Source organism: Lampris incognitus, chromosome 13 (assembly GCF_029633865.1).
Source record: "Lampris incognitus isolate fLamInc1 chromosome 13, fLamInc1.hap2, whole genome shotgun sequence".
NCBI classification, from domain to species: domain Eukaryota; kingdom Metazoa; phylum Chordata; class Actinopteri; order Lampriformes; family Lampridae; genus Lampris; species Lampris incognitus.
The window spans coordinates 34,116,752-34,187,177 of NC_079223.1; the positions used below are offsets into that span (position 1 = coordinate 34,116,752).

The window sequence follows — 70,426 nt, forward strand, 5'->3', positions numbered from 1 at the left end:
AGACATCTGGAGGGAGCTCAGAGTAGAGCTGCTGCTCCTTCGCATCGAAAGGAGCCAGTTGAGGTGGTTCGGGCATCTGATTAGGATGCCTCCTGGGCGCCTTCCTTTGGCGGTTTTTCCAGGCACGTCCAACTGGGAGGAGACCCCGGAGTACACCCAGAACTCGCTGGAGGGACTACATGTCCAATCTGGCCTGGGAATGTCTTGGGATCCCCCAGGAGGAACTGGAGGGCATTACTGGGGAGAGGGACATCTGGAGTGCCCTACTTAGCTTGCTGCCACCGCGACCCGACCCTGAAGAAGCGGCTGATGATGAGATGATATGAGGCACAATAGATGTGCTGACAACTGGTAAACACAACCAGCAACTGTGTGCAGGGTGGGGGGGGGTAGTCATATTGAAGTGTTAGCTACTCTTTTTGGCAAGGTTGCAGCGCTAGGTGCTAGGACAGTAAGCATAAGGCTTGGATATAATATAGGACATGTATGTATGGAATTGACAGTAATTGGTAGTTCACACAACAACTGGAATAAATAATTCAATAAACTATATTTACCACTGTTAGGTGATCAGCAAACGTTCTGGTTCTATAGTGATGGAGTCAGAAGTAGGACAGTTGGCCTGATCAGTGCAAAATGATCATTATCCTAGCGACAGTAATTTAAAGGTTAAATGCTTTGTAAGCCATGATGTCACTGGTGTGTTTCTGCTACATGATTATGGGAATGACATGACCTGGATTTTCTCAGTGATATTACTGACCCTTTCATCCCTTTCTTTAACCCCATCTTCTCAACAGCACTTTGACCTCATCTCTCCTGTCCAGCTCCTGTCCCAGCTGTCCCAGCTCCTGTTCACCTGGCGATGAACCTTGGAGCGCTGACACGCCACGCAGGTGCCTGCCCAGTCCTTGACATCCTTTCTGAGGCCATGCCACATGAACTTAGCCACCAACAACTTCGTTAACGCCTTCATGCCTGGGTGTGAAAGGCCATGGATGGTGTCGAAAACCCGTCGCCGCCAGCCAGTGGGCACCATGGGCCGGGGCTGACCCGTGGAGATGTCACAGAGAAGCGTGGCCCAGACGTCGTCGAACACAACATCCTTCAATTGCAGCCCAGTGTCAGCGGTCCGGTAGGCCTGCACCTCTGTGTCAGCAGCCTGGTCTGCAGCCATGGCCGCATAGTCGAGTCCCAAGTGGACGGCCCCCACCACCGCCCGGGAGATGCAGTTGGCGACAAAGTTGTCCTTGCCAGCGACATGCCGGATGTCAGTGGTGAACTCTGAGATGTAAGAGAGCTTGCACTGCTGGCGCCCAGACCACGGCTCGGTGGCTTTGGCCATGGTGAACGTCATCAGCTTGTAGTCAACAAACACAAAGAACCGGCAGCCTTCCAGCAGGAATCCTAAGTGCCGGATGGCGAGAAACAGGCCAAGAAGCTCCTGGTCATAGGTGCTGTACTTTCTCTCACTGCTGCACAGCTGGCAGCTAAAAAAAGTGAGCAGCTGCCAGGCTCCACCCACCCACTGCTCATACACTGCCCCCACGGCATAATCTGAGGCATCCATGGTGAGTGCTACTGGAGCAGTTGGTGATGGGTGCGCCAACAAGGCGGCATCAGCCAGCGCAGCCTTAGCGCCCTCAAACGACTGGTTTCTCTCTTCCGACCAGTCCACTGGGCCCTTGGGATCCTTACACTTCAGAGCCTCATACAGGGGGCGCATGAGATGAGCCTCCCAGGGAATAAACCTGTTGTAAAAGTTCACCATGCCCAGGAACACCAGCAGGGACTTCACTGTGTTCAGGCGTGAGAATCTGGCGACGGCGTCCACCTTGTCGGGGAGGGGGGCTTCCTCCGTCCTTTGTAACCCGGTGCCCAAGGAAGTCAATGGCTGGCAGGCCCAACTGGCACGTTGCCAGGTTGACAATGAGCCCATGCTGGCTGAGCCGCTCAAACAGCTGCCGGAGATGGACCAGGTGCTCTGCCTCGGACGTACTGGCCATGAGAATGTCGTCCAGGTAAACAAACAGGAATGGCATATCCTGCAGCACAGAGTCCATGAGCCGCTGCGCAGCCCCCTTGAGCCCAAATGGCATCCTCAGGAACTCAAACAGGTTGAACGGTGTGATTACTGCCGTCTTCAGCACATCCTGTGGGCAAACCGGCACCTGGTGGTATCCACGCATGAGGTCCACCTTGGAGAAGATGACTGCCCCTGCCAAGTGCGCAGAGAAGTCCTGGATGAGCGGGTCTGGCATTGTGGCATTGTTGAGGTGGCAGTAATCACCACATGGGCGCCAGCTGCCGTTAGCCTTCATGACCATATGCAGGGGGGGAGGCCCATGGGCTGTCGGAGCGGCGCATGATGCAGAGGCGCTCCATGTTGGCAAACTCCTCCCTGGCGATGGCGAGTTTGGCTGGGTCGAGGCGCCGTGCACAGGCATAGACTGGGGGGCCAGTGGTGGTGATGTAGTGTTCCGCTCCGTGCTTGGTGACTGCTGACGAGAAGATGGGCATTGTGAGATCTGGAAACTCAGCGAGCAAACGCTGAAATTCATCCCTGGTGGTAAGTATGTTGGACAAGCCGATGGGACCCCCCCCCCTCCCCCAGCGTACATGGGTAGGAGCAGAAGGAGACAGCGTCAATCAAGCGGCAGTTTTTGGCATCCACCAAGAGTCCATAAGCACGCAGGAAATCCGCACCCAGGAGGGGAATGGACACCTTTGCCATCATAAAGTCCCAGCCGAACCGCTGACCTCCAAAAACTACCTCCACATACCTCGTGCCATAGGTGCAGACGGGGGTGCCGTTGGCAGCATCCATGGGGGGGGGGGGATCCGCCAGCCATCGCGTCCACTGGTGTCACAGGCAGGATGCTCCACTGCACGCCTGAATCAACTAGCAACTGCCGGCCGGAGATGGCGTCCTGAATAACCAGCAGCCTGCCTTCCTAGCCAACGCTCAGGGCTAGTACTGAGCACTGGCCCTGGCTTTTCCCGCCCCGCTGAAAGCGCATGGTGCACGGCAATTCTTGGCGTTGGCTCCAAACCTAGCATGGTACAAGCACAGTCCCTCTGAGTCCTGCTGCCGACGAGAAACTGCTGCCACGGCGACGCCCACAGCCTCAACAGGCAGTGGTGGAAGAGCATAAGCAGGCAGCATAGCGGTCGCACACCACTGTCGGCTGGCCAGAAAAATTCTGTCAGCCTCCCCGGCCAGCTCCCAAAGGTTGTTGGTGGTGGACAACTTGGAGCTAGCCAAGGCAGCATGAACGTGCGAGGGGAGCTGACGGAAGAACAGCTGGCCCAATAGGAAGGCGGGATCGCACAAACCCAATATAGTCAGTCTTGTCCATTAGCTTCAATAGCTTGCCGTCTCCCAAGCCTTGCAACGAAAACAACCAGTCTGCCCGCTCCACCTCTGCTAGCTCAAAAGCCTGCAGCAAGTGTCTCTTAATTGCACTGGACTTATTCACACGAGTGGCGGGGCTTGCAGCAGGCCCAATATCCGTGATGCCATAGATGTTCTGAGTGCCGCCACGGTGTAGTAGTACTTGGTCTCATCCACGGTGCTGTTCCTAATAGCGAACTGGGCTTCGATGTGAGCGAACCATGCTGCTGCAGCCATTTCCCAGAAGTCAGGCAGTTTGAGTGAGACGGCGTTAGCCAATGCCGCTGCACTGGTAGCTTCATTCTCTATGGCTCATGTCGGGGTCACCAATGTGGAGGATGTAAGAAAGGAGATGAGACCAGTTCTCCTTTTAACCACACAGCCGTGGGGTCGTTTATTTCCTCCAACTCATTTTAAGGGAACAGTTTTCATTAACAAAACCTCAGCCTCGTGTCTACCCGCAATCCCCCGTGCTAACCCCCGCCCACTCTCTTAAAGGGACTGTCTCTGGTCCACATGGTGAATTAAGTAACCTGCAAATAGGTCACTACAATATTATTCTTAGTAAAATAGATATTTGTATTGCACAAAATGGTGTTGTCTGTCAAGAGTAAAGAAAGCTTTGTAAAAGTGCATTACAGTCCCCTAACGTCTGTGGTCATGAAATTCTTCGAGAGACTGGTGTTGGCCCACATGAGAGAAATCACAGGTCCCGTGCTTGACCCCCTGCAGTTTGCCTACCGAGCAAACAGGTCAGTGGGTGATGCCGTCAACATGGGATTGCACTACATCTTCCAGCAGCACGGGTCCCCCGGGACATACGCAAGGGTCCCATTTATGGACTTCAGCTCCGTGTTCAACACCATCGTCCCAAGCATCCTCCTCTCCAAACTCACCCAGCCCACTGTACCAACCCCCATCTGCCAGTGGATTAAAAACTTCCTAACAGACAGAAGGCAACTGGTGATGCTGGGGAAAATCACATCCAGCACCTGGACAATCCGCACTGGCACCCCCCAGGGATGTGTGCTCTCCCCTCTACTTAAATGACTGCACCTCAGGTGACCCATCTGTTAAACTCCTGAAGTCTGCGGACGACACAACCATCATTGTCCAGATGGGGATGAGTCTGCATATAGATGGAAGGTTGATCAGCTGGCCCTCTGGTGTGGCCATAACAACCTGGAGCTGAACATGCTCAAAACAGTGGAGATGACAGCAGACCTCAGGAGAAGCCCGCCAACACTGCCTTCCCTCACCATACTCAACAGCATAGTGTCTACAGTGAAAACCTACAGATTTCTGGGTTCCACAATCTCCCAGGACCTAAGGTGGGCATCCAACATAGACAGTCATCAAAAAGGCCAAGCAGAGGATGTAATTTCTCCGCCAGCTCAGGAAGTTCAACCTGCCTCAGGAACTGCTGATTCAGTCCTATACTGCAATAATCCAGTCTGTCCTCTGCACATCCGTCAATATCTGGTTTAGATTGGCCACCAAACAGGACAGGGACAGACTACAACAGACAGTCAGGACTGCAGAGAAAATCATTGGTGCCAATCTGCCCTCCATTCAAGACTTATACACCTCCAGACCCAGGAAATGGGCAGGCAACATCGCTGCAGATCCATCACATGCTGGTCACAACCTGTTCCAACTCCGCCCCTCTGGTAGGCGCTACAGAGCACTGTACACCAAAACAACCAGATATAAAAAGTTTCTTTCTGTGGGTTGTCATTGAAATGAACGCTTAACACTGTCAAATAAATCTAACCATTTTGTATATACTGTACTGTACACTGTACACATACTGGTTTGCTCTGTCATGTCCATCTACCTCAGGCATGTATGTAAGTAACCGGCTAACATAATTTCAGCATCTCTGATATATTCTCTGCACCATTGCATGTTATCACCTCTTATTTCGCCTATATATAGTCAATCGTCCAACCAACCAGAGGAGTCGCTAGTGCAGCGACCAGGACACATACCCACATCCAGCTTCCTACTTGCAGACACGACCAATTCTGTCTGTAAGGACGCCCGACGAAGCCGGAGGTAACATGGGGATTCGAAGCGGCGATCCCCATGTTGGTAAACAACGGAATAGACCGCCATGCCACCTGGACGTCCTACTCATTCTGATGAGATTCTAATTCTTGGTGATTTCAATATTCACCTGAATATGGCTGGTGATCCTCTAAATAAAGCCTTTCTGGCACTTGTTGATACTTTTGGGCTCACTCAGTTTGTTCAAGAGTCGACTCGTTGCAGTGGTAAAACCCTTGATTTGTTTTTTTCTAAATGTCAGCACATATGCAAGTGGCACTCACCACATTGGTCCATCCACATACTGAGGTCTTGGCTCCTTTCACTGTAGAGACTGATTCCGTTGAAAATCTCACTAGTGGCATAAATGTGGCCCTCTCTAGTCTCCTTGATTCAGTTGCATCTCTCACTACCAGAGCAAGGCAACTAAAGAGGCCTACACCCTGGTGTAACGACGAGACTTGTGCTCTTAAGCGGGACTGTAGGAGACTGGATCGTATATGGCGACAATCAAAATTGGAAGTTTTTTACCATCTTGGCATGAGTGTTTATTGAAATACAAGCGTGCTTTATCTGCTACAAAAGTAGCATATCTCTTGCTTAATCAATATTAATAGATTTCTCTTTGGCACTGTAGTAAAATTTACCAAAAAGCAGCCATCTATTAACTGCTCACCATTCACAGCCCATTTGTTTCTAGACTTTTTCTACAATAAAGTTGATGAGATCATAAACAAAATTAGTTATTCAACTCCAGCTACTCCTGCAGATCCTGCCTTACCAAATTCACATATATACAACGAGTTACTGATAGTCCCTGTTATTGCAGCTTCTTGATACTCTGACTAAGCTCATGCCAGCTTCTAAACTAACTACTTGCTTACTTGACCCTTTACCCACAAAACTTTTTAAAGAACTCTGGCCTTTCCTGGGACCGACAATGCTGGACATCGTTAATGTATCACTTACTACTAGCACTGTTCCCAGCAGTTTTAAGACAGCAGTGGTCAAACCTCTGCTTAAGAAACCACACCTTGATCCATGTTCTCTTAATAATTATAGACCAGTCTCTAATCTTCAGTTCTTTTCTAAAATACTAGAGAGAGGTGTGTATCAACAACTTTCGACCCATGTAGAAGAAAATTATCTATATGAACCTTTTCAATCAGCTTTCAGGGCCTGTCACTCCACTGAAACTGCTCTGACCAGTATGGTGAACGATCCTCTACTTGCTATGGACTCTGATTCCACCTCTGTAATTCTACTACTGGACCTCAGTGCATCCCTTGATACCACTGATCACTGTATACTATTAGACAGAATAAATTGTAATTTTCGTGTCTCTGGCTTAGCTCTCTCTTGGCTGAAGTCCTACTTATCTGGGAGAACACATTGTGTCTGCTATAATAATATTACAACAAAATTCTCTGACATTATGTATGGCATACCTCAGGGCTCGGTTCTTGGCCCTCTACTTATCTCAAATAATATTTCATCTCTTGGCCAAAGTATACACAGTTATGGAATACATTTCTATTTCTATGTGGAAGATACTCAGCTATATGTGCCTATAAAGGCTGATGATTGTACTCAAATAACTAATTTAGAGGCCTGCTTGGCTGCTGTGAAAAATTGGATGTCACTAAATGTCCTGCTTTTAAATTCAGATAAAACTGAGATGCTAGTCATTGGCCCAAATTGTGGCAGTCAAAAATCTTGGTGTCAAGTTTGATTCCAGCCTTTCCTTTGACACATTAAAGACTGCCTTTTTCACTTACATAACATAGCTAAAATTTGGTCTCTCCTGTCAATAGCTGACGCAGAGACTCATACATGCATTTGTTTCATCCAGACTTGATTACTGTAATGTTCTGTTTTCAGGTCTGCCATATGCTAGCACTAAAAGTCTTCAGATGGTTGAAAATGCTGCAGCTAGAATCCTAACTAAAACAAGAAAATGTGACCATATTACATTAATTCTTGCCTCCCTTCATTGGCTTCCTATTCATGTTAGATAAGACTTCAAGGTGCTTCTGCTGACTTATAAAATCCTAAATGAGCTTGCCTCATCTTACCTTCTGATCTCCTTAAACCATATATTCCATCTTGAGCACGTCGCTCCCAAAATGCATGGCTCCTGTGTGTGCCCTAAATTAAGAAGAAATCAGCTGGTGGCAGGACCTTTTCCAACCAGGCCCCATTCTTGTGGAATAACCTGCCTGCTGCCCTCAGACAACCAAAGTCTGTTGAGTCCTTTAAATCCAAACTTCAAACTTGTCTTTTTGTCTTAACCTATAATTAATTGCCTTTAACTTGAGTACTTGTACTGCATGGAGGGTCGGTTTCTGTCTCAATGAATTTACCAAGCACTGCTCTGCCGATGAGATTATATAGATTATTGATGATTGCAAACTGTTCTCATCTCTCACTTGTCTTTTCTCTCTCTCTGAATGATGTCTTCTCCTTTATCTTCTCCTGTGTATGTGAATGGTTTGATGTGAGTTTCCCCCATGTGCACGTGTAGTCTGTCTCCATGGTGACGGTGGTCACCACCTGGACACTGCTACGCATCTTCATCAGAATTATATGTATATACGTATATATATGATTTTGTTATCCTGTTTCAATGTATATCCTTCTCTCACTCCAATGTGTGACTCATTTTTTTTCTTCTTGTCACTTCTCCCGTGTATGTGAATGGTATGATGTGAGTCTCCCCTGTCTGCATATGTAGTCTGTCCCCCTGTCAGGTCTACATGGTGATGGTGGCGATGTCAGGTCCTAGGCTGTTCCAGTGGCATCTGAACACTGCTTGGCGTCCTCCTCATCATATTCTTCATATATCTTATAATTATTATAATTCTGTTATCCTCTTTCAATGTTGTATTCTGTAAATTCTGTACACATAACATCCATTGCTTGTCTGTCTGTCTTAGGAATGAGATCCCTCTATTTCTCTCCTTGAGGTTTCTTCCTATTTTTTCTGTTTTTTTTTTTTTTTTTTTAGGGAGTTGTTCCTTATCCGATGCAAGGGTCTAAGGACAGGATGTTGTTTTGCTGTAAAGCCCACTGAGGCAAATTTGTAATTTATGATATTGAGCTATACAAATAAAATTGACTTGACTTCCTTGCTGTTGGCACAACTGTACAGTTCATAAGAACTTTTAGTAAAACTTCTGAGTTGTGTACCTCACCGGTGAATTCATGCTTTTTTTAAATGACACTGATTTGCCAGAGGGGGTCGCTGCATCAATTGCTTGGTTTTTTTGGGGGGTTTTTTTCCTCACACATGTCACATATAATATTTTAGTCACCTTTTTAGTCATTTGAAATGATACTCCTGATTGTGAGCTGTAAGAGTAATTAATCATAGTTTCATTTGTGTTGCAACTAGTCTGTTTTAGTAAAGGCCGCACAGTCACTAAATGCATTTGCTATGACATGCACTTTTGGTTGCGATATTATCATTTTGCGAGCTATGAGGCCAGTACATATAACTCGAATTCATCTGTGGATTGCTGACTCTTTTTTGTAAGTTGCATTAGATAAAACCGCCTGCCAAATGGCTAGATATAAATGCATGGTCAGAGGATGACAGTGACCAGAAAGTGAGGGTACTAGGTTTAGTTCAGTATCTTGCCATATGGCCTAAATTGTCATTGAGAATGTTTTGCTTTGTTTGTTTGTTTCCCCCCCAGAAGCATTGCACAGTACATAGGGAGTCAATAGTAGTGTGTCTTCCTCTCTAATGTATTTTACACCCGAGTTCCCCTCTCTCGCTCTCTCTAATATGACTTGCCATGTGCATAATGAGGAAGAGATACTGATAGTTATTGCAAGTAGCATTTCAGGAAGAACAACACAGGTTGGTCAGTTGCTCTTTTACTGGCTTGAGGAGCACCTGCTTACGCTCGTTCCTTCCCTTGTTTATGATCATAAATGGCTACTCATCTCTTCAGCATTCTTCTGATTCTCTTATCTCTCACAGGTCAGTTGATTGTTTTTTTTTCTTCAGTTGATTGTAGGTATAGTGTGACAGTATACGTACAATGTGGAGTATATACTATACTGTACATTGTACGTATACTGATCTTCTCTATCATGTCCATCTACCTCAGGCATGTACGTAAGTAACCTGCTAACATCTATTTCAGCATCTCTGATATATTCTTTGCACCATTGCACTTTATCACCTCTCATTTCACCTGTATGTCAACCCTTGTGTATAAAAAACACGACTTGATTGATTGATTGATTGATTGTTGTGTTGTAGTGTTGTTATTCTATGTTAAGTACACTGAGAGAGCCACAAAACTGTAGTCAAATTCCATGTATGCGCAAACCTACGTGGCCAATAAACATGATTCTGATTCTGATTCAATTCGACATTGGAATTATATTGGGCTGTTTTTTGTTTGCCTCACACAATTCAAGAAAAAAGAAATTTTTGAAGAAAAAAAAGTATCCTCAAGTAGCTGACTGTATTTGGCTCCGTCCACCAACTCCCTACAACATGATGTTACCGCCATGCTTGAAGTTAGAAATAGTGGTATCTGGGCGTTCGGCCATGTTTAGGCCAAAGACCTCAAATTCATCCTATTCAACCAGCAAAGTTTCCTTTGAAAACGTTTGAGGTTTTGTCACATGACTTCTAGCAAGCTCAAGGCTTGGGGAAATGTGTACCAATCTCAGTAGTGGGCTCCTTCCGTCTTTCCTTCCCTGTCTGAATTTTTTTTTTCCTTTTTGTTGATGCCGTCTGACAAAATAATTTCAAACTTACCCAAGCATCTGATTGGTCTTCATGACTGCAGGACTAGGACTACGTATGTTTATCATTCTATTATTAAAAAATAAACAAAGGTGGACTTCACTAACAGTTTTAGTATGATTTAGAGTGAATAATAGATACACTTGGCCCTGCATAAGTTGTTATCACAAAGGGGTTAATACTCGTTGCTCCCTGCTGGCTAAAGAGGCAATTGCCTTGGGTATTCCATGTTGTTATATTTATTTATTAATTGTTGCTCCTGAGGAAACACAGCAATTATTGTTAAAGTTTTTATTGGACAAATTTTAACAATTTTATCCTGTTCTGTGAAGCACTTTGTAACCTTGTTTAAACGGTGCTATATAATTATTATTATTGTTTTCTTTTTAGAAATAATTCTGTCTAGTCCCTCCATCGGTCTAGACGTGGCCCTGTGAATACTTATCAACTGAGTAATTTTCAGGTTTGGTTTTTTTTTTCCTAATTCTGAAGGCATCTAAATCCAGAGTGCTTGAATTACCTCATATTCAAATATCTTCTAGTTGTATCCGACCAATTACCCTACGCTTCCGAGCCGTCCCGGTCGCTGCTCCACCCCCTTTGCTGATCCGGGGAGGGCTGCAGACTACCACATGCCTCCTCCGATACATGTGGAGTCACCAGCCGCTTCTTTTCACCTGACAGTGAGGAATTTCGCCAGGGGGGCGTAGCGCGTGGGAGGAGGATCACGCTATTCCCCCCCAGTCCCCCTTCCCCCCGAACAGGCTCCCCGACCGACCAGAGGAGGCACTAGTGCAGCGACCAGGACACATCCGGCTACGGCTTCCCATACGCATACACGGCCTATTGTGTCTGTAGGGACGCCCGACCAAGCCGGAGGTAACACGGGGATTCGAACTGGCGAAATATCTTCCACTTTGACTTCGCGGTACAGCAAAACCAAGCCGGAGGTAACACGGGGATTCGAACCGGCGAAATATCTTCCAGTTTGACTTTGCGGTACAGCAAAACAAGAAACAATCAATGGGGATAAATGTTAAATCCTTTCTGAAGCCATTATGTATGTTTGCGTGTATGTGGGAGGCAGTGGCGGCTGCTGACCAAAATGTTTGGTGAAGCAACCACCCAACCCCCCCATTATACTTTTAAAATATCCCTCACTGATTTCAAATGAGCAGCCAGAACACTATCATAGCGGGAAAACACTTCTACCCTCTATCTATAATTTCCTTTATTATCAGACTTTTCACTCTCATCATGCCCCCTAAATGCCTGCTCCTGGGGACCCAATGATACCAAATCAATCAACCTTTTCACAATGTCATGGTTTTTCCCAGACCGTATCATTATGCTTTGGCAACTGGAGACACGTACCTTCATCAATCAGAAGCAGGGGTGGGCAATCTTATCCAGAAAGGGCCAGTGTGGGTGAAGGTTTTTGTTCCAACCGAGCAGTTACACACCTGATCCCACTAATCACCAGCACACTCCCCGCTAGCCACTCCACCTTGTCATACCCAGAACAATTAAAACTCTGACTTGCCGAGCCCACTCTCTACACCAGCTTGGTGGGGGGTTGGTCTTCCCTGTGCCTTCACTCCTAGTTTTTCCTTCATAGGAGAAAGTGTGAAAAGATTCCCGTAGAATCTGGTCCACGATGTTTGCATCCATCATAATTCTTCTTTGCAAAAATTGCGAAAGACAGGGCAGGAGTTAGCTAAGCTAGCAGCCAGCTAGCTAAGCTAGTTAGAACAACCAACGTTAGCCTACAGTACAGGGCTACTACACGAGGTCAAGATCAAAAATGCACATATAAAGATGAACAATAAAGTTGAACAATAAAGGTCTGAACAGATTAATTAATTATTATAATATTTAAAATATACAAGAAACACCAAAAACTGCTATAGTAATCATTAATTTATCTTAGGCTTTTTTCCTTATCTTTCTTATCTTATCTTTCACCGCGCTTCGAATACCAAATGGTATGATGAAGATTGGAGAACAAGTCAGTATAGGATCGGAAAAGCTGAACTGGTCTACTCTGGTTGGTTAGACGGGTGTCAATCATTTTCAGGTCGAGGAAAGACTATGTGAAGCACTGGTTCACTGGGTTGTCATTAAAACGCGTCATAAACCATAACTGTCCAATCAACAACGTGTAATGTACTACGACATCTTAAATTCACTTACATTGGGTTAGTGAAGCGGAACACTCCCCTGTGTCACCTGAAGAGGACGCTGTGTTGCACAATACCCACGACATTTTTTTTTATTCACAGAGGAAATAGTCATTCTAATGAAATGTTGGCATCTAAAAAGATGTCTTACGTGCTAAGTGTGTTATGTTTTTTTGTTTTTTGTTTTTTGGTGAAGCACTGCTTCACCTGTTGTCTTATAGAAACCTCCTCTGGTTGGAGGGCGTGTGTGTGTGTGTGTGTGTGTGTGTGTGTGCATATTACGTGCATATTACTAAAATGCTTGTTTTTTTGTGGTTACAGGTATAGACAACATAATAACAGTGACAGAGGTATCTGTAAAGGCAGGAAGCTCCATCTCTATTCCATGTCTCTATGATCAGCGCTACAGAAACCACAAGAAATACTTGTGTAAAGGATATTATTGGAACACTTGCTCTTATGAAATAAAAACAAATCAACGAAATTCGAAAATGTATTCTATCTCTGACAACATGACTCAATTGTTGTTCAGTGTAACCATTCAAGTTATAGCACAGGACACTGGTGACTACTGGTGTGCTGTTGAGATCGATGGAGCGAAAGATGTTGGAGCGTACTTCCACCTGTCAGTCTCAAAAGGTAAGCTCCGTTCTCTGTTTTCAGTACATGCAAAACCTCGTTTGGAAGATTTAACACACAATTTAGATGGAGAAGAGCTGTTGCGTCTGCTTTTGCTGCAAGGGCTCATCATCATGATCTTCAAGCCGATCATCACCATCAAATTGATTTAATCCCAAATGTGCAAAGTAGTAGCAGTTGTAAGCCGGCTGAATACATTCAGTGCAACAACAAAAAAATACATTTTTGGATGATCATCATCCGGTACTGGACAAACTCTGGTGAAAATGTGAGGTTGAGATTTCACATGAGATTTGTGGCGAGGTTTGTGGTGAGGATTGTACAAATGTAAATGTTAACACATTATTTTCTGTGTGCTTTTCCGCAAGATTTGCCCAAACTCTATGTCAACAACCAGACAGTAAAGGGCTCTGGAGATGTTAAAGTTACATGTAACCACAGCGACAGAATCGGGGCAGGAATGAGATGGTGCAGACTAGGTGGCCCCTGTGTGACAAAGTCTGGATCAATCGGTGGAGCTGCAGTGACCGTCAATCCGGTGAAAAATGCTTTTGTTGTGATTATGAAGAATTTGACGAAGAAAAACAGTGGCTGGTATTGGTGTGAGAGAGGAGGCTTACAGATGCCAGTGAATTTATTTGTTCATGAAAAGAGCACAACTATTCCCACCAATGGTAAACACCCAAACTAACTTAACCTCCAGAGCACATAGTCTAACAACAAAATACTTGGGCGAGTGCTAATAGTGGCACCATCCAATGTGAAACCTAAATCACTATTTCTGTTTCTACAGACATATTGACATCTGATGAAAGGCAACAGAGGTCAGTAGTCTTGTCCCAAGTGTATTTAGAGACCTGTAGCCACATTATCCGTCAATAGAAAGACGCAAAGATGTTGAATCTGTTCATCAAATTCACGGGCCCTATAATAATATAGAAAATCTCTATGACATTGGCTTGATAGTATATAGCTATTTTATAATAGTGGGGACTCTTCTTTAAATAACTGTAATTATTAAGATGACAAATGTATCAGTATGAATTGTTGAGTTATAACTGGTTTGCCGGCTTGTGTCGCTATTCCTCAGTCGTCTCACCCACTGGGAGGTTCTCATTATTATTCTGAGCGTGTTGGTGTTTGCTGTGCTAATGTCCTTGTTGCTTTGGAGGACATTTTTAAAAAGACAAAGTAAGTATATGGTGAGCTTTAATTTAAAAAATTCATGACAGCATTATAATTCGTCAGATGTTTAAAATATATATATATCACAACTTTTTTAGAACCCGGAAAAGAAAAATCAGACAAGACAGTGGTAAGATAAATTCACGCATTTCCCATTAACATTTTCTGACAGGCGCCTATTCTTGACATCAGCCCATATGGGTGTTATTGTGATATCTTACTTATGATAATGAAATAAGAATATTAATTGGGATAATACGGATTTAACCTTTTAAAAAGAAATCCTTCCATTGCATTTGGATATCAGATGAAGCTGCACTTTTATATCATGATATTTCATGACATTGCATGCTATCTGTGCTTACACAGAATTAAATAACACGAGTTCACTCAGACAATGAAAGATGCTTAAATGAGATATTCAGCTAAATGTGCCCTACTGCTGAGTCATGTGTCTCTCTCCTCCCTTACCTAGAGGTCAAACTCTCAGAATGAAGGTGACTTGGTGTACAGTACTGTAGTTCCAAAGCAGAAGGGCAGTGTGCAAAAGGTACTGTATACACCGAGACATGTGAAACGCTCATTAAATGACATTGTCCTTTTGACAAAAAAAAAAGAAAAAAGAAAAAAAGACACATATGTTCACAGCATCACACTACGTTTTGTGTCTGTTTCGTTGGTGTGTTTTCTGCAATCAATAGAATCAGGAATCTGATGATAGTGCTACTTGCACTACAGCTGTCATCAAGCAAAAGGCCCAGCAGAAGGTATGGTATAGCCTCCTCTGTTTTCTAAAAATTGGACAGCAGTTTTACAGGATGTTCGGCTTGTGGTTTGGCCTACAGTTTTCTCAGCCTACTGTCACAAATGGTTTTTGCATTGTTATCGCTTACTGACTGCCAGTGTTGCCTCTCCATAGGTCTGCAAAGAAAGTGAGAGTGTGATCTACAGCTCAGTGGGGCACCTACAAATAGATTCATAAAATATTCACAATAATCCTCATAACCGTTTCAATGTATGTAATTTGTATTTATGTTCACGTTGCATCCTTCTTCAAAGTAATGGTCAAGTGCCATCATACGATAACATGCTATGTATATATTTCTTCTTCTTTTCTTTTTTTTTTGGAAGTTGTTCGCAGTTTAGCATGATCTAGCTACAGTGCCTAAAATGATCTACTCTGGAATTATCTGCCCTATGTTTGCAAATTATTTTCGCATGAATTTTGAGAAGGATTTTCTGTATTCTTAAAGTACTGCTGAACCTCACCTCTGGGCAACAAATTTGTTGTGTTCCAGAGTCTATTACATATGCTGTAAATTATTACAATGCAAAATAAATATCATAGCCTATAGGATTCTTTTTTGTGATTTTTTTTTACATAAGGTAATGTCTGTTTAGAATGTAAATCATATTAATTATTAGAAAAAAAAGTATTGGTTTTAGATTGACATGCCCAACAATAAACCATTATGGATAAATAGTACTAATCTTCCTTTTTGGCTTTTTTCTTCTGGGGGGGGCAATTTTTTGGGGGGGGGCAACCCCCCCCCCTTCTTCTCCCCAATTGCATCCAACCAATTACCCCACTCTTCCGAGCCGTCCCGGTCACTGCTCCACCCCCTCTGCCAATCCGGGGAGGGCTGCAGACTACCACATGCCTCCTCCGATACACGGGGAGTCGCCAGCCGCTTCTTTTCACCTGACAGTGAGGAGTTGTGTTGAGCTGGGGTGCACAATCTTCTTGTTGCATATGGAGCATAAGCAAAGCTTGACTCGGTTTTCTCTTTAGCCTTTAATGTTAGGCATATTTATTAAGGCAAATACAGCAGGCCTTAGCTCTCTACTACCGACTCTTACAACACACACTGTCGCACACTGAGAACGTGGCGACGTCACATCGGAATGTACCATAATACAATGAGCAAGGGCGGCATAAAATAACAACACGTAACACCCCCACTCGCTCTTAGCTCATTGGATTACCTGGAAAACAAAACGACAACAAAAAATAAGGCTTCTTCTTTACCTTGACAATGAGAACACACTCTTTGAACTTCTAAATGCCAAACATGTCTTCAGCAAACCTCTTTAGCTTTAGCTTGGTGGCTGGCTTTGTCATTACATCAGCGGTCATTTGCTCAGTAGGACAGTATTCCAAGATTACCTTTCCATTATGTTTTTCTCTTGTATACACACAGTGATCAGCGGGATTCTGTACAAAACCATTTTCACTCAAACATATATGCAACATAGCATTCCAGTTTCTGCCTGACTGCTTTAGACCATAGAGAGACTTCTGCAACTTGCATACTAGCTTTTCACACGTTTCTGACTTTTTCCCATAACCTTCTGGTTGCTCGATATAGATTTCACAGTCAATTGATGCATGCAAATAGGCTGTCTTAACGTCCATCTGGTGGAAGACTAGGTTCTCCTGCGCTGCCTTCTGCATGACCACTGTTATACTTATCATATCAGCTGTGGGTGAGAACGTCTCCTCGTAGTCAGTTCCTGGTTTCTGACTGTAGCCGTTTGCTACGAATCTCACCTTGTACTTATCAGATCCATCAATGTCACACTTGAGTGTGTAGACCCATCTACCCCCCACTGCCTGTTTACGTGGCGGCAACTGGGTGAGGCTGAAGGTCTCGTTCTCCTCCAGTGATCGCATCTCCTCGTTCATGGCATTTTTCCACTACCTTGATTTGGTTGACACTATGGCGCCCTGGTAGAGTTGAGGAATGTCGCATACTGCTCTATAACAAGAGTCCACGCATGTTTGCAGTTTGTCCTCTGTATCCTCAGTCTTGAATTCCTGTAGGTAAGCTGGTCTCCTCTTCGTTCGCGGTGGGTTCCTTCTGATTACAGTCTCGGTGACTGCCCGGCTGTGTGTGTTGTCTGTTCAGGTAAAGTCCCAGAAACTCCACTCTGAACACCCTGACCTGGTACATTTTCCACATTTTCATCAACAACATTTTCTTCACTGTCATTGACCCTGGGATGTACATTCCTATCACCATATTCTATGTATGACTCAGGTGTTTGTGTTTCCATTTCTTTGGCTGTCTTGGTTGTGAACTTCACCAACCTGTGCTTTTGAACCCTCTCTGTGTCTGGATAGTACACTAGATAAGCTGGGCTACTTTTATCGTAACCAATAAAAACATATTGCTCGCATCTACAGTCTAGCTTCCCTTTCTCTTGCTTGTAAGAAAAACACATTGATCCAAATTTCTGCAGTTTGGATATGTTTGGTTTCTTGCCTGTGAACAGCTCATATGGCGTTTTCTTTGTGCGCCTGCTGTAGCACCTGTTCCTCACATAAGCTACTGTCTGCATAGCGTAGTTCCATAGCTTATCTGGTAACTCGCTTTCTATCATTAAGCATCTGTTCATATCATAGCGAGTTCGCCAACCTCTCTCTGCTGTGCCATTTTGGTGGGGTGAATAGGGTGCAGACATCTCGTGTCTAATCCTATTCTTGGTTAACAGTGCCTGGAAGTCTCGGCTTGCAAACTCGGTGCCGTTATCTGAACGGATACACTTGACTTCTCCGTAAGGTGCTATGTCTGCTAAGAACCTTTCTGTGGCTTGCACTGTATCACTCTTGGACCTTAGAAAATACACCAACACGGGACCTGAGTAGTTGTCTGTAAAATACTGTGCATACCTGTACCCGTCTATGCTCGGTGATGGCATGGGACCGGCTAAGTCAGTGTGGACTAGTTCTAAGGGTTTCTTAGCCTTTCTGTCTGGCTCCCTATTTCTCGTCTGGGTGAATTTGCTCTGTGTACACACTTCATATATCTTGATGGGTGGGCCCTTGGGGGTTTATAATGCTTTTCCTTACTTCAGTCATTTCTTCTCTTAGCAGCCTGACCGTTTCATAGAGTTCTGAGTCTCTTGAACTAGCAACAGCCGGTGCCTTATGACTCTTTGGCTTCACAACTTCAGCTGACTGTTCTTGAACCCCCACTCTGGTCTCATCTGCACCCTGGTCCTGCCGACTGGTCCGCATCTCTGTCTGTATTTCTTTTACTTTTGTGACTTTGCTGCTTGTGTTTTTCCTTTGCTTGGATTGTCGCTCTGATTCAACACTAGCTGCTTCATTCATTCTGTCTATGAGTATGTCATCTGTCACTTTATGATCATCGAGATAGGGCTTCATCTGAAACTTGATATGGTCATTTAACAGCCCAGTGCCCACTGACCTCAAGAATTTCTCCTGGATGAGCTCGGGACTACTGTTCATCTGACCCAACATCTCTTGAAGCAAGCAGCAGTCTCTCTTTTAACTCGATGGCTCTAAAGAGGAAGTTTTGAGGTTACTCGCGGCTGTCTTGTGTTATATTTATTAGCCTGTGATACAGATCTTTTGAAATGTCCTTTAATATGGCGTTCAACTGGGGGAGGGTCAGATCACTTTTTATTTCAAGCATGTCACGAAGACTCAAACCTGGAATGATTGACTTGATCACAGCTTCCATGACTTCAGCCTCACTGTGTCCTCTAATCAGGCCTCTGTCTATCTGATGCATCAGGTTTGTATATGAGAGTTTGTCCTTTTGTCCCTACACCCCAATCTGACCACAGATCTTGAAATCTCTCCTTATTGTCACTTCTGGAAGCCGGTTCACAGCTGTCGGCATTACATTTTTTGGAGCTGAAGCTTGACTTGAAGGTGCATTGTTCAGTCTTTCACTCAGCCGCCGCACTTCATCCTGTAAGACTTGACTGCTTAGCTGGAGCTGTGAGAATTTTTCAGCTAAACTCATCTCTTCAGCTGTTTTCTGGCTGTTTTGTGCTGTGCCCTCTGTATTATCTTCATCAATATCTCCAGTATTTCCTATCATCTAGTTCACCAGCTTCAACATTGTCCTTAGATGATGTGTTGCAACATCCTGTTCTTCATCATCCATCACACTGTCCATAGATTTTGTAATTAGTCTGATTAACGCTCGCCTTGTCATGATATCTTCACTTGGGATTTTTGCCTCATCACACACCTCTTTGAGCTGGTCCCGTTGTAAAAGCCAAAGTCTCTCGGACAAAGTCTCTGCCAACTCCTCCAGATCCATGATGTAGCCGCGCTTCCGACGCTGCGCGTGCCCGCCGTCACTCAAAGGCGATCCGGTACGCGTCCTTCTCATATTACACGACGTAAATCATCCCAGCGGTGCCTCCAATATTTGTTGCACACTTGGACAAAGAGGGACTTCCAGGCGTGCATGGGTTTTCACTCTTTTTAGTCTGATAATTCAGAGACACAGACACATTGGTCACTCGGTCATTTCACTGCAGGCGATCTGTTTACTGACGCACCCCGCCTTTACCTGAGGACCCCTAGCTGCCCTCAAGTGTCTGTATTAACTCCTCACATGTAACCCACATTCATATAGCCAAATATTAAAGTTGTGATAAATAGTCCAAAAATAAACAAACTAATTAATGTGACCAACAATGCAAACTAATGAAAATGGGGTGCCCTGTGTCCATAATAGTTCCAATATTACCCTGGGCCCCACACTTATCAGCGATAGGCTTTTACCATCATTAGTCTTATTAGCTCTGCATAGCAATCAGCATTCTTCCTCCTATCTTCAGCTAACTGTTCTTCGCTAGCGCCGGTGGGCTCACGTAAAATAGTCTCCTTTAGCTTCAGAGTATGTAAGCAGCCTAGGAATCTTGTTTCCCAAAAGTCATACTTACCTACGGATCCGTCTAACAAAAGCTGCGGTGCCAAGACTCCTGATGTTCTATTGCCATTTTGCTAACGCACTAATTTTACCGTGGCCTACTAGCTTGCCATACTTTTTCTTTGCTAAGCTAGCTTGTTAGCTTCATTGGCTAACGCACAATATGTCGTGTAAAACTTCTTTCGAGAGTATAAACACAGATTAAGAAACTCTGATATAAACGCTCACTTATCTCCAAGGTGGTCCACATAGCCTGTAGAAGTTCCGTGTAATACTTCGCGTTGTGGGAGTGCAGGAATGAGGAGACGGAGAGATCGAGTCGAGTCAATCCCGTTTACTCGCCACACAAGAGGACACCGATACAGCTCAATCTCTCGTGGCAACCAGCTAACCGCTTGGCTGCTGCAAACATGGCTCACCCCCAGAAACTCTAAGCGGTGCCCACGTCAGCTCTCTGAGTGTCTGCCTTAAAGGAGCGGCAGCCCCTGGTGAATCGACCCTCAATTGTGTATCACCACAGCGTTAAACTTCTTCCGAAATGCTAGCTTGTGACCAACTCTACCTGGGCCCATAACCTGTTGAGCTGGGGTGCGCAATCTTCTTGATGCGTATGGAGGATAAGCAAAGCTCGACTCGGTTTTCTCTTTAGCCTTTAACGTTAGGCATATTTATTAAGGCAAATACAGCAGGTCTTAACTCTTTACGACCGACTCTTACAACTGTCGCACACCGAGAACGTGGCGACGTCACATCGGAATGTACCGTAATACAACGAGTAAGGGCGCCATCAAATAACAACACTTTACAAGTGCGCCATCAAATAACAACACTTTACAAGTTGCGCCAGGGGAACGTAGCGCATGGGAGGATCACGCTATCCCATCCCTCCCCCGAACAGGGGCCTCGACCGACCAGAGGAGGCGCTAGTGCAGCGACCAAGACACATACGACTTCCCACTCGCAGACACGGCCAATTGTGTCTTCAGGGGCTTCCGACCAAGCCGGAAGCAACGCGGGGACTCGAAGCGGCGATCCCCGTGTTGGTAGACAACGGGATAGACCGCCACGCCACCCAGACGTCCATTATATTCCTTTTTGGCTTTTGCAGCCCTATACCACGTTTACACTTTTATCATTTCTTCTGCAATAATAATAAAAAATAAATAAATAAAACATGTATTTATATCCTTCCTGTCTTTCTGGATTTTAGAAAGTTAGATTTCACTTTGTTTGTGTCTTTTCTTCTTGTTTATATTATTATTATTATTATTATCATTATGCAGCTTTTGTTCATCATTTTTCATGTTAACCTTGTGTAAACTAATAATAAGACATGTTAGTCCCTGGCTAACGGGTCTGATCCCTTAGCCGAGCAGTTAGTGATGTCGCCTTGTGGTGCAGTACACGCCGTATCGAATCCCGCACCGGGCAAGAAAATAACTGGTTACACTTGTATCCAACCTCTGTAATCAAAAGAATAAGGAAGGAAGTATTGCAATCAGCAACTGACAGTTAGCTGTCTTTGCACCGGAAATTCTTGTTCCTCATCCACTGATCGACGACCAAAAAAAATTACTAGTGACGGGGGGTGGCGCTCTGACTATTGGCGGTTCTCCGCTGGGGAGCGCTTTGGCTGATGGGACTGTTGGTGTTGTAATGATCTGTGCCCTCTGGCTATGTTAACTTATAACATTAATAAAGCAAGGACGACTTCTCTCGTGCTGGGTGTTTATTCACCGACCGGATTCCGACTGACGTTGTTACGTACATCACGTGACTTTGTTGTGGCGCTACGGAAAGCCGTAAGGGACCTTAGCAAATCAAATATTACTAGCAAATATTACATCTCCCTTTTTCTGAAAAGTGCTGCTTTCTCTGCAGAGATACAGACCACGTTGAGCACGTTTATAAGCGAATACAATCTTAATAAGAAAGAATATGAAAGTGGAACTCTTATATAACTGGACTGCAACAAAGTAGTGTAAAACATTTCCTTCACTGTCTAAATGTGACGCCGTAATAACTTTTCATCTTCTTTTTTTTTTTCATTTCATTACTGGTAACTGCAAACAGCAGGTAGGTACACAAGGTAAGTGAACGCTGTAAATATTTCTTTTCAAAACATAGCAGGTATAGTACAGGTTGGTGTAAAGTTCTCTCTTTTTTTAACATTCATAAGTCAAGGATTTGTCTTGGTTTGATCGTGCGACCTGACCTCGTGGTGTAACCAGGCTGTGTGTCTGGTTGTCGCTGATTGTTCGTGTCTGGAGGTTCAGCATGCTCTTGCTGATGGGCTTGTGTGTTGTTGTTAGCGCTGGTAACAGTCTGCTGTGAAGTGTGTGTGTGTGTAGTGTGAGTGTTCACTCTGCTTTGTCGCAGGTGTTGACGGTTGCGTTGGTAGATCTGACCTTCTTTGGTTTGGATGTGGTAGCTCCTCTCTGTGTTCGCTGGTCTTTCCACAGTTGCAGGTCTCCAGGATCCATCCTCCTGCCGGAAGCGGATTGGTGTGCCTGCGGGCAGGTGGGGCAGAGGTTTGGCTGTTCGGTTGTAGTATGCCTGCTGGCGCTGTTGACATACCTCTCTCCTTTTGTGAACATCCTCCTGACTGGCGATCTGTGGCTGCAGGTGTTTTGCTGTTGATGGGAGAATGGACCGCAGCCTCCGACTCATCAGTAGCTGTGCCGGTGATTTCAGGTTGTCCACCGGTGTGTTGCGATACTCCAGTAAGCTCATGTAGGGGTCTTTGTTCTCAGCTTTGGCTTTGTCCAGGATGCGTTTGGCCGTCTGGACAGTCTTCTCGGAGAGGCCGTTGCTCTGTGGGTAGTGGGGGCTTGTGGTGGTGTGTGAGAAACCCCATGTCTGTGAGAAGTTGCGGAACTCACCAGAGCTGTAGCACGGACCGTTGTCGCTGATGATAGTCTCGGGGATTCCGTGTCGAGCCATTGCTGCTTTCAGCTTCATGATGACGGCAGATGAGGTGCAGCTGTAAAGTCTTTCTAGCTCGAAGAATCTGGAGTAGTAGTCCACAGTGACTATGAAGTCCTGTGAGTTCCATGTGAATAGGTCTGTGCCTATCACTTGCCACGGCCGCTCGGGTATGGCGTGTGACATCATTGGTTCCTTTGCATTTGCGCTGCGCCGTTCTTGGCATATGCTGCAGTCTGCTACCGCATCCTCGATCTGTTTCCCCATGCCAGGCCAGAACAGTAAGTCTCTTGCTCGGCATTTGCTTTTTTCCACGCCAAGGTGGCTGGCATGGATGCGCTGTATCATGTCCTTGCGAAGCTTTTGGGGGACAATGATTCTCTCACCTTTGAACAGGATACCGTCCATTTCTGAGATTTCTGCTCTGTGGTTCCAGTATTCCTGGATGCTGGGCGGGCACTTTTTCTTTGTGTCTGGCCAGCCAGTGAGTGTGGCTCGTCTGAGTGCGGTGAGCTGTGGATCTTGCGCTGTTTCCTGCTTGATTTCTGTGAGTCTTGTGTCGCTCACAGGGATGTTGCTGAGGACTGTGTGCACTTGGGCCTCCATCCCTTCCTGTAGGTCACTGTCGTGGTGTTCTATTGACTTGCGTGACAGTGTGTCGGCCACCGGTATGTCCTTACCGGGGCGGTGGATGATTTGGATGTCGTATTTTTTGAGCGCCAGGATCATCCGTTGCAGCCGGGGTGGTGCTGCTGCCAGTGGCTTTTTTAGTATTGCCTCCAGAGGCTTGTGGTCTGACTCCACAATCACTTTTCGTCCATACATGTACTCGTGGAACCTCTTGCAGCCGAAGACCACAGCGTAGAGCTCCTTCTCTATCTGTGCGTAGTTTTCTTCAGTGCTGTTGAGTGACTTGGACGCATAGGCAATTGGTTTGCCATCTTGGAGCATGACAGCCCCAAGGCCACTTTTGGATGCATCCACTTGGAGTCGCAGCTCTTTCTGCGGGTCGAAATATGAGAGTACTGGACCTGGGTGCTGTGTAATGAGATTCTTCATCTCTTGGAACGCCTTGTCGTGGACTGCATCCCACACAAACTCACTGTCCTGTTTCAGAAGCTGTCTGAGGGGTGAGTTTATCTGTGAGAGGTGTGGAGCAAATCTGGCGAGGTAGTTGATCATGCCGAGGACTGTCTCCAGCTCTGCTTTGTTCTGTGGGGGTTGCATGTCCTTGACCGCCTTCACCTTGTGTGGGTCTGGTTTGATGCCTTCGTGTGAGAGCGTGTGGCCGAAGTAGCTTACCTCGGACACGCATATGTGACACTTGTCGGGGTTGAGCCTCACCCCTCGCTCCCTTGTGCGCTTCAGCATCGCTCTGAGACGCTGGTCATGTTCCTCTTTAGTCTTGCCGAACACTAGTATATCGTCCACTATGGCCGTCACACCGTCCAATCCTTCATATGTTTCATCCACGCGTCTCTGGAACTCGTCTTGAGCGGACACGATTCCGAATGGCAGTCTGAGGAAACGATACCTGCCAAACACTGTGTTAAATGTCGTCAACATTGAGGATTCAGTGCTCAGTTTGATGGCCCAATAGCCTGACCGCGCGTCTAACACGCTAAAGTACTCAGCTCCAGCAAGCTTTGTGGTGGCGTCCTCCAGCGTGGGGAGGGGGTAGTGAGGTCGTTGTATCACTTTGTTAAGAGCTCTGGGGTCTAAACACACTCTAAGTTTGCCTGTCTTTGGCTTCTCAACAATGACGAGTGCGTTCACCCATTCTGTGGGTTCTGTTACCTTACAGATTATGCCGCCTTTCTCCATGCTGTCAAGCTCGTCCCTCAGTTTGCTGCGTAGGGCGATGGGGATTCTGCGTGACGGGCAGACGACCGGCGTTGCATCTGGTGTGACGCGGAAGGTGCACTCGCCTGGGAACTCTCCTATTCCCTGGAAAACATCTGCATACTCATCCATTATGCTCTGTGATGTGACATTGTTTTCCTCGCTCACAGCCATCACTATTTTTACCAAGTTTAGGTCACGGCATGTTTTCATTGCCATGACTGGTGGGGCGTTTGTGTCAATGACGTAAAAGTCCAGCATCATTGCATTGTCTCTGTACTTACATTTGAGTTTGCATGTGCCTTTCACGCTCAGCGCGCCTCCTCCATATTCAGTGAGTCTGTGTATTGCTGGTTTCAGTGTCACATTTTTGAACAGCGCCTGGAACAGGTTGGTGGGAATAGTATTGGCCTGTGCCCCAGTGTCTAGTTTAAACTTTACCTTCTGTGGAGGTGTGCCAATTCCAACCTCTACGTAAGCCTGCTCGTTGCTTTTTCCGTTGTTCTCTATTGAGATGCAGTCTATGTACAGCTCTGTCTGTTCTCCCACAGCGGTGCTCTCCACTGTAATGTTGTCGAAGTACAGTTCTTCCTGCTCTCTGTCAGTGGTGTACTCTTCTGGGTTCTCTCCGACGGCATGTACTGTGCCGCGGTAGTACTTTGTCTGTCCCTGGGAGCTAGACTTGCATACTTTAGCAAAATGATTGAGCTTCTTGCATTTAATGCATTGTTTACCCTTAGCTGGGCAAGTGGCTTTAGCGCCGTGTAGCCCTCCACAATAGCTACACGCCCTGGCGGCGGTGCTAACGTCCCTTTGTCTGAAGTTAGCGTTAGCTGCTTTGGGTGCGTTCGGTTTGTAAGTCTTTCTGCCTATTGCGTGCACCGTTTCATGTGTGCTGCCCCGGCCCATAAACGTTAGCTGTTGCTTTGCTAGCTCGTGTGAGCGGGCTACATCTATGGCTTTTTCTAGCGTTAGCTCAGCTCCCTGGCTAAGTAGCTTTTCTCTCACTCTGGGTGAGTTGGTGGCAAACACGATGCGGTCCCTGACCATCTCGTCGGCATTTGGGTAGCCACAGTCTTTGACTAGGAGCTTTAGCTCAGTTACAAATCGTTCGAAGGATTCACTCTCTCCCTGCATCTTTTCATGAAATTTATATCTGGCATAAATCGGGTTTGCTTTGGGGGTGATGTACTCAGTGTACTTATCGTAGTACGTTTCTAGCTTCTTGGCTTGTTCTCCGCTGAGTGTCCAAGTGTTGTGCACATCGCGCCCTTTTTCCCCTATCCAGAGCAGGAGGTAGCTGCATTTCTCCTCTTCGTTCTTCCCGCGCAGGGGGCCCTTGAACATTAGCTCCGTTGTTTGCCGAAATCGTCTCCATGCTTCAGGTAAGTTCGCCGATTCCCAGTCCATCCGTGGAGCTGGAACGCCGTACGAATCCATATTGGGTATTTAAACTCCGCTACTCTGACACCATGTAATGATCTGTGCCCTCTGGCTATGTTAACTTATAACATTAATAAAGCAAGGACGACTTCTCTCGTGCTGGGTGTTTATTCACCGACCGGATTCCGACTGACGTTGTTACGTACATCACGTGACTTTGTTGTGGCGCTACGGAAAGCCGTAAGGGACATTAGCAAATCAAATATTACTAGCAAATATTACAGGTGTTAGATTTTAAATTGTGTTTTAATGATGTTGTGGTTATCGTTGTGTTTGTTTGGGGGTTCGATTCTGACTGAGTAGAAGACTGTTTACTGACTGACTGACCTTAGGACCGTGACTCTGACTGATGTCGCCAGTTGTGTCATGGGGGTGGGGGGGCATCGTTGTTTTGTTGTCAGTTCGGGGCGGTGTGTAATTAAAAGAGCACTCCCGGGGTCGTGTGGTGTATGGGGCACGGGAGTGGCGATTATCTCTGCCTCGACTCATTCTTCCACGCCGACTCGCCACGATATTTGGATGAGGAACAATGATATAGCACTTTTATCTTCACCATTGAAGGTTTCCGGGAGAAAAAAACACTCTCTCTCTCGCTCTCGCTCTCTCATTCAAATTCAAATGTGCTTTTATTAGCATGACAAATATACGTTTGTATGGAAAGCATTTTCACATAAAGGACAATAAGAGTGCACGAATACAGAACATATATACATCAACACAAGTAATAAAACAACTGACACAGCTACATCATGGCAACAAGATCCTGTGTGAGTGGATGTGTGTGAATTTGTCAGTCTCTGCATGTGTGTGTGTGTGTGTGTGTGTGTGTGTGTGTGTGTGTGTGTGAATATGCGTGTGAGTGAGTGCGTGTGTGTGTGTGTGCGTGTGAATATGCGTGTGAGTGAGTGTGTGTGTGTGTGTGTGTGTGTGTGTGTGTGTGTGTGTGTGTGTGTGAGACAGAGTGTGTAGTGTGTGTGTATGTGGCTGTGTTTTTGGGCGGGCTGTCTGTGTGTGTGTGTGTGTGTGTGTGTGTGTGTGTGTGTGTGTGTGTGTGTGTGTGTGTGTGTGTGTGTGTGTGTGTCCGAGTGTTGTCCCGGTCCTCCCCGTTCAGAAGGAGTACAGGATATCACACAGTCCCTCAGACGGTGGCAGGCTAGAACATACTGTGCAGCCGCAGTACAGCTGTCTCTGTGTTCACCTAGTATGTAGGGCAGTTTTCTGGGGTTTGGCAGTGTGTAGGGCAGTGAATTTGGGGTGTCTCTCCTCAAATTTCTGAAAGTAGTAAACGCGGATTTCCCGGAATGTCTTGCATACAGCTAAAAAGTGCAGCTCTGTCTCGACAACTTTGTCTTCACACTGTCGACAGAAACGTTCGTCTTTTTGCATCCGGGTCTTTTTTGTCTGCCTGTTTCTATTGCAAACCATCCAGGTATTGAAAGTAAAAACCATACTACTGCTACTGAGCCAAAGAAAAAGAATGCCTGGGCCGCAATTTGCAGTGAATTCAGTGCAAATGAAAATGTAACCACAAGAACAGTACAACAACTTCAGGTGAGAAATCTACATTATTATCAGTATTCCACATTTATTATATTCATATTTTTGACATTACTAATATTGAATGATATCTGCCTTTAGACTCTGTGGAAGAACATTAAACTGGCTTTAAAAAGAGAAAATGCAAAGACCAGAAGAGAGAGATTTAATACTGGTGGTGGACCACCAAAAAAAGACAAGGCTGATGAATTGAGTGACTTGCTGTCTGGAATTATTGAACCCCAGCATCCTCTGGATGGTATACCAGACGATGACCATTTGGATAGTTCAGATGAAGAACTGAGCACAAATGGTAAATATACCAAAGAAAGTAAATTGGTTACTTCCTTTAGTAAATGTATTACACTGACTGTGTCAATCTTTATTCTTCTTTCATTCTATGGACGATATGAGTTTATTTGTGCTTCTAACAGTGTTGTTTTTCCAGAGGAAAGGAATCTGAGCAGTGTGGAAGAGCCTGCAGTGTCCAGAGAGTGTGGGCCCTCTACATCTACTATAACATCCTTAAGAGAAGATGCTGCTGCCACCTCTCAACAGAGAACAAAAAAGATGACCATGCATGAAAGTTAGCCAGAGAATTTCATGAGCATAAAATGAAATATCTGAAGGAAGAACATGAAATGAAAATGAGAATTCTACAGGTTGAATTGGATATGAAGTTGGAAGAGAGAGCTATCCAAAAAAGATGCAGTAATGAGACAATTGTGATTGCCCGTCATGATGAACAATATATGTAAAAATAAATAAATGTTTTGTCATTTGCATATTCATGAGTTTAAGTATTTTAATCACCACAAACTACATTTTAAACCAGCTTTGGTTTAGTCACTCATTTAATTTGCTGCACACCATGTACAGAAAAACATTATCCAAGCAAAAATAGGCCATAATGAATACATTCCATATTTAAATGCATCTCATCTAGCTGAAGTGCTGCAATGTGAAAGCAGCTCTGTATGCAAGTCCTCTTTGGTCATTCCCTGCCTCAGCCATGGGCACATCTGTTTGATCCTGGTCTTCCATTGGAGGACCAGGACAGCAATACTGCCTCAGGTAGTTGTGGAGCACAGCTGTAGCAATTATCACCTTGCAGCATCTTCTTGGCTCAAAACGAAGTGTATTGCATAAACACTGGAATCGATTTTTCCATACTCCAAACATACGCTCGACCAGCCCTCTAGTGTGGATATGAGCGCTGTTGTATCTTTGCTGCTCAGCTGTTGTGGGATTTATGTATGGGGTGAATAAAAAGTTACTCTGACCATATCCACTGTCACCAAGGAGTAGTCCTCTATGTTGTCCTCTCTGAAACTGAGCACACAATGAAGAGTTGAGAAAAATCCTTGAATCGTGAGTTGCACCTTTCCAATGGGCAACAATGTTAGAAAACTCTAAATTAGGAATGCATTCACCCTGAACATTGATGGAAAACCAGTTCTTGCGGTTCCTGTACTCCTCAGCATCAGGAGTTGACACTTTATGGGAAAATGACATCCATCTATACAGCCAATCACTCCTGGGAAGTGCCCATATTCATAGAATTGCACTTTATAGTTGGCTTGGCCAGGAGCATCAGGAAACTTGATGTAAATATTCCTCAGTTCGCAAATGGCCCTACAGACTTTGTGAACTATTCTACACACAGTTGCTTCACTGGCACCACATAAATCACCAGTTTCACGATGAAACATTCCAGAAGCCAGAAATCTCAAAGTGATCAGAACTTGGGAGAGAACTGGGTAAAGGCCTTCCTCTTTGAGACAGAGAGGAAAGTCTAGGATCAAGCAAGGATATGATCTCCAGTGCATTTTCTTTATACATACAAAAGCGGTCTAGAAAAGTTATTTCATCAAAGTAATTTAATGGATTACTTCTATCCACAAGTACTCGTCTGGCTGGCCTCTGTATTGCATGTTGGTCTTCATTTAGATATTCCAAGTAGTCCATGCTCCCTCGCAAACTGCTAAGCAGAAATTAAACCTGCCTCTTTGAAGGATTAATTTAAGCTTCAATTTAGTCCTAGAGTAACTACGATCCTCCTTCTCGCAGTCGGTTTAGTTTAATCCAGAACAGGCTAAATCTAGGACTATTTTAAGATGTGTCTGTGCAAGTCTCTTTGAGTTAAGACAACTCAAACAGACATTTTAGTCTGGGACTAGACTTAAGCCTTGTCTGTGAAACCGGCCCTGAGACTTTTAATTCATAGATGTTAGCGTTTCATTTAAAATGCCATCAGGTTCACATGCTTTTTTGGGCTTCAGCTTGCCAATTTGGTCTAAAAGTTCCTGTTCAGTGATGGGGGAGTCGAGTGGGTTTTGTTATTCCTTGATTAACAGTTCTAATTTTTCTAGTTTGCTTATTATGTTACATTGGTCCGTGATTTGATCTGATTGGACTTTCTTAAATCGAGTTTGGAAATGGTTTGTCCAGAAATCTTCATCTTGTATCACTAATTCTTCATGATTTGTTTTTTTGAAGCGATTCCAATTGTTCCAAAATGTACTGGTGTTTAATGACTCCTCAATCACTGTCAGTTGCTTACAGGTGTACTGAGCTTTCTTAGTTCTGAGTGTGCATTTATAGTGTCTCGCAATATAGAAGTCTAATTGAAGTATTATTTGGATCTCTGTGTTTCTGATTGGATAACTTGCGAAGTTGTTTCCTTATTGATTGACATTCTGCATGAAACCAGGTATCTTCTTTCTTAAATTTTGGTTTTGATCTTGATCTTTTCAATCTTGCTTTTTCTGCTGTTTTTTTTTTCAAATGAGTTGTTAACTTTTTCCACGGCCTGTTTGACACCTTCTTTACTGAGGATGTAAGGGGTATCTAGGAAGATATCTAAAAGATTTTGTATTTTGTGATTGTCTGGGGGAGGGAAGTCTGGTCCTGGAGGGGGGTGGGAGGTGTGGTTTGCTGGTCCTGGTGGGTGGAGGTTGAGGCCTGTACTGGCTGTCAGGCTTGTGGGCTCTTTTTGGCTTAGGTGCTGAGTGCTGTGGTTGATGGGTTGATCCTGATGAATGGTGGACTGGTTGTTGTGGCTTGGTTCGTCTGTCGTCATGGTGCTGATGCCACTCTCTATCTAGATGGTTGTATCTGCGGTGGGGCCATGGCTGGGAGGTAAGGTGTCCATTTGTTGTGGGGAGCTGTCTCCCTAGTGCTGTATCCTTGAGTGTTTTTGCAAACTTCCTCATTGCCATCTTGCTTAAATGGCAGTGGTCATACAGGTCCTGTGTTGAGATGTTGGAGTAGTGGGCCAGATGAACATTTGGGCACAGCCTCTGGAGATGTCAGCATTCTCTTTGGATTGTTGTTGGGTGGAAGTCTTTGCGGGGAAGAAGGGTGGAGACCGTTATTCAAGAGTTAGGGAAAGAGTCTGCTGCTTTGTTTGCCAGGCTGTTGATGATCTCTCTCTCTCTCTCTCTCTCTCTCTCTCTCTCTCTCTCTCTCTCTCTCTCTCTATATATATATATATATATATATGTATATGTATATGTATATATATATATATATATATTTAAATCTCAACACAGATACAGGGAAAAAAAGCTTTAATACATTGCAGTACAGGCCTGTTTCGTGCGACGCGCACTCATCAGCTGCATATATATACACACACGTGTATATATATCTATATATGTATATATATAGATAGATAGATAAGACAGATAGATTGTTTTGTTCTGTTTTTTGTTTTTTTTTGTTTATTTTGAAAAGAAGACAAAAGAGAAAAAATCAAAGCAAGCAATATCATCATCAAACATTTGTTTTAAATCTCAAGCAGTTGGAAAAGGAGTGGGCAGAAGTTAAAAAAACTTTTCTAGTCCTACCCCCTTTTTCTATTTTAGTATTTCAACAGTGAACTGTGTGATTTAAATGAAAACTCAATCGTCTACCACCAGTGACCATGACGTCTATCTAGTAAACCATACAAAGATCATTCATTCAACACAACAAGAACAAAGCAAGTGCAGAGCAACATCAAAACAACTCAAGAACAACTCACACAAGATGTCACAGCTCCATCCCATATCTGTTCAACATGTTATTTTTAAAGAGTCTTTTAAATTTGATTATTGATTCACATGTTTTCATTTCATCACTGCAATTATTCCATATCTTGACACCTTTGGTTGTGACACAATGATACTTTGCATTTGTCCTTACTGGGTTTTGTTTAAACGTAAATATTTCTCTCAGGTCATAATTACTTCCCCTCAACTGGAACAACCCCTGGATACTGTTGGGTGCTTTATGATTTAACACTTTGTACATGATTTGAACAGTTTTAAAGTCCACTCGACCTTTGAATTTTAGTTTTTTTAGTTTGATAAAGAGTTGGTTTGTTGGTTCTCTGCAGTTGGCTTTGTTTACTATCCTTATGGCTCTTTTTTGAATAATAAAGATTGAATCGGTGTTGGTTTTATATGTGTTCCCCCACACTTCCACATGGTAGGTGATGCATGTAAGTATGAGGGAACAGTACAAGGTGTAAAGTGAAGCTTGATTTAGAAGATCTTTGACTTTGAATAGTATTGCAATTGATTTATATACTTTGGCCGTATAAATTATACCACATATAAATTAGATAGATAGATAGATAGATAGATCTGTATGTGTGTGATAATCGGAAAAGGCAACTTACATATATATGTATGTATATATGTATATATATGTATATATATGTATATATATGTATGTATATATATATATATATATATATATATATATATATATATATATATATGTTTAATATTGTGAGTTTACTGCAATAATATACTACAAATACTTTTGTACAGGCATGCCTTGAGCCTTCTCTGGGTCCTATAATGGGGCGTGATAGGGCCGGATTTCATCACGGTGCAGTCTCCTTCAGCTCGCCCTCCAACCGAGGAAGCCAGTGTCGGCCGTGCGGTGTGAGGATCATCTAAATCCGAGAAACCTCAGTTTACTGCCAACCCCACATTTTGTTGGTAAGAGACGAGTATATAACATACAGTTGTTGGAATACTCCATAATAAACAAATGTGAGCGAATTTTGGCCACGCTTTCTCAGACCGGTTATTAGTTCGCAGGCTAGCCAAGAAAGCTAAGCTAGCAGGCATGTTGTGCCTGACACATGCCTAGCAGTCAAGTTAGCCACATAACCAAATTTAGATTTTAAGTTTCTTGGATCTTGGTAGCAAAATAACGTTTCTGCTGCTCGAGCCAGTTTGAAGTCGCTGTAGTTAAAAATAGTTTTTACCCTTAAGGTAGCCTCAATTTTTGGCCTAGTGAGCAGGGGCGAAGTACCCTGGTTGGCTGGCTGTGGTGGTCGTGAGTTAACTAGCCCAGTTCGTTAACAATTCCAGCCAGTTGGCACTGGCAGGTGCCTTGCCGCGAAAAGATTTGTTGAATGAATTATTTTGCTCAATTACGTGCCGAGAGGAGACGGGCCTAGGCTTGGCTCACTACGGTGTCAAAATGGCATCTCCGAGTTCACCTTGCCCACCTGCTGTCTTGACGTGTTACCTCCGCCAGCCGGTAGCCTGGAGGGGAAATTGCGTTTGGTCGCGTGTGTTTGTTAGCATGTGCATCTGTCCGCAGCTAATCTTACAAACTGCTGGACCCATCAGTCTGATATTTTTGTGCACCCTATCATGGGTGCCTTACCCAACCGGCCTACCGGGCCCAGGGTCAGGGAGCCTGTAAGCCAGAGCTTCTGTGTGAAGTCGCTGTTATTAATTTTGCATATTTTGTCGCATAGTCAAAGGGCTTAGTCATTCATGTCATAACAGAGCCCCAAAGTCCTACTGAAAAACTGAAGGAAACTGCAGGTGAATGCATGTCTTAGTTAATATGCTGTTGGCGTTAATTGTGTGTATGTGCGCTGTAAATCCTGTTGAGGTACAGGTGAATTTAGTTATTGTACTGTTGGCTGCAAATCAGTGTACGTGTCCATGCCCCAAGGGCCCATTGTCTCCGCCGTTCTCTGGCTTCATTCACTCTAGCTCGCTCGACCAGTGCTGCTCCCCGATCTGAGTCTCAACTGTAGATGTCAGCATGTGCACGGTTAACTTGGACCCGGCAGTGACCGTGTCAAAACATTATAAGGCTCTCATTTCAGATACTTCCGGTATTACACTTTGTACACTATACTTACTTGCATAGTGTGTAAATGTACACAGGGTAATGTTGTCTCAAAATCGAACACGGCCATCGTGCACTTAACCGGAAATAACGATCACAATAGTGATGTGCGAGTCGAACGAATCGTTCGAAACTGCGACTCTTTTTACTGAGTCGGGAGTGGCAACTCCTCGTCGTCATTAACTCATTCACTAGCTAGTGCAAACTGCGAAGTCGAGAAAACATATCACGATCGTGCAACTATATTAACTGTATTTGTGGAAATGTATGAGTTAATTACTGTAACCTAGCCCTGTGAGAAAAGCAACCACTTTGGCACTTGTTTCAACTCGGTACTAGCTCTCCCAGCCCAGAGCTGAAGGTCTTGGGTTGCACGAATCAATCACTCACTCACTACTTGCTCTCCCAGCCTGGAGGCCGCTCCCTGCCCTGAGCTGAAGGTCTAACAGTTGTGTCCAGATGAACTGATTCAACTTTGGGAACGACAAACTTGATTTTACTTTTACTTCCTTGTGTGTGTGCCCCCTGTTTCACGTGATGCTGTGACTCCACTGCCATCTACACTGATGACCATGGTCTCTTGTTGTACGAATGGAATTGTATGCATGTCTGCACGACCAGTATAAGGACGCAGCTGTCCGGATACCTTTTTTTTTTTCCTTTGGAGGGCAAAGGTGGTTATGGCTAAGATTGGGGAAAGGCTGTAGAGAATGAATGAAAGTCAATTAGTTCAGTCCATCAACATCCTAGGAAAAGAAAACTCAGTCCGCAGACAGCTGCAGCTTCGTCGGCCACCATTTTCACAAGTTTAAAAAATAGGTTGGTGGTCCCTCCACTTCCACTACGTAGCCAAGATGGTGACCATTGAGGTTGAGAAGTTTCCAGCGTTTCACTCTCGACTTTTTGACCATTATGAGTGCGCCATCCGGGTACTCTTAGTGCACTGCATGTTGCCATAATTGTCAGTGTGAACACACTTATGTACTCAAAATAGCAAGTGTAAGTACAGAAGAATGCGAATTGAGACACAGTATGTTTTTAGATATCAATCTTGAAAGTAGACGAGAAGTCAATCATATTTCGCAAGTCAGCAAATCATTCACTTCTGATCTCGGCACAGGAGAACTGTAGGAACACTGGATGAACAAAAATAATAACCTTGTCTTTATTTTCATAATATAATAAAGCTGGGTAAACGTTTATGCTTGCGCATGCACGACTCATCTACGGTTGACAATCAGGCAGCGACATGATCAAAACTTGTAAAAATAATTTTGATAATACAAAAAACGCAAAAGTTATAAAGGATTAACTTCCTCTAGGTTGCAGTCAAATTTGGAAAATGTTGTATATTCTTGTCTCTGCCCGATCGTCAACTGTAGATGTGAGTCGCGCATGTGGTAGCGTAAACGGTTTATCCAGCATTATTATATCATGAAAATAAAGATGGGGTTAGGGTTAGATCCTAATGGTCACATAGCAAACCTTTTCTTTTTCGGAAGTGCAAGTTTATATTAGACTTGGTTGCATTCATGTGAGGGTCTGCCTAAGAGGCTGCACCTCCACAGGCTTGACAGGCAAAACATTTTTATTAGGTAGATTTTTTTTAAGCTTTAATGCTGCATATTGGAATTTAGTAGTATGCTAATCTCGCATACTACTGGGCCTGTCAGCCTAATCATTTTTGTGCACAGCTATGACTGTATGATCAAGGACCTCTCATCGTTGAAAAAACTGTTTTATTTTGTTTGTTTTTTTTACCACAATTGAGTGCTAACTCCTGAGCTGGTTTTTTTCCTAAGTCCGAGCGCCGGAGAAGAGGAGATACACCCTGGTGCACTCTATTGGATGCGCTCTTCTAGTTACTGCTATTTTCAGCTTTGTTTTGAGGGTCCAATCATGATGGTAGTTAAGTGCTTAGGGCTCTGATTATCCAAAACCTTCATAAAGCCCATATATCGCCACTTGCGCTTTCATTAAACAGCTCGGTTACATAAAGTAACTGCATATATTGGTAATGGGTAATTGGTTTTATTAAAGCATTAATTCAAATAGTATTGTGTAGCCACAGTTATTTAATGAATCTTCAGACTGTAGCTTGTGCTACAGTTAAGAAGGGGTGGGCGTACTCTAATCAATAGGCTATGTGAAAGGTGTTGACAGTCATTGCCCAATGGGCTATCCAGTTCATTCATGTAGCGTCTTGATTCCGATGAGCCGTGGTGGCAACTATAGGAAGACCCTGTACTTCCCTAACAGCTATCCTTGTGTAAACCATGCCTACCTGTCGAAGCTATACTTCTGATGACACTTTTGTCTTTTATGAGAAGTGTTTGAGGTTGGCTGAGCACTGGTTCTCACAAGCATAAAGAATTTCTGCTTATCCTTAAGTCATACCAGCCTCAGGAGTGCTCATGTAGCCATTATCTTAGAATGCACACAAGTAAATATGAATGTGATATCAAAATGTAAAATTGCATAATATGAAGAGTAACTTCATCATTGCTTCATAGGTAACATTTTGTGACATCGCTTAATAGGCAACATTTCATAGCCTGAGTCTGTAATCTGTATCATAAATCATAATTTGTGCTCTAAGGCAGCTGTCTACCCTAGTACTGTACATGCAGAGCCAATCAAATGGATGCAGATGGTTTCTGAGTTAACAAACTCACTTGGGGATCCTGCATCTGTCATGGGAAGATAGGCTTCAAGCTGGTAGCATGCAGCCACACCCTTCATTGTACAGTGGGGGAAATTGTCAAGTGCAATTGTTTTCAGTATTAAATTCTTTAGAGCTCTTAATATGTCTACATTAAGGGACAAATGCAAAATTACTTTTGATTTTTCAAAATTTTTGAAGATTGTTTTGTCTCTGCAGGAACAATGGCCGTGCCTCCTTCATATGCTGATCTTGGCAAGTCTGCTAAGGACATCTTCAACAAAGGCTATGGTATGGGTTTTCCATCTTGACAGTTTTTTTTTTAGTTGTGTTGAATTACTGATTTAGGAGATACATTCATATCTTCCTTCCAATTAATTGGGCTTGAATTTTTACAAGTTATTTCTTTCCTTAGGATTTGGCCTGGTGAAGCTCGATGTCAAGACCAAGTCAGCCAGTGGAGTGGTAGGGTTATCAGTTTGTTTTGAGAGTGGAAAGTAGAAATATCTTTTTGTAGTTGCTTTTTTATGCAAAACCAAATAGCTTCGTTTATAACAGCCAAGTTAAAATTAGTTGATCCCAATTGTACAGAAAATGTAGAGTTTTACTGTCATTTCTTTCTGTGCATGTCTTTCAGGAATTCAAAACATCTGGCTCCTCAAACACTGATACGAGCAAGGTCGTGGGCAGCCTTGAAACTAAATACAAGCGATCAGAATATGGACTAACTTTCACGGAGAAGTGGAACACTGACAACTCCCTGGGAACAGAGATCACTATTGAAGATCAGGTTTGAAAATGTCAATGCCAACATTTTGCACAAATACTCAGTTTTCCCATAATTTTTTGTGTGTGTGGGTTTTGGGGACGGTGGGGGGGGGGTTGTTCAAAATGAAATGTTATTACACTCCAGCTGTTACATGGTAAAAGATCTTTTGGTGTTAGGTTTATGCCTTAATTTGTAGGTTATCAATCTCAAATTGATTCTTTTTGTATTTACCCAGATTGCCAAGGGACTGAAGCTGACGTTTGACACGACCTTCTCACCAAACACTGGGTTAGTCATTGTGAATAAAAGTTGTCTCAGTGTCATTTGAACTCTCTTGGCCAGTGGTTTCCAACCCAGTTCTCAGTAGGATTGGGCGATATGTCAAAATGTTCCTACTGGCCATCGTCAGCCCAACAGTCAGTGATTGCTGATATATGCTGTCAACCATTTTCAGCAAATGCGATTATGGAAGAGCTCGTTTTAAAAAAAGAATACAAAAGCCCCTATTTGGGATAATTTTGGTTTTAAACCATATGCAGCCGGCAAGCTGAAAGACCTAAATGTAATTTGCCATCTTTGCAAACGAGTAGTGCTGGCAAAAGATTCTTAAACTACCAATTTGCATGAGCATTAATGTGAAAATCTAATTTTACTGAAACATTGCAGCCTATAGGCTACTCTTCTTTAAACAAAATAAATCGCCTTGAGATCCTTGCTAAACAAAAAACTGTAAAGACAGGCTGAAAAGCTGTCCAATGTAATTTAGGGGGGGGGGGGGAGTCCAATGGCATCAGATGCAAGACGCCACCCCTTGCAGCCTCCAAATGACCAAATGTAGGTATAACATAACTATGCTATTAAATAAACGATAGGGTGCACAACTGCACATAGTTTTTGGTCGTTCTCAAATATGATTTTTGAATTGACGTTGCTTTTCAGCACCAATCGATCGGACAGCAACCACTTGAGACGGCTTCATTGTCATTTTAGTCCCTGCCCTGTTTTGTGAAAGTCATCAGAAATCGGTGCAACAAGAACAAGCATATGGCCCAACTCCAACTGCCAGTTCTTATTCACGTATGCTTTGAATTATGTTTTACAGGTTAATTATTTACTGTGTTGAATTCTCAGAGTCAGACCATTAAATTAGCAAAAATTACATACCCCCAAAAAAACAACTGCTGATTGGACTCAGCCAATCGCCGAGTGCCGACATATTCATTCAATTGCCCAAGCTGTAGTTCTCAGTGACCCCTGCTCCTCAATACTGTTGATTTTCTTCCTTGCCAGGTAGTTACTTGTGTTCAACTCTTAGGCCTCTTATGATCAGATGACTAGGATAGCTGATAAAACATATGAACATGATGAACTACCTGTAGAAATAGAAAACCAGCAACACTGCGGGTGCCTTGAGGACTGGTCTGAAAACCACTGCTGCAGACCATGTAGTGCACTCTGTACCTAGTTTCTCTGCTTGACTAGTATTGGCAATCTGATCCATGTTGCATATGCTCTGGACAAATGTAGAAGTTGGTAATGGGTGTCACTTGACCCCGATCTCAAAACGGAGCTCTGGTAAAATATTGTCGCTCGTTTTTCAACTTGTTTTGTTTTTATGGAGTATTGTGGTGGGCTTCTCCCATAACGATTGCCTCAGCATTGGCATGTCCCTCCATATGCTCGCACGACTAAGTTGTATTAGCTTTCTGAGAAGTGTTAATCATATCAGGAATATGGCAGATGCTCAGGGACACATGGCCTAGAAGAGGCGTCTCCTCTTTCATGTTGGACAGGGCAACATGAGTTCCCCTGCCCTGTGAGTTGGAGATGAGTTACTACATTGAGAAGGCATGTACAAGGCAACAGTGTCAAGCTCAAGATGGGGAAATAACACCAGTGTTGGCAGTGGCAAGTGATCCCTTTATACTTTACCTGCCATATTGGCAGGTCATCAGCCACTACCTAATGCAGACCTGCCAACATGTACACATTTCTCATACTCGGCACGCATTGTGACCCTTAAGTACGCTTGTACGATTCACTGCTCCAGGTACGCATTTTGTTGCATCTCGCATTTCGCCGGTTTCAGTTTCTATGCATTCTATGAAGTTGATTCTGCCGCTGAGCCACAGCAATCCATGTAAGTGGAGTGAAAAGCTTTTGGCCAATCAGAGCGCAGTATTTGAACCCGCTTGCCCACCTGCTCCTCCTAGCAAATGCTTCGCGCGTTCAATTCAGTGCCTCTGCCTCAAGCAAGATCCCTCTTCGGCCACTTGCTCATCACTGCTATTCGCCTGCATCCCTGTTTCTCACCATTCTAGGTCAGTGGTTCTCACCAATGCAAACAGAATTGAAAAGATAAGTTACCGTTCATCTATACGATGTCGTGTGTGTGTTGCAAATAGTAAGCTAACCGTCACGTTTCCCCGAATCCATTAGCCCACAGACAAAAACTGTAGGCTTGCGTGCCATGGCTGAGCCGTTTCAAAAAAGGTTCGGAAACAACAAAGATTTCTGGACTGCTGTCGGGAGAGATGGCCTTTGTGTTCAATTTTTCACAGTAACGCAGACTGTGAAAGGATCTTCAGCTTGGTCACTAAAAATAAAACGAAATGTCGTGCTAGCCTGAGCACAGAGATGCTCAGTTCTCTGGTGACACGAAAAGTCATGATCGCCTCCAAAGGCAGCACGTGTTACAAAGAGACTTTCAGTGACGCAGTACTTAAAAAAGTCAAATCTGCAACCTTCAACAAGTTGCACTAGTTTCACTATGCATGGAAAATTTGAATCTTTTTCGTTGTTTGTTTTTAGCAAACTGATTTTGATATTGATACCTGCTGGTTTTGCACATTTATTTAATGTTTTGATTTATGTATTTACAAAGAATGTCCTCAGTTTACTTTTAGAAGTTTCCATGGGCTATGCCTCCTGTACAACACTTGTATAGCTGTTCTGACAATAAATCTCGATTGGTGAAAATATTATTATGTGTATATTAGGTATTATGGTGTTAAAGAAATGGAAACGGATGATCCGCTGTGGCGACCCCTAACGGGAGCAGCCGAAAGTAGTAGTAGTTGTAGGTATTATGGTGTTAGGTATCTCAGTGGTGGTGGGTGAGCAACGGTGGAGTGTACATTGCTGGTGGGCTATCAGGTGCGCGGGGGTGGGGGGCGTACATTGGTGGTGGGCTGTCAGGTGCGCGCGCGCGGGGGGGGGTGGTTGGTGTTGTGGGGTAGTACTCATAAAATTTCTTCAAGGTGGGCAGGTCTGCTAATGCCACTATTCTGATAGTCGGGTCTGCTTGGTGAAATAGGCGGGTAGTTATTTTCTAAAGCACGCTCTTAAAGGGTTTAGTGTCAAGTATTATCATGGGATCGTGAAATTTGTATTTTTGTTATCCTTCACTGAAAATGTTGGAAAACTATATGATTAGTGTTTGGATCATGAGCTTGTGCTGAAAGATAGGACATTAACACTAGAACGACTGGGATTTCACTCATACCTAAAATGACAATGGGCGGTCAAATTGACAGCCAGTTTTTAAACTCTATATTCTGTCAAGATAAATAACCAGTTGAGATATTAATACATTGCATATCTTAGTATGTCTGTTTGGAAATGACTGACACCAAAATTAAGATTTTAACAACTTAAATACTATTTTTCTAACAATTTAAAATGGCCGCTGTCCAACGCCTGTAAATATTGCATTGCGTTGGTGGTAGTCATGGTGCGTCTGAAACGGTGTCTGTACCCAGACATGTTGGAAATACTCAAAAATCAAGTTTAGACTATTTCTCTGCACTGGAGAACTTTATTCTAGGCGGAGCAATGAACTTTGCAAAGGAAATGATGCAACCAACACAAGTTGTAAATAGTGACATGACGCGCACGATCACGCGCAAGTTATTTGTGGTCATTTTGACTGGTCATGGTCGTTTTAGGTAGATATTATCATAGCTTTTTTTTTTTTGCAATTGATCTAAAACTCAAGCAAAATTATTAAACTTATTATTAAAATTATTAAACTTTGAAAATCCAAAATGATCATATGACTGTCTTTGGTCATTCTAGTGTTTAAGAAAGAAATATATAATGTCTTTGTGATGTGCTGTTGAGCTGTGCATTTTAAAGATTTTGTGACAAATGTATGCAAAGTTACATTGGCAGCGGCCTGTTGTTTTTACTGTAAATTGACCCACCAACAAGAGTTTGTTGATGGCTAATTTGACTGGAATGGGATTTCAATCAAGCATTTAACTAAAGCCGTCTTCTTCTTTATTAATAGCAAGAAAAGTGGCAAAGTTAAGACTGCTTACAAACGTGAGTATGTCAACTTGGGCTGCGATGTTGACTTTGACTTTGCTGGCCCCACTATCCATGGAGCTGCAGTTGTTGGCTACGAGGGCTGGCTCGCCGGTTACCAGATGACCTTTGATACTGCCAAATCCAGGATGACCCAAAACAACTTTGCCATTGGTTACAAGACAGGAGACTTCCAGTTGCATACCAATGTGTAAGAGCAAAAAATTTCTTATGACAGAAAATTTTCATCTTGAGTATGTGTCCTATGTACTTCTTTTTAACTAGGAAGGAGAATACCAGCTGATAAAGGTTACATTTTCTTTAGCTGAAACCAGAAAAAAACCTAAATGTCCTTCCCACATTTTCATTGATTTCTAAAGCAATGATGGAGCAGAGTTTGGAGGGTCCATCTACCAGAAGGTGAGTGATAAGCTGGAGACGGCAGTCAACCTGGCATGGACCGCTGGCAGCAACAGCACACGTTTCGGCATCGCAGCCAAATACCAGCTAGACAAGGATGCTTCCCTGAGTGTGAGTAGAACAGCTTTCAGTAAGTTTCTCAAGGTCATGTTGTCTACATTGTCTTTGGTCACTGTTCAAATTGTCATGTCTGTAAAGCCTAGGCAAGTCAAAGTTATTGTGTGGAGGGCGTCCGGGTAGCATAGCGATCTATTCCGTTGCCTACCAACACGGAGATTGCCGGTTTGAATCCCCGTGTTACCTCTGGCTTAGTCGGGCGTCCCTACAGACACAATTGACTGTGTCTGCGGGTGGGAAGCCAGATGTGGGTATGTGTCTTGGTTGCTGCACTAGCGCCTCCTCTGGTCAGTTGGTGTACCTATTCAGGGGCAGGGGGAACTGGGGGGGAATAGTATGATCCTCCCACGCACTACGTCCCCCTGGTGAAACTCCTCACTGTCAGGCGAAATGAAGCGGCTGGTGACTACACATGTATCGGAGGAGGCATGTGGTTCTCTGCAGCCCTCCCTGGATCGGCAGAGGGGCTGGAGCAGCGACTGGGGCGGCTCAGAAGAGTGGGGTAATTGGCCGGATACAATTGGGTAGAAAAGGGGGAAAATCAAAGTAATTGTGTGGTCCTAAAGCTTGTGTAGTACTAAAGAAATGCCTGGCATCAGCTAATGTATATATTATTTATTTCCTTTATTTCTTTGTTTAGGCTAAAGTGAACAACACTAGCCTTGTCGGTGTTGGCTATACCCAAACGCTCAGACCAGGTAAGTTGGTTATCTACATGCATAAGGAATGCATCTGATTGGTGTTATGGTGAACATTGTAATTCTTTAATGTGCACATGCTGAAATCAACAGTAGTTCTGCAGCTGTTCCATTCATTACTTTTTTTTTTCATAATGAAAAAAAGGCATTTGAAATGGCGGCACGGTGGTGCAGTGATTAGCACGGTCGCCTCACAGCAAGAAGGTTTTGGGTTTGAGCCCCGGGGTGGTCCAACCTTGGGGGTCGTCCTCTGTGTGGAGTTTGCATGTTCTCCCCGTATCTGCGTGGGTTTCCTCCGGGTGCTCCGGTTTCCTCCCACAGTCCAAAGACATGTAGGTCAGGTGCATCGGCCATATTAAAATTGCCCCTAGGTATGAGTGTGTGTGTGTGTGTGTGTGTGTGTGTGTGTGTGTGTGTGTGTGTGTGTGTGTGTGTGTGTGGCCCTGTGTAATGGCCTGGCGGCCTGTCCAGGGTGTCTCCCCGCCTGCCGCCCAGTGACTGCTGGGATAGGCTCCAGCATCCCCGTGACTTTGAGAGCAGGATAAGCGGTTCGTCCCCGCGACTCTGAGAGCAAGATAAGTGGTTCGGATAATGGATGGATGGATGAAAAAAAGAGTACCTCGAAAATTGTGTGTGTGTGTGTGTGTGTGTGTGTGTGTGTGTGTGTGTGTGTGTGTGTGAGTGAGATGGCCTGGTGGCCTGTCCAGGGTATCTCCCTGCCTGCCGCCCAATGACTGCTGGGATAGGCTCCAGCAACCCTGAGAGCAGGATAAGCGGTTCAGATAATGGATGGATGGATGGAAAAAAAAAGAAGAGTACCTTGATTTAATTTGGAGGCCTCCCACAAAGACAGTGTAACATATGCAACTGTTAAGACCAGAGTGCATGATCTGAATTTTTCCAAGTTGAAGATATACTCCGTTCTTTGTGTAAATATAAGGTTTCTGTTAGTTTTAAGAACAGTGGTTTATTTATCTGATCTTTATGCCTCTTGCCTGTGCAGGTGTGAAGCTCACTTTGTCTGCCCTGGTGGATGGAAAGAGTGTCAATGCAGGAGGCCATAAGCTTGGTCTGGGGTTGGAACTGGAGGCCTAAGCACTTCTCAAAATGAAGGGGACTAGGGAATATCAGAAGAATCTGGCCTTACATATTTCCAACTCAAACCAGCAAGGGGATATCTCGAAGGGATTGGTTCAAAGGCTACAACCACAAACTGTCATTTCAATATACCGTATCGTTGGTATATTACCTTTTTTGTTTGCCTCTCCCTTGTATCCATTCAAGAGACGCTCGGTGGCTGATCATTGTTCTTTGTTTTTATCCAGCACTGCCATGACAATGAAATAAATCCCTTACCTTGTTGTCTGGCTCCCTTTTATGATGATTCCCTGACGCATTGTATATGGTCACCTATCAGTTCATGGTTATGTGGGGTGAGTTTGGTCATACCTTCTATCTGATTTTACCATTAGGATCATCTGATATTCCTCTGTCATCTGAAACACTTTATTTTAAATCCATGTCATCCGGTACACTAGGCTTCTTAAACTATTTAAATACTGTTGTACTTTTCTTCATGCACTCAAGGACATGCTAAAGCTCTAGTGCTTTGCTTTGTGTCGGCCATTGGAGTTTGAGACGTTCTGTTGAAGGTATACATAACCCTCCCTTAAACTGGGTAGTTTTTGGGGGGCTTAATATTGGTTCTGTAAGTTTGGGGTAACTTGTATGTTTGGTCGACCAAGCAGGCTATTCTTGTGTTATTTCTGCTTTGCAGACAACAGGGGAGGAGGGAGGGGGGCATAATTAAAGTTCACAGTAATGCCAAACTGGATAACTGTCCAGCTGAGGTCCAACTAAAAGTTGCATTTCTGCACTCTAGGTCATGGTCTTTGTACTGGGTAGCAGAGACATTGTCCACAGGAAATCTTGGAGGTCCTTATGTGTATGTATAACTTTTGAATAAAGACTTTCAACTCCATGTGTTTCATTTGGTGTTATTAGTCTTTTTGAAGTGATGCCTACCAGTTAGAAATTTGCTTTTCTTGGAGGTTGTGAAACTGACAGTGTGACATACACTCTAAGCCAGTGGTTCTTAATTCGGTCCTCAGTGACCCCACCAGTGCCGATGTGTTTTCTGTTCTGCCAGGTAATTGGGTTGCCCTGTCGGTTCAGTTTTTAGACTTGACACAACAGGCAAATTAACATAAATGGTTGTAATTAAAAATAAAAAAAAACCTTGGAGAATGGAAAACCAGGAGTACTGGTGGGGGTCATTGAGGACTGGATTGAGAACCACTGCTCCAAGCTTATAGCATGAGAGATATCCAAGAAAATTAGAAAGATAAAATGTAGTTAAACAGTAATGTGAGTTGTAACCAGTGATGGTGGTATACAGTGCATCCGGAAAGTATTCACACCCCTTCACTTTCCCCACATTTTGTTGTTACAGCCTTATTCCAAAATGGATTAAATTCCTTTTTTTCCCTCATCAATCTACACACAATACCCTATAATAAAAAAGTGAAAAAGGTTTTGTAGAAATTTTTGGAAATTTACTAAAAATAAAAAACTGAAATATTGCATGTACATAAGTATTCACACCCTTGGCTATGACACTCAAAATTGAGCTCAGGTTCATCCTGTTTCCACTGGTCATCCTTGAGATGTTTCTACATCTTGATTGGAGTCCACCTGCAGTAAATTCAATTGATTGGACATGATTTGGAAAGGCACACACCTATCTATATAAGGTCCCACTGTTGACAGTGCATGTCAGAGCAGAAACCAAGCCATGAAGTCTGTGGACCTGTGAGACAGGAATGTATCGAGGCACAGATCTGGGGAAGGGTACAAAAAAATGTCTACAGCTTTGAAGGTCCCGAAGAGCACAGTGGTCTCCATCATTCGTAAATGGAAGAAGTTTGGATCCACCAGGATTCTTCCTAGAGCTGGCTGCCCAGCCAAACTGAGCAATCGGGGAGAAGGGCCTTGGTCAGGGAGGTGACCAAGAACCCGATGGTCACTCTGACAGAGCTCCAGCGTTCCTCTGTGGAGATGGGAGAACCTTTCAGAAGAACAACCATCTCTACAGCACTCTACCAATCAGGCCTTTATGGTACTGTGGCCAGACGGAAGCCTCTGCTCAGTAAAAGGCACATGACAGCCCGCTTGGAGTTTGCCAGAAAGCACCTAAAGGACTCTCAGACCACGAGAAACAAGATTCTCTGGTCTGATGAAACCAAGATTGAACTCTTTGGCCTGAATGCCAAACGTCACGTCTGGAGGAAACCAGGCACCTCTCATCACCTTGCTAATACCATCCCTACAGTGAAGCATGGTGGTGGCAGCATCATGCTGTGGGGATGTTCTTCAGCGGCAGGAACTGGGAGACTAGTCAGGATCGAGGGAAAGATGAATGGCGCAAAGTACAGAGAGATCCTTGATGAAAACCTGCTCCAGAGCGCTCAGGACCTCAGACTGGGGTGAAGGTTTACCTTTCAACACGACAACGACCCTAAGCACACAGCCAAGACAACGAAGGAGTGGCTTCAGGACAAGTCTGTGAATGTCCTTGAGTGGCCCAGCCAGAGCCCAGACTTGAACCCCATTGAACATCTCTGGAAAGACCTGAAAATAGCTATGCAGCGACGCTCCCCATCTAACCTTACAGAGCTCGAGAGGATCTGCAGAGAAGAATGGGAGAAATACCCCAAATATAGGTGTGCCAAGCTTGTAGTTTCATACCCAAGAAGACTTGAGGCTGTAATCGCTGCCAAGGGTCCTCAACCAAGTACTGAGTAAAGGGTGTGAATACTTATGTACATGCAATATTTCAGTTTTTTATTTTTAATAAATTTGCAAAAATTTCTACAAAACCTTTTTCGCTTTGTCATTATGGGGTATTGTGTGTAGATTGATGGGAAAAAAAGGAATTTAATCCATTTTGGAATAAGGCTGTAACAAAAAAATGTGGGGAAAGTGAAGGGGTGTGAATACTTTCCGGATGCACTGTAAATTGTGATGCTGAGAATTTAGACTAGGGTTGTTAAATGATGATAGGCTCTAGCAAGCTAGTTGAGAAATGACACAAAACATTATTTTTTTATTGCTTTTATTTGTCCACATGTTTGAGACTTACAGCGCAGGCGTAAACAATGCATGCATTCAATATTGATGACTGGTTCTTTGAGGTAAAGACTATGACGCATACACTAACATGCTTGGGAATATTTTAAACGCCAAGCTATTGCTAAAGATTTTGAGCTTGTGATAACCATGCTGACAGCTGTCGCCCTGTACAGCTAAACAAAGTCATGTTTGTGCTTCTACCTTTATTGGCTTAGCTTCGCCATCTTTAACCTCCATTGTTCCATTGGTTGAGCCATTTTCTGCTTTGACCTGTACTTCCTGTGAGAGCTGCCCATTAACTGTACTTGCTTTTTTCAGGCCCAGGGTTGAAATTTCCTGTGTATTCGGTGATGTCTTCGTTTCAGCTTCCTCTGCCCCTTGAGACGTTCTCACTGTCTGGTTTTCAGTGGTTTCTCCTGAATCCTTGCTTTTCACCTCTTCCACGTTAGATCTGCCTTCAGAGTTATTTATTTTCCCTGGCCCCGTGGACATCGCTGATGTTTGAATGTGGCTTTTACTGGACACCTCCTGTTTCAGGCTCTTGTTTTCTCCAGGTACAGCTATCTGTTTTTCAGGCATTGGTGATTCTACTGTTTGGGTTTTACCTTCACTGTTTGGCTTTTCATCTACTTGAGAAAGGTCATTGCTAGTAGACTTGAGAGCTAACGCTTTATCTTTTTCTTGAGGGTCAACGTGTGTATGATTTTGACTGCTATTTGGCAGTTCATCCTCAGTGCTATTTGCCAATTTTCCATCTGCCTTTGGCTCTGTGTAATTCTGCTTTGCCTCACTCACAGGTGCTAAGGTCAAATTTTCCTGACCCTTCTTTTCTACTGGTTTTTCTGGTTCAACCCACTCCTTGGGCAGACTACTCTGTAGCTCTGGTGTCAAGACATTGGTTTCACCAACCGTTTTGTAAACCAAAGAGGAAGCATTCTCGAGCTCATGAGCAACACAGCTTGGCTCTTGAGCTTTATCAGAGTCTGTGGGCTGTTGGGCAGGGGTTTCATTCTTCAGTTTCTTCACTTGTGTGATGATGATACTATCTTTCACATCACCCATCTCACTGTTTTCCAATGCATCGTATTTTCCGTCATCCTTAGAGGTTGGCTTTTGAAGGTCTAGGAGCAGTTCACCTTCATCGGGGACTTCTGAGTCTGAATCCTGCACTTTTGAAGAGGCATCATTCTGAACTGTTCCCAACCTTGCTGGACTGTCTCTTCTTTCTTTCATGCTCTTTTTGCCCTCGTCATGTGCCTCATTCCCTCCCTCACCAATCATTTCAGTTAACTCAACTTCACTATGAGTCATTTTGTCTGAGTTGATGTTCTCTTCGTTGGCAACTGTTTCTGGCCCCTCGGGTTCCTCTTTAGCTTTCTCGCCCTCTTCACCAGGACCTTCTCCTTCTGCAGCATTGACTCTACTATCTGCTTTTTCCACCAGTTCTATTTGATTCTGCTGACTGTCAGACATCTGCTCACCCTTTTCCTTTCCACTGTCTTTGTCAGCTGTGCCCTCCTCTGCTTTGCCACTCCCTCCCTCAGCTTCGATGCACTCCTTCCCGCCTTCTCCTCCGTCTGTCTCCTCAAACTCTGACATCTCAATTTCCCTGGTGGTCTCTGTTATGATCTCCTCTACAAACTTGTAGCAGGGCTCTGCTCTCCCACTAGGTCTGCCCTGCTGACTGAGGCATGGGAGGCTGTAGACAGGAGACTGACGGTAGATGTAAGGCACAGAGATATGTGTGTCTGAGATGGTGGATTGGCGAGTCTCTTCACCTTCTAGGAGTTTCCTGCAAGGTAAGGGGAAAGTGATTTAATCTGCAGTGGCCAGTAGAGTGGTCCTGTCTGACGTCATACTGTGGTAGTAGAAAGGTCACAAGATGACAGAGTCTAAAAAAATTCGATAACACTTTTATGAAGCTTGCATCTATAATGCCCTATAAGCATCTATAACGCCCTATAAGCACCTATAATGTGCTATAAGCATCTATAACGCCCTATAAGCATCTTTTGCATCTATAATGCCCATACTTTCCTATAATGTGTATTACAATGACTAACGGCTATGGCTGAAGACTGAAATAGCACTGAAGTCTCATTATGCATGTCTACATAACTTCAGCAAAACAAGTTGGCTGTGATGCATTATGACATTTGACAGATAAACAGGCTAATGATGACATATTTATAATGCATAAATCCGTTTTAAATTGACAATGTATCATAAAGGTGGTTATGAGGTTTTGTGAGGGCGTATACATGGTTATAATGAATCTTACAATGACATAGCCACACTTAAAGGGCTTTATTGATCCAAGCTTCATAGAAAGTGTTGGGGGGGGGGGATTTAACCCCCTTTTCCTCTCCAATTGTACTTAGCCAATTACCCTATTTTCCGAGCCGTCCCGGTCGCTGCTCCACCCCCTCTGCTGAGCCGGGGAGGGCTGCGGACTACCACATGCCTCCTCGGGGCTCCTCCGATACATGTGGAGTCGCCAGCCGCTTCTTTTCACCTGACAGTGAGGAGTTTCGCCAGGGGGACGTAGCGCGTGGGGGAAATCACGCTATTCCCCCTCCCCCCTGAACAGGCGCCCCGACCGACCAGAGGAGGCGCTATTGCAGCGACCAGGACACATATCCACATTCGACTTCCCACTCACAAACACGGCCAGTTGTGTCTGTAGGGATGCCCGACCAAGCCGGAGGTAACACGGGGGATTCGACCGCCGATCCCCGTGTGCGTGATTTTTTTTCGTACCCGTTTTCCGGGAACTCTGCCTCTGACTGGCTTGTTCTCGTTGAGAGAGCGTTCACCGGGATTCCGGGAAGACCCGCCCCTACTCTATCTCTGATTGGCTAACCCTATCCCCAACCCCACCGTAACCCTAACCTTAACCAACCTAATCAATGGAGGCAACGAGTACTAGCCAATCAGAGGCAGAGTCCCGGAAAACGGGTACGAAAAAAATCACGCTCCCCGCGTTGGTAGGCAACGGAATAGACCGCTACGCCACCCGGACGCCCCAGATTTTTCCATTTGAACACAGTTGCCTCACATAAGGTCTGATCGATACAAGGAAAAACCAATGACCAAATGTTTTTTCCCCTCTACATTAAATGCTATCTTCTGATAGCATGCATATACATTTTGAAGCAGTTGTTTACTTGGAAGGAAGCTAACAAGACGTTAACTGTCGGCGGTCTGAGCACAACTTAACTTGCCAATAAAGTGACCCAGCCAGCCGGTGGTTTTACAAGCAACAGTGCTATTGGGATTCAATTACTGTTTCCAAATTCACGGGGGCCACCATAAGGCAGCGTTTGACTTGTCGAACAAAACCTGTAGGTGACTTAACCTTGTTTGAATCGCAGATCTTATTTGGGCAGACCCCCCCCCCCCCAAGCGGGGATTTTGGCATATGAACCATGCAGCCATCTTGCCAATAACTTTGTCCTACAAAGCGATGACATGGCTGGCCACTCTATTCAGTGTTCATTCCAACATTAACATGACGTTTTCAGTCATCCTCCGTTCTTCTTCTTACTCTGGATTATATTTGTAACATGCATGGATTAGTAGACACGCTGGCCGCTGCCTCGCGAGTACGACCCTTTAGCCTAGCGGTTAGCGATGTCTCCTGCGGTGCGGGCGATACGGGTTCGCCTCCCGGCCGCGGCAGTTCCTGTGGTTGCGTTGTCCCCCGAATTTGCTACGTATTCTTATCATAACCTAGCTTATATCGATATATTTTCCCCCTACACATACACATGGGACGTTACCTTGTCCCATTTAGAATGGCTTACCTGTACGAATATATCTCCACATCCAAAGCCATCTTTACATTAAGCAGGTCCTGGTACTCCCTCAGATGACCGGACATGTCAAATTTGGAATTAATGAGCTCATTTTCCAGCTGCTTGATTGTGTCCTGAACCAGGAGAAATATTAGTATTAATATTAGTTATTTGCATGTACAACTATGGGCTAAACTGTTTTTTCCTAATTATTCAGGGCTGTAGTCAGCTTACTAAAAGTTGTCATTTTTTTTCTCAAAGTTTTTACCTTTTTTTATTCCAAGCACATGCAAACTGACCTCTGACTTACCATGGCTGCGATTACACTATGCTTGTAGTATGCTAAAGCACGTGAGTTAGCGGAAGCATCGGCAAATAATGGACATTTCAGAGCTAAAAACGTCATATGGTATTGACTATGAGCTTTGTTTATTCCTTGGGGAACTACAAGGTTTCATTCAGTACACTTTATAGTTGGACTTTTTGGACCCCCCCCCCTTTGGCTACACTTATGATACTCATGTATCATGTTCCTGATGTGAACCAAGTGGCTTCACTGTGTGCTAGGCCGGGTCCTAAGGCTTACTAAAAGAAAAGTCCTACCTGGTAATGAATCGTTTCTTCATTGTGGCGATCCTCGGCTTCATTAGCTTGTCTTTCCAGTGCCTCCTTCGTGCCCTTAGCACAGTCCAGTTCAATGCTTTTGGTCTGCATGAGCTTCTTATACCCTTGAATCTCCTGCTGGGCTGCTTTCAGCGCCTCTCTCTTGACCTCGGCTGCCTCCGTCAGTTTTGCAAACTGGGATCTCAACGTTTGTCCTGCCTGTTGGAGGTCACACACGGCGTGACCTTCCAGCTGGGTCCTGATATCCCGGAGTGCCGCAGTGAGTTCAGGTACGCCGGGTCCCTGGTCCGCCTGAGCAACTGCCCGCGATTCTTGGATCTGGGCTCTCGTGCCTGACACCTCAGCTTCGTGGTTTTCCTTGAGAAAGCGGATTTCGTCCACGAGAGACTGCGCTTTCTCGTCCAGTTGAAGTTTGGCGCGATACGCGTCGCCGATTTCCCTTTTCAACGCGGCGACGTGTCTCTCGGCGTCCGATCGGCTGCGTACCTCCGTTTCGGTTTTCTCCCTCAAGTCGGCCAACTCGCCCTGCAGATTTCGGTGGTCTATTTCAACCTGAGCCTTCTGGCGGGTCATGTGGTGGACTAGTTTCCTCAGTTCCTCCAACTCCGGTCCATACTTCTGCTCCAAGAAAGACGGGGACGCCACGTCCCCCCTGGCTTTCTCGATCTCCGTCTCCAGCAGGTGATTGTGTTGCTCCAGGTAACGCACCTTGTCAATGAAGCGGGCGAAGCGGTCGTTTAAACCACCAAGCAGTTCTTTCTCGTTCATCTTCGCCGCATTTGCGGGAAACGGGCCGGCCACTTGCATGTCCCGGCGTGCGTTGAAGTGCTCTCCCCTCCTTGTGTCGGTGTTGTTATTGGATCCTGAACGGGCAAGTTTGTTTGGAGGATGCTCGGCTTGAGTTACTCTACGCGCTAACGCGGACCTGTGCTCCATCCTATGGCTCATGGCAGCTGTACGGAGGAGGCTCCGAGGAGGCTCTTTATACTCGCCCTATCCCCCCCGGTATGCAGAGTGAACTGTCCGCGGTGCTGAAAATCTTACACAATCAGCGGCTGTTGGTAACGAGCTGCTAACTAACGCCTCTTTGCAGCTGACCGCATTTGCTGTCGCAGACGGACAGCAGTGACGTAGGTGTGAACTCCTCAATACATGCCAGCCTCCGCCCCGTTGGTTTGATTTTTTTTTTGGGGGGGGGGCTTCTGTGCAAATGAACTAATTCGTGTTAAGAAGGGTAATGGAGTAAGATGAGTTGCGTAATTGCGCTATCACTGGTCAGTATATGGATACTGGGGGTCATTCATTTGGTCTTAACAGCAGTGGCCATGAAATCACAATCACCTTTTGAACTGTGGCCACAGCTCAGCTATTTTCTTTCACTATACATGTGTATTTACAAACTATGAGAGGTTTTTGGATTTGGTGAGGTGGACAAGTCCCGATGCGGCCAAGCACAAGGCCACTGGCTCTTACATGTATTTGACATAGTAAATATTAATGAATTCTTGATTCGTACCAGAATACCTTGCCTGAGATACATATTACATAGTGCCAACCAAAAGGCGACGGAGAGGGATGGCAGTTTTACAAAGGGCAGGTTTTGCTCAGGTTTGTTTAACAGGGAAGATGGCATATCCTTGCACCCCCCCCCCCACTTACTAGTTGTGATGAGGTTTTGAAAATAAGATGCTGACGGAATATTCAGTTACAGTAAGATTTAATTTTATTCTAGTGTTAAACGGTATGATTTCATACTCTCTTGCTTCAACGAGGCATCAATGCAACCTTGCAAACTTTACAAGTCCGCTTGGCACCTGCATATAACCAATGAGAGCCCAATGGCGTGGATGGGTTTGGATAATTCAGTCTTCACAACTTTTCATAAAACTGGACAGGCCTTTGGGTTTTCTTTGTTTCCTAATCCTCGGTTCTCCTTTAACCTGATTATAACTTGCAGCCTATGAAGGCAACATGCCCCTGAGATGTCTGTACATTGTAGGACACAAAAGCAAATAGATAACTTTCATGCACAACCTTTTACTATAAGGCTCTACAATACACCATTTTATTTAGAAACTGACCACTTTTTATGGTGTAGTCCTGATTATTTAGTCAATGCTTTGATTGCATAAATGTGAAGAATCTGTGTCATTTTTTTTGTTTTTTCTTAATCATCCATTTTTAGTATAAAGTGACAATTTCCAAGCAGGAAAGTGTGGTGATTCCGTTGCCTACCAACACGAGGATCGCCAGTTCGAATCCCCGTGTTACCTCCGGCTTGGTCGGGCGTCCCTACAGACTCAGTTGGCCGTGTCTGAGGGTGGGAAGCCAGATGCGGGTATGTGTCCTGGTTGATGCACCAGTGCCTCCTCTAGTAGGTCGAGACGCCTGTTCAGGGGGGAAGGGGGAGCTAGCGTGATCCTCCCATGCGCTACGTCCCCCTGGTGAAACTCCTCACTGTCAGGTGAAAAGAAGCGGCTAGCGACTCCACATGTATCAGAGGAGGCATGTGGTAGTCTGCAGCCCTCCCCGGATCGGCAGAAGGGGTAGAGCAGCAACCGGGACGGCTCGGCAGAGTGGGGTAATTGGCCAGATACAATCGGGGAGAAAAAAAAAGGGGGGGATGTGTGGTGCTGGTGTATCATAGAAAGATAGTTTATAGCCAGTTTTCATTCTAGCGTCTTTCTTGAACGAGTCAAGGAATGCTTCGATTTGAAAGGAGTCCTGGGTACGACGTTAAACTGCACCCCTCCGGTCGTCGGCGACTAAACCGTCACCCCCACTTCAACCCTTGGGTTGTTGTGAGGAGGGTGTGTGGACACCCAGCAGAACCAAAAAACAAAACCTGTCAAAGGGCGGACGAGTTCCTCTGTGAACCAATGGCCATCCATACCTGGAGAGGAGATAAGGACCACCAGGTACTCCCCCTACTGAAACACAATGATGACTCAACCTAGACTTGTTGAGGCATCAGCTGTGCTCCTACAACCTCAAAAAAGGTTACGGGACTGATGATGATGATGATGATCTCCCTTCAACTTTAGCAATCAACTCCTGCACTGTTGCCGCTCTGTAAATAAGTTCTCTAGCCTCATACTCTCCTTATATTGAACGACAGCATTTTTTTTTCTGTTCCCAGCAGGTGAAAATAGAAATCCCCAAACAAATGGGCCTCGGAACTTCTCCTCGGATTACCTCAAGTCTTTCGGTTCAACATGCCGTTAAACCAGCACAATCTGGTGAAAGGCTGCTGCAGATATTTATTCTGTGGTTGTCCATACCTAATATTGGTATTGCTTAGGAGTTTATGGTCTTGTCCAGTACGTTATCCAATACTGCCAGGGCCTGCTTATGGTGGTGCTCTTTCTTTAGTAATGACATAAAGTTTTTTTATGTATGCAATGTGCGCTGTTGCTTTACAATACAATTCATTGAACCATAAACGTTGGAGTTTAAGGTTTGATACCCAGCACATCATTCTATTGGTGGTTCAATTGGGGAGCATGAAGGTGGGAGTTAGGGCCTCGCACTTAGTTAGCCTCCAAACTGGAGAGCCCAGGTTTGATCCTTGCTCTAGCATACTTGTCAAAGATGCACAAGATACTCAAAACCCTATCTGCTCAAGGGGTAATACATTAGCTGGCTGCCCAGAGGGGTATCTCCCATCCAACCTCTCTAAGGTTTAACCACACACATGCGAAAGTGTATATGAAATCGCAATATAACACTGATGTGGTTTGGGGCCAAATTCCGCACATCTCTATATTACTCTGATTCTTCTAGCACTTCAAGCCCCAGTAGACTCTTATAAATGGACCTCTCTGGATTGAGCTCCAGTGCTTCTTTCAGCCGCTTTGCAACAGGTGACAATGAGAGCCCCTTATCCTCTTTGGTCTCTATAGACTTTCTGGTAGAAATAAACAGAAGACGTAACCCAGATTCCACTCTTTATTCTCAGACTCCTTTGCTCTTTGGGCTCCTACCAGAGAGAGAAAAAAATTCAAGTTATTAACAGTCAGTCAGGTCAAATCAGATGCTGTGTTCTATGCTCTTATGTAATATTGTATGAGCGGTCCATACTTTTTCACAATTTATCTCTCGAGAAGAAGTTGGAAGAGGAGTTAACAGGAACTTATCTACAGTGGGCTCCAGTATTGGCACCCCTGACTGGCACTGCACTAAAAGTATAGTAACGTGCATGGATAAGTAGACATGTTGGCCCTTGACTAACGGGTCTGACCCTTTAGTCGACTGGTTAACGTTGTCACTTGCGGTGTGGGAGCCACGGGTTCGTGTCCCGGATGCGGCGTCCCAAACTACCCCCCAAATTCGCTACATTGGTGTCAGAAGTGGAATACGCGCGGATAAGTAGGCTCGCTTAGCCCTTGGCTAGCGGGTTGGATCCTTTAGTCGAGCGGTTAGCGATGTTTCCCGCCGTGCGGAAGATAAGGGTTCGCGTCCCGGCTGTGGCAGTTCCTGTGGTTGCCCCCCGAATTCGCTACATTGGTGTCAGAAGTGGGATGGTGAGATCGGAAGCATATGCGCCCGGAGGCGTGAAGGAGCTGAAATGCTTAAGCGCGGGGACGCGCTTCTCGAAGGAGGGGGGTAGTGTAACGTGCATGGATAAGTAGACACGTTGGCCCTTGGCTACCGGGTCGGACCCTTTAGTCGACTGGTTAACGTTGTCGCTTGCGGTGTGTGAGCCACGTGTTCGCGTCCCGAGCTACCCCCCGAATTCGCTACATCGGTGTCAGAAGTGGGATACGCGCGGACGCGCTTTCCCGAAGGAGGGGTCGGACCCTTTAGTCGAGCGGTTAGCGAGGTCTCCCGCAGCGCGGGAGATATGAGTTCGCGTCCCGGCTGCGGCAGTTCCTGTGGTTGCCCCCGAATTCTCTACAGTATCATAACATTGAGATAAACTCAAATTGCCTACATGAGAGCGTCCGGGTGGCGTGGCGGTCTGTTCCGTTGCCTTCCAGCGCGGGGATCGCCGGTTCGAATCACCATGTTACCTCTGGCTTGTTCGGGCGTCCCTACGGACACAACTGGCTGTGCCTGCGGGTGGGAAGCCGGATGTGGGTATGTATCCTGGTCGCTGCACTTAGCGCCTCCTCTGGTCGGCCGTCGTTTTGTGAGATTCAGAGCCGCCAGTAGGTTAGACAAAGAAGATGGCACCGTGCTGGTGAGCAGCCTGATATACGCTATGGGAACATGTATCGATCGTTTGCATTTACCGATGAGGGACTTAGAAATGGCTTTGGTAGGGGGCTTGGAAAGTTCGATGAACACTTTGTGCCGAGAGTGAATGTAATACACGAACGTGCATGTTTCCATCAACGCGTGCAAAGACCGGGAGAGAAAGCTGGGACCTTTATCGGGGCTCTGTACGAACTGTCGGAGCACTGCGACTTCGGCGCGAGTAGAGATGGGAATATCCGCGACCAAATTGTTGTTGGGATACTCGACAAAGATGTCTCACGGAAGTCGCAGCTGACAAAGGACCCGACGCTAGCGCTGACCATAGAGAGGGTCAGGCAGTCTGAAGAGGGTGCTTCGCAAGTCAGCATGCAAGGACGGGGCAACTGGGGTGAAACGCGAAGTCACCCACAAGCGCAGCAAATACGCCAAACACCCCGGTAGGCCAAAAGGGGGAAATAATGGACAATGTGGAAAGTTTGGGAAACCGTGGCACAGTAAAGATGAAAACTGCCCGGCTAGAAAATCCAAATGCAATACCTGCAACAAGGTTGGACATTGGAGTAGAGTGTGTAGGAACAGGAAAGCAATGAGTGAGGTCACAGAGCAAACAGAGCAGCTGCAGTCATGCTTTCTTGGGGCTGTGAGTAAAACGGATGGGTCATCAGAGCAATGGGCCATGGAGTTGCTGGTGGGCTCCACACCGGTTGAATTCAAAATTGACACAGGAGCTGATGTTAGCATCATCCGCAAGGAGACCTACCACTGACTCGTCCCCAAAAGCCACTGGAGCCTGCAGATATTCCACTAGATAGCCCAGGCGGCAAGCTGCAGTGCATAGGACAGATCCAGAGCACTGTGTCCTACAAAAGAAAGACTCACCCACTCACAGCATATGTCACCCGCGGACGCATTGTAAACAGCTTACTCAGCAGGCCGCTGTCTGTAAAGATGAATCTGGTGAGGAGAGTGGATGAAACGGTGCGCAACAGAGGACACCTACAGGCATATGGTGAGCATGGGACATTAAAGAGTGAACCTGTGAGAATACAGCTGAAAGGCAATGCTCAGCCATATGCTGTACACACAGCACGGTGCATACCACTCACTATGCTGAAAAAGGTAAAGGAGGCGCTCCTGAGGATGGAGAGAAATGGCATCATCGAGAGGATGACACAGCCCACCGGCTGGTGTGCACCCATGGTGCCAGTCTTGAAGAAGTGCACAGGTAAAGCCCGCATCTGTGTTGATCTCAAGAGGCTGTGAAGAGAGAACAGTATATCCTGCCTACTACTGATGAGATTACAGCAAAACTAAGCGGGGCCCCAGTCTTTTCTTCACCTGCCGCCACCAGTGGGTTCTTCCAGATACCGCTGCATCCAGACAGCTGTAAGCTCACGACCTTCATAACGCCATTTAGCAGATTCAGCTTCAAGCAGCTACCATTTGGAATTACGAGCGCACCTGAATTCTTCCAGAGGAAGATGGTGGAGACCCTGCAAGGGTTGGAGGGCGTCGAGGTCTTCATGGACGACATTGTTGTCTGGGGCCACAGAGGAGGAGCATGACAGTTGCCTGGAGAAGGTAATGCCGCGCATAAAGACGGCTGGTTTGAGGCTCAACCGTGAGAAGTGCTCCATCAGGCGGAGTCAGCTGCGGTTCCTCAGGCGTCTCATTGACCGGTCTGGGATCTGGCCTGACCCTGACAAAGTGGAAGCTATTCGGCAGCTGTCACCACGAGCAGACATGCAAGAGTTGAAAAGGATACTGGGAATGGTGAGTTATCTTGGAAAATACATTCCCCAACCTCTCAACAATAGGACAGCCGCTGTATGAGCTCCTGAAAAACAAGAATGCATGGACATGGAGTCACGCACAACAAAAAGCCTTTGAACACATCAAGGAGCTGATGACAACTGCACCAGTACTTGCATACTACGACGTGAACAAGCCCACTGCTGTGTCAGCGGATGCAAGTGGTTATGGATTGGGGGGTGTACTCCTTCAACTCCATGGAGAGCAGTGGAAACCTGTGGCATAGTGCTCCAGACGCCTCACAGAAGCAGAAACATGCTATGCCCAGATAGAAAATGAATGTCTGGCTGGTGTGTGGGTGTGCGAGAAGTTTAACAGATACCTCAGTGGACTGGAGCAGTTTAAGCTTGTAACTGACCACAAGCCACTAGTGCCTCTCATTAACATATGCAGCCTGGACAATGGACCTTTACGACGTCAACGTCTTCTCAGGAGGCTCATGAGATTTAATCCAGTAGCAGAGTATGCTCCAGGGAAAACTCTGATCGTCGCAGACACCCTGTCACGCAGTCCACTGGCTAGCATGTGCACAGAGACCAACACACAGTGAGGTGGCATGTTACATGGCTAGTGTGGTGGGGAGATCCCTGCGTCTACAAGCAAGATGGATGAAATCAGAATGGTGACAGCAGCTGACGCTGAACTGCTGTCTGTCATGAAGCTCATAAAGGCTGGATGGCCTGAACACTTAAGCAGTGTGCCTACGGATGCGAGAGAGTACGTCCAAGCAAAATCAGAGCTGTCAGAATTCAATAGCCTTGTCTTCAGAGGAAGCAGGATTGTTGTGCCAAGGTCAACGAGAGGTGAGATCCTTCAGAAAATTCACAAAGGGCACCGGGGCCTAGTTAAATGTAGGGAGAGCGAGTGTGTTCATCTATGTGGTGGCCCGGACTCTCTATGGAAATAAACAAGCTCATGATGTCATGCCAGGTGTGCCATGAACTGAGAAGAACACAACAAAAGGAAGCTCTCATCTCTAAACCACTTCCAGAGCAACCCTGGAAGAATATTGCAATGGACCCCTCTTAGCACAAACACCACAGCTACCCGGTAATCTCAGATTATTACTCCAGGTTTATAGAGATACTGCTCCTGCCCTCAACAACGACTGCACAAGTTATCCAAAACCTGAAAACACCACCAAATACCAAAAACACCACAGTCAACACCAGGCGAGGCTGCCGCTAGACCGCCCTCTGTGTTATCAGAAGTGCTGGTCTGCATAGACTAGCAGTTAGGTTGGCCCGCCCCGCTCCAGGCAGGGCCGTGGTCCCTGGGCCCACAGGACGCAGCAGACCAAGCTCCCCCAGCCGAACCAGCGCCAGCTCTCCCAGCCATCGGACGAAGACAAAATTTAGACGCAGACGTGAACAAAGACACCGCATTGATGGTACAGGATGAGGCCGCCGCAAACATGAATTCGCGCCGCCATCTTCCCGCACCGGTACTGGGTAAGGCTGCTGCAGATGTGAATTCGTGCTGCTAGAATGCACAAAAATGAGCTGAACACAGATAGATGATCACGATTTAAACAGCTGGCTGTGAAATAACACAAGTAGCGATTAATTGATTGACTTACCTCGTCAAACAATAAAGGCCTCTCCTTCTTGCTTCTTGAACAATTCTTCATATTTTGGTAGCTGGATACGTGATTTGAGCTGATGTGAGAGTGGATAAGATGCTTATAACGGAAATTTTAAAAAAAGTTTCATTTTCTATTTGAAGAGTCCGGTTCGAAGCGAAGCTTCAGGCCACCAGTGATACCCACTCCCAAACAGTGACGTGACCTCACCTGTGACCGGTCCTGCTAAAACTCCAGCGATTCAGCATGGCATCACAGATGGACAAGACAAAGGAGGTTGGTCATAGGAACAGACTTTGCCCCTCCTATTGGATGGCGCTGCTCTGAAAAGCCTGGCTGATCATTTCATTTTCATTCATAGAGGGGGGGGGGATTTGTCCCTTTTAGGTGACAGCCATCTTTAAATATAAATATAAAGGATGTATGGTTAAATATGTACGGTGGTTTCCTATTATAATTGTTGATAAAAGAGTCAGGTCATGCATCTGCAGCTAAAAAAAGTAAACCTCATGATTTTTGTGGCATAACACATTGGATATGACATTATTATGATTATTATTATGATTTTTTTTTTTTGTCAAACATTTAGTCTTCCAGGCTTTATCGTTATTTCCTCATTACAAACACAATATGCAGCAGGTGTTTTTGTAGGATGATTTATTAACATTGGATATTATCTAACACACAATTGCAGTATCACGTTGCTTCTGCCAGACATTTGATTATGACAGTAATTACTGACGTCAGTATAAAATACAAGGGATGAATATTCAACACAGCGATCAATGTTTGCTTTTGATAGCAACAATGGCAGATCAGCAGCATTTTTATTTCTTATTTTGTCCGATGTAAAAACTGAATTTAGCGCTTAATGGCCAGTGTCAGTCCATCGCCTATGGTGAGCATGCTCAGATCGATCCTCTGGTCCTTGTGCAGCTTCTTATTGAGGTCATCCAAGGTCTTGGAAGTCAGGTCACCGGGGGCAGGGTTCACCACCAAACCACCCCACAACATCTTTACATGTGGACAGAAACAAGTTCAACAATCTTTTTTTTTCTCTCCCTCACACACACACACACACACACATAATAAATGTGCTGTGAAACAAGTCCTTTTTTGATAATTTCAAGCAAATGATCGTTCAGCGCTTGCTTGGTTTGTATGGGGTGTACTTACATTATCAAAAGCGACGATGCCCCCTTTCCTTATGAGCTGCAGAGACTTCTCGTAGTATCTGTCGTAGTTATACTTTTCCGCGTCAATAAAAACAAAGTCATAGGTGCCAGCTTCTCCAGCCTCTATTAATTCATCTAATGAAACGGAAATGAGAGTAAAATTACAAAGAAAGAAGTCCAATTTTCATGCAATGCATATGGATTTTTGTCAGATATTTACTTAGCGTTCTGGTTGCAGTTTGAAGCCGGACGTCAATCTTATGCTCAACTCCAGCCTGTAGCGGAAACATCAAATGGTCGATGCACCAAATTTGTATTGTGTTTTAAAGATTTTCTCTCATTTACTGGCTTCTAAAGGGCACATTAGGTAGGGTAAAAAGAAAAAAAAGGACTGACTCTGCTGCTTGGCTTTGACTTTTTGCTAGACAAGGCCTCCTGAGGAGACACCTCTCCTGTCTCCAGCCCACAGCATTTTGTGAAGACTTGACAGATAGTAGATATGTATGCCATCTACTGCTCAGAGTCACTGCGAAAGCCACACTTGCAGAAAGTTGGGTTCAGATACTATAAGCAATGGACACTGATTCACCACACCAATGCTAAAACTACGAGGTTGAAATGTAACGTCTCCATGTAATATGGTTGTGTGAATGTAAGACAGCGTGTTCGAAAAGCTGTCAACCCAATAAGTTCTCACCTCTTTAAAAAACGGCTTGGCAATGTCGACATAATCCTGCTCTATTTCACAGGCAACCACACGTCCATTCTCGGGGAGGGCCAAAGCCATGCTTAGGGCATTATAACCTGTGTACATTCCTGCAGATCAGAAAGTTGGATTAATTGAATCGCTACTTTTGATTAATTCAATGATATTTCAATTTGTAAACAACACAAGTATGACATGGGCATGACATATTTTTCGTTCCTGTCATGTATTGGCAAAGTGATCATCTCACCTATTTCGATGGCTTTAGTGCCGTTAATCAGTTTAAGAAGATTTGCCATGAATTGGGCCTGTTCACTAGCAACAAGCATGATGCTCCATGGATCCTCAAGAGTTTTCTGAAATGCAAAGTAAAGTGACGTAATAAGAAATCCCAGAATTTCACATGACCCTCACAGGATTGGTGTGTGTGTGTGTGTGTGTGTGTGTGTGTGTGGGGGGGGGGGGGTTCTTGCTGCAGATTACAGGTAGTATGCTACACTATGGCACCGTGCTGCCCTCTAACGGTGCACATTGTGTAATGCTCTCATACCAAAACCATCATACTGCACCAATGCTTATCAATGAATGTGCCCTGTAGAGCCACGTGCAGTTATCCTGGGGGTAAAAACAACAGTAGACAAACCATGACCTCCACTCACGAGCTCCTCATAAGGCCCACGACCATTAGTACTAAGCAAACCAGTTTTATTCACAGAAAACTATTACCTCATGTGTGAATAACTTGCAAATAACCTATTTTGTGCCACTTATAATGATGAATACAATGAATTAAGACCTCCGAGGCTGACACATGCCTAAAAAGGTGGGGGTTGGTTTTTTTTTGGCACTTTGATTTAGCAAGTGGCTGTTCTTCAGTCTTACCAGTTTGAGTTTGGTGAGGACCGGATGCTCTCTCAGGGAGTTGTTAACGACGTACTGCAGGATGGGGTCCTCTTTGCCGTCACTGTGGCTCTTACCATGAAATGCGGACTTGCCAACGCCTGTCCCGAAGCAACACACAAGGCAACTGCTGTAGTTTGACTTACTTATTAATGCACTTAATTAAAGCCTAATCATGAGATCTCTTACCTGACAGCACGAAAACAAGTCCAATGCAGAAAAAGATTTTCAGATCTGCAGCCATTTTGTTATTCCTTTGTTTAGTTTTAGTCTTGCTTATGGCAAACCGTGCAGCAGGGTTCGGCTGAAGCGGATAGCCTCATTTATACAGAAGATGGTGGACAGGTAGGAAAGTCCAGTGATCCTCTTTGTTTGTTTTTGAGCAATGTTTTGGAAGGAGGGGTGAGTTATTGATTATTGTACCGCTGTGGAAGTAAATGTAATTTGGACATTTTTGAAAACTTGGGAAATATTCATTTTTTTGGGGGGGGGGGAAGTAAAATGTATTCCCTTTAATGGGGGAAGACCATTAATTGATTGCAGTGAAATAAATAATTCACAAACCCACAGTTGATAATATCCCCACGAATGATGGAAATCAGTAAAGTGCTGACACATTTATATTTCCAAAATATGTAACCACAACCATTTGCCTTCAGCAAGGCATGATATGAAGAGGTGTCCATCTTGAACATGGTACACAAAACATAAGCAAAAAGAAAAAAAAAAGAAAAAAGGCACTATCTCTGTATCAGCTGTTTGCTTGAGCCTAAAATTCCCCTTCATGATTTGACGGTATGTCAGCAATGAGTCGCTACATTGCACATAAAAAGCACACTTTTTCACCAACCGTTGCACATTCTGTACTTTTTTGTCCGACTTCCCCATATTGCTCAATGTTGTGAATGCTGACGGAAGAGGGTGTGTTGTACTCGCATTAGTAATTTGAACTGATGAGGGTTATGATGGCCTTCCTCTGCTTGCTCTTTGTTGCTCTCAGACGTCTTCTTCGCTTTCTCACCGGTATCCATCTCCATTTCCCCTCCTTACTGTTATTGCTTTAGTCGGCCTTCATGGTCTCATTGCCTTTCTCCGTGCCCTCAGTGGAACGTGCTGCAGACCAGTTAATGTGATTTTATTTTAAAAAAAAAAAAAAATATATATATATATATATTCCAGATTTTTTTTGTTACATCATCATTTCCTTGCCATATGTGGTGAAGCACGTAGGTGTTGATTCGTTGTCCACACCAGGCAAGTTCATCTCAGCCCACTATGGGTTGCATGTGACTGATTAATAACCTGGTTTCATAAGCTGCATCTCAGATCTCGTAGCTGCTGCCTCAGTAAAAAAAAACTGGAACAGGAAAGACAATAGTCAAGAATGTTCAAAAAGAAATTTTGGGGATGTGAGTGGGATGGGAGGTGTCTCCGAGGACGCCGAGCTTCCTCTGTCGATTCCCTGATTAAGAATGCAGAGGTATAAACAAAAACCCGCTGCCTACAAGAGCGCGTCAAATAAATGAGCTGTGACACGAACTGTCTTTGGGAAAAAAAAATGTTTGAGTTGCAACAAGGAAAGGAAGGGGATGCCTCAGAGTGTACACACAGCTCAGCTTAGGCCCTCTTGGTGTTTTTCCAACATCCTCTCTCTGCCACGCTGCTCCGGGCCTCTGCTTATGTGACGCTAATTGTTTCTGCTACTTGTGCCAAGTACCTACTCTTCCCCGGCACATTCTACAGACAGGCCCTGGTCCCTCAGCTGCTTTTTGTGTCGGTTTAAGGAATGAAAAAATGCGTGTTGCCATCTGCAGCGAGCACACCACTCTTCCTCCTCCCGGCCCTGGCTGTCACGGCGCCACAACGATACACATTCACAAACTCCCTCAGAGGTGCAGGGCGACGTGGTGGAGGAACATGGAAACAAAAAGACACATAGAACTGTTTATATGAAACAAAATAATTCAGGAGGTTCCTGTTTTCATGTGTTTACTATAGTGGGAGGGAATGCACACAAGCACACGCACACGCACACACAACACACGCGCACACACACACACACACACACACACACACACACACACACACACACACACACACACACACACGCACACAAAGCTGAAAGTAGGCTTGCTAATATAAAGGAGGCTTTTCAATTTCGCACAAAGACCAATCTAAACGTCTATCATCGATAGTCCCCATATTGCATCTAAAAATTAACAATAGAGACAAGTACACAAGTCACCATATTTGTACATAAGGCCGGTCTCCAAATCAAGTAATTAACGTGGCTTTACCATCTGACAGCTTATCCGGTACGTAGTATCTCTACCAACAGTATGGCGCGGTTCTCCACAGCTGTTTTGCTTGTGTTATTTCCTTGTTTCACCAGCAAGTGGCAGTGTTGTCTAGTTAATCCACACGCTCCCCTCAGCAAGCGTTGTCTGACGGTAGAGCCGAGCCTTCGCCTCCGAGTCTGAGCAGCAACGTGGCCTACGCCTTAGTGTTAAATTGACCCGTGACTCCGCTGAATAAGTAGCACGGGGAGGGTCACACGTTGACCTGTCTATAACACCAAATAACCAGCACGTCGTTGTTGTGTTTATCACGGGGGGGGGGGGGGGGGGGGCATTGTGTAGAAGCAACACAAGCTCCACCAGTCACATAGGTCTGCACACATGAATGCTAAGTGATGCTAATGACAACGGAGGGACCGGCGTCAAGACGATTGACAGACATTTTTCAGCATTCGGTTGACATCTTCAGATTTGTCCTCCGTTTGACAGCTGTGTCTCCCAACATGACAAGTCTGTTTAAAGCTTGAGGAATACGCTCCCCGGTGTGCATGTACACCAACACACAACGCCGAGATGGGCTGACATTGATTTGCTCAAACTAGGCCACTGTGCCGGCTGTGCAAGGCCGAACTCAAGTGTTTTCTTAACACACAGGTGCTCGTGTGTGCACCCAGCCACAACACACACACACACACACACACACACACACACACACACACACACACACACACACACACACACACACACACAAAGAACATCAGTATATCTAGGCCACTCAGTAAGTTGCAGTATATAGATTAAGACCTAGTAATTTTATTTTAAATCAATAAAACATTTCAAATATGCATTTTTTTCAGTCATTTAAATTTTGGTTTCTGAGCCCACTGTATCCAAATACGGTGAACTATCGTGGCGGCAAACACAAAGCATAAGCCAACACAATTTGAGATCATCCACTCTGTGTATGCAACCCCCACCGAACAAGACAGAGGATCTGCCGTCGCCAGAAAAAACAGGCGTGACTGGCAGATGTAATTGTTTGACTTTCAAAATCGCCGAGGCAATCTATTCTATTAACCCCGCCTGTAAATAAATACACAATTCAATTTCCATGGAGTCACGCAACGAGGTGACAGTCCTCAGAAAGATCAAACGCGCTGCTCGAGGGCACGTGAGCCGCCGTGAAAATCCTTGGGTACACAAGAGACGCTGACACCTTGAGTAGGCCAGGGAGGGGAAAAAAGGAGGCAAGAAAATGTCCTATCCTCAGGAACAATTAGTCGGTGAACCGTCAGTTTTTCGAGCCAGTAAGTCTCCCAGCTGCCTCGTCCTGCCACTGGGAATACGAGCGAGGATGCTGCGATGGCTCCGGTGTATACTAGCATTAACCTGCATACTTCCTGCAATGTACTGCATCCTGGATGCATCCTTCATGAGCGAGGACACTTAGTGGGGAAATCATGCTCTACATTTACCCCATCCTAGCTGTGTAGCTCGGAGCAGTGGGCAGCCGCCGTGCAGCGCCCGGGGACCAGGTCCAGTTCGTCTTGCCAGGCCTCGGTCAGGGGCACAGACAGGAGTACTAACCCTAACATGCGTGTCTTTTTTTATGGTGGGGGAAACCGGAGCACCCGGAGAAAACCCACCGCAGACGTGGGGAGAACATGCAAACTCCACACAGAGGACGACCTGGCACGACCCCCAAGGTTGGACTACCCCGGGGTTCGAACCCAGGACCTTTTTGCTGTGAGGCGACGGCGCTAACCACTGCGCCGCCGCGCCGCACAGATGCAAAACCCAGCCGTTGTGGCTCTGTTGTGCACAGAACGATAGGGAATCATGGTCTGACGTTAGTAGTTGGAAGTAGGCCAAGTATTGACTACATATCTTCAGCTGAATAGCTAACACGACATATTACCCTGCATGATATCCTTGTCAAACAGGTAGCGCTGACAGAGATGCTTTTGCACTAGAATGACAGAGCTAAACTTAGCTTGTCCGATTCATGTTTTTAGTGAACGGACAAGCCAGAATAGCGAGCAGGTACACGAGAAACACTGAAAAACTTGCATCAAACAGTTGAATTGTTTGAGCAGGTTAAAGGTTATGGAGCACGTCTTGCTCGCATCTCTGTCGATGGCAAAGCCGTGGACAACACCGACCGCGAGAGGCTAAGAGAGAATAGAGGCGGCGTTGCAGGAAAAGGTATATTTTCTTATGTTCTTGAAGTATAATTTTCTTACCAATGGGGATTATAATGTTAGTTAAAATGATTTAAAATCTTTAACATGTTACAAGAGCATATAGTTTTAGATGCTCTTGCAAACGGGTTTTGCAGGTGAGTGTCAGATCCGTGCAGATGGTGCAGCTAGACACGAGACTGAATGTCGGTTTGTGAGCGGACGAGTTCGAGGCCGTGTTCATGAGGTGCTTTGCCTCTGCAAAGATGCTGGGGCGCGACTCTCTCTCCTGTTCTACACCGCGGTTTCCAGCTTCGTAAAAATCCCTCAGATCATCATTTGCCCTCTGGGGGCAAAGATTGGGAAACTCTATGCCAACCGTCTGTGTGTTCAGATCCGGTGTAGATGCAGTGTATCCACCCTCCTCATCCCCCCCCCTCTCTCTCCCTCTCTCTCCCTCTCATCTGACTAAAGAGAGTCCCATTGTGTGTGACCACACTTGAGGAGCTAATGATAATGTTATAACCCAGATCAATTTGTCGTGGCAATTGGACTCTGTTAATTGAGTCAATTATAAGCCCTTCGACTGAGACAACGCCTCCGGACCGGGACAGACAGAACAGGGAGAGACGGAGGGTGTGGACAAAGAGAGCCAGGGGGATGGAGGGATCCTTCGGGCATCCCTTTACTGAGGGGGCGACACATGCGGTATGACTGTTGGAAGCCTTGAGCAGAGGCATGTGTGTGTGTGTGTGTGTGTGTGTGTGTGTGTGTGTGTGTGTGTGTGTGTGTGTGTGTGTGTGTGTGTGTGTGTGTGTGTGTGTGTGTATGTGGGTGGGTGGGTGGGTGCTGGGGCTGTCGGGGGAGGGGGATGGGGGTGGCGCGCAGGGAAAGCAGGCCTTCAAGGAAGTGTAAAGGACGGAAGGGGTGGTACGGTGGCACACTGAGGGGTGGCTGGAGGGGAGGGGTTGGGGTCGGGGTTAGCTATCACAGCACAGCCAGTGTAATAGACCCGGACACACACCACATCTGAAGTTAATCCAATCAGGGCGAGCCACCGCGCTCCCATCCGCTCAAGACACACAAACATAAGGTCAAGAGCAGCTCGTATTAGCGCGATGATGTCAAGGAGAAGTGGTGTAGATAATTGACTTTCAGTGTGTTTAAAAGCCGGGAGAAATAGAGAGGGGGGAGAAAAAGACGAGCGGGAGCAGGTCCAGCCCAACAGACGAGGGCCAAGCTCATTGTTGTGCATGGTCTTTATATCAATAGCTGGCTGAGGCCACCGTCTCGCCACCGCAGCATTGTGACTCACGCCCATTGTTTGCTGAAATTGCTTCTTCACAGGCAAAAAAACGAACCGCGGGTTTTCACATTTTCGCCGCCATTTGATGCTCGAGTGTATTTTGTTATTAAAAACTTCCCAGAACGAGTCAAAAAAAAGGGGGGGGGAAGGGAAGTGAATATTCAAGAAATCCACACTGTGTTGGGATTTTCCCGCCCGGTGTCACTTCTCGTGTGGGAGCCATTCGACGCCCCATGTGGATAATCCTCATCCTCGACGCCCCCCTGACTCTGCAGCGCCACATGCTGCCGCGGCGCTAAGAACAAACTACGCCCCTGGACGCGCAAATACTCGCTTAGATCATAACAAGCGAGGACAAGCGAGGCAGGACGCGACCGCTGAATATTGCATTGTCTCTGGTTTCCAGTGGAAGAGGACGCACTAATGAGCACCACAGAGCGCAGAACCATAATACCTGGGGGATGGAAAGCAATGCGGTTTTGGGGAGCGGAGCATATTGGTCCTTTTCATAAGCGACTCGGTTCCGCCCATGAGCCGATGTAACGTTCTGAAAGGGCTGTTTACTCTTTTCATCCCCTCTTGTGTAAAAGAGACGGAGAAGTGTGTGGCTGATTGTATGAAAACAGGGCCTTGGCCTAATGTTGCATGAAGACCATGGTGAATTCACATTGATGGGAAAAACAGTCTCTGAAGCCCAGCAGCCATGATTTTTTCATAAGCCACCAGGAACAAGAAGTGAGTCAGCTGACAGGTGCTAACGTCGCCAATTGTGCCACGGATAAGAGACAGGACATGTAGAAGAGAGAGAGGGAGAGAGAGAGAAAAGGCAACAACTGGCTTTTCTTTTCCAGGCACTTAGGTGTATACAGTGTGTGTGCTTGCTTCCTGCGCCCGGCTCCCTGCTGCAGCTAGAGAGGATTTCACGGAGGAGAGCGTGTAAACAGCAGAATGCATGTCAAATATGATGAGTCTTGATAGCTGTAAAACATACCCAAGGACTGCTCCTCACTTATTATCTACAACCAGGGCCCCGCAGCTACGTCTGCAGCCTTCTGCCGCCTCCCCTCCCCTCCCTCCCTCCCTCCCTCCCTCCACGCACGCACGCACGCACGTCGCGCCACAAGTCTCTCTCTGGAAAGCATTGATTGTTTTGGCATGAGCCAGGAAGAAAGAGGTGTGATTTCTTTTGTGTTTGCTTGTAGAAGAAGAAAAAAAAACAACATAAAAAAAATATCAGCAAAAATAAATATTTTTGTGAGCGCTGTGCAGGCGCAAGAAAAATATGAACACATTCAGGGGGAAATAAAGATGATGGATTTGCTCGCCGATGTGTGCGTGCATGTGTGTGTGTGTGTGTGTGTGTGTGTGTGTGTGTGTGTGTGTGTGTGTGTGTGTGTGTGCCCTCTGAATGTGTATGGATGGGCACAGCAGAGTTACATGTATTTTTCTTTTTAGTTTCATTTGCATGTTGTGTGTGAACTGTGTGTGTGCATGCATGCATCCGTGTGTGTGTGTGTGTGTGCGTGTGTGTGGTTTCTGTGCTTGTGTGTGTGTGTGTGTATTCTGTCCTTGCGTGTGTGCGCACGCTCGTATATGTGTGTGTGTGTGTGTGTGTGTGTGTGCGTGCGTGTGGTTTCTGTGCTTGCGTGTGTGTGTGTGTGTGTGTGTGGATTCTGTGCTTGTGTGTGTGTGGATTCTGTGCTTGTGTGTGTGTGTGTGTGTATTCTGTGCTTGTGTGTGCGCGCGCCCGTATATGTGTGTGTGTGTGTGTGTGTGTGTGTGTGTGTGTGTGTGTGTGTGTGTGTGTGTGTGTGTGTGTGTGTGAGGGAAAGAGGGGGAATAGGAAAAAGTAAGCGGGAGAGGCTGGGGCTGCAGGCACTATAAGGCTCCGGGGAACCACTAGAGATTGCAGGCACAGGGACTGATAAAGCAG

At 45.2% G+C, this 70,426-nt stretch overlaps 4 protein-coding genes and 1 long non-coding RNA gene across 5 annotated transcripts; 3 read left to right on the forward strand and 2 right to left on the reverse strand.

The window, feature by feature from the left end:
* The first annotated feature begins 9,297 nt into the window (after nucleotides 1-9,297).
* Nucleotides 9,298-15,669, forward strand: LOC130123085 (uncharacterized). The gene is made up of 9 exons (XM_056292205.1): nucleotides 9,298-9,431; nucleotides 12,713-13,030; nucleotides 13,399-13,704; nucleotides 13,824-13,854; nucleotides 14,121-14,221; nucleotides 14,314-14,345; nucleotides 14,691-14,765; nucleotides 14,917-14,982; nucleotides 15,135-15,669. Exons 1-9 carry the CDS (start codon nucleotides 9,383-9,385, stop codon nucleotides 15,195-15,197), a joined length of 1,041 nt encoding a protein of 346 aa, XP_056148180.1. The 5' UTR covers nucleotides 9,298-9,382; the 3' UTR covers nucleotides 15,198-15,669.
* An 11,674-nt stretch (nucleotides 15,670-27,343) lies between these two features.
* On the forward strand, nucleotides 27,344-28,390 carry LOC130123253 (uncharacterized). The gene is made up of 3 exons (XR_008811291.1): nucleotides 27,344-27,675; nucleotides 27,763-27,973; nucleotides 28,109-28,390. It is a non-coding gene; the product is annotated as an uncharacterized LOC130123253 (long non-coding RNA).
* Nucleotides 28,391-32,552: 4,162 nt separating this feature from the next.
* Nucleotides 32,553-44,765, forward strand: vdac2 (voltage-dependent anion channel 2). The gene is made up of 9 exons (XM_056291315.1): nucleotides 32,553-32,654; nucleotides 36,692-36,763; nucleotides 36,888-36,937; nucleotides 37,110-37,262; nucleotides 37,477-37,529; nucleotides 41,533-41,760; nucleotides 41,930-42,080; nucleotides 42,727-42,784; nucleotides 43,788-44,765. Exons 2-9 carry the CDS (start codon nucleotides 36,697-36,699, stop codon nucleotides 43,877-43,879), a joined length of 852 nt encoding a protein of 283 aa, XP_056147290.1. The 5' UTR covers nucleotides 32,553-32,654; nucleotides 36,692-36,696; the 3' UTR covers nucleotides 43,880-44,765.
* A 2,333-nt stretch (nucleotides 44,766-47,098) lies between these two features.
* Nucleotides 47,099-52,284, reverse strand: LOC130122506 (neurofilament light polypeptide). Its single transcript, XM_056291437.1, has 3 exons — nucleotides 51,316-52,284; nucleotides 50,722-50,846; nucleotides 47,099-48,707 (listed from the first exon to the last, which is right to left on the reverse strand). Exons 1-3 carry the CDS (start codon nucleotides 52,282-52,284, stop codon nucleotides 47,099-47,101), a joined length of 2,703 nt encoding a protein of 900 aa, XP_056147412.1.
* An 8,285-nt stretch (nucleotides 52,285-60,569) lies between these two features.
* LOC130123074 (catechol O-methyltransferase domain-containing protein 1-like) lies at nucleotides 60,570-63,035 on the reverse strand. Its single transcript, XM_056292196.1, has 7 exons — nucleotides 62,900-63,035; nucleotides 62,693-62,811; nucleotides 62,061-62,166; nucleotides 61,802-61,920; nucleotides 61,325-61,379; nucleotides 61,106-61,239; nucleotides 60,570-60,943 (listed from the first exon to the last, which is right to left on the reverse strand). The coding sequence occupies exons 1-7, from the start codon at nucleotides 62,952-62,954 to the stop codon at nucleotides 60,791-60,793; spliced, it is 741 nt and encodes a 246-aa protein (XP_056148171.1). The 5' UTR covers nucleotides 62,955-63,035; the 3' UTR covers nucleotides 60,570-60,790.
* Between the last annotated feature and the right edge of the window lie 7,391 nt (nucleotides 63,036-70,426).

Excerpts from the sequence above, each read along its gene's own strand:
- LOC130123085 (XM_056292205.1), top strand. The coding sequence starts at position 9,383 with ATGGCTACTCATCTCTTCAGCATTCTTCTGATTCTCTTATCTCTCACA. Across the intron at positions 14,222-14,313 it reads GACATTTTTAAAAAGACAAA|AACCCGGAAAAGAAAAATCA; the intron begins GTAAGTATATGG and ends CAACTTTTTTAG. Across the intron at positions 14,766-14,916 it reads AGAAGGGCAGTGTGCAAAAG|AATCAGGAATCTGATGATAG; the intron begins GTACTGTATACA and ends TGCAATCAATAG.
- vdac2 (XM_056291315.1), top strand. The coding sequence starts at position 36,697 with ATGGCCGTGCCTCCTTCATATGCTGATCTTGGCAAGTCTGCTAAGGAC. Across the intron at positions 36,764-36,887 it reads CATCTTCAACAAAGGCTATG|GATTTGGCCTGGTGAAGCTC; the intron begins GTATGGGTTTTC and ends TTCTTTCCTTAG. Across the intron at positions 37,263-37,476 it reads AGATCACTATTGAAGATCAG|ATTGCCAAGGGACTGAAGCT; the intron begins GTTTGAAAATGT and ends GTATTTACCCAG.
- LOC130122506 (XM_056291437.1), bottom strand. The coding sequence starts at position 52,284 with ATGAGCCATAGGATGGAGCACAGGTCCGCGTTAGCGCGTAGAGTAACT. Across the intron at positions 50,847-51,315 it reads AAGAAACGATTCATTACCAG|GACACAATCAAGCAGCTGGA; the intron begins GTAGGACTTTTC and ends CTCCTGGTTCAG. Across the intron at positions 48,708-50,721 it reads GTGGAGATATATTCGTACAG|GAAACTCCTAGAAGGTGAAG; the intron begins GTAAGCCATTCT and ends CTTACCTTGCAG.
- LOC130123074 (XM_056292196.1), bottom strand. The coding sequence starts at position 62,954 with ATGGCTGCAGATCTGAAAATCTTTTTCTGCATTGGACTTGTTTTCGTG. Across the intron at positions 62,812-62,899 it reads ACTTGTTTTCGTGCTGTCAG|GCGTTGGCAAGTCCGCATTT; the intron begins GTAAGAGATCTC and ends GCTTCGGGACAG. Across the intron at positions 61,921-62,060 it reads CACTAAAGCCATCGAAATAG|GAATGTACACAGGTTATAAT; the intron begins GTGAGATGATCA and ends TCTGATCTGCAG.